Source organism: Rattus norvegicus, chromosome 3 (assembly GCF_036323735.1).
Source record: "Rattus norvegicus strain BN/NHsdMcwi chromosome 3, GRCr8, whole genome shotgun sequence".
Taxonomy (NCBI): Eukaryota; Metazoa; Chordata; class Mammalia; order Rodentia; family Muridae; genus Rattus; species Rattus norvegicus.
In genome coordinates, this window is record NC_086021.1 from 176,874,698 (window position 1) to 176,945,267 (window position 70,570).

General features: G+C 53.2%; 1 protein-coding gene and 1 long non-coding RNA gene across 5 annotated transcripts; one reads left to right on the forward strand and one right to left on the reverse strand.

Moving 5' to 3' along the window:
* Nucleotides 1-15,950: 15,950 nt before the first annotated feature.
* LOC120101791 (uncharacterized) lies at nucleotides 15,951-36,416 on the reverse strand. 4 transcript variants are annotated; one of them, XR_010065055.1, is made up of 3 exons: nucleotides 29,378-36,416; nucleotides 23,887-28,946; nucleotides 15,951-22,125 (listed from the first exon to the last, which is right to left on the reverse strand). XR_010065055.1 is itself a non-coding variant. In XM_063285130.1 (2 exons), the coding sequence occupies exon 2, from the start codon at nucleotides 25,257-25,259 to the stop codon at nucleotides 24,063-24,065; it is 1,197 nt and encodes a 398-aa protein (XP_063141200.1). In that variant the 5' UTR covers nucleotides 25,260-28,946; nucleotides 29,378-36,416; the 3' UTR covers nucleotides 15,951-24,062. The 4 variants fall into 4 exon arrangements, 2 of the variants coding, with proteins under 2 accessions (XP_063141200.1, XP_063141199.1); XR_010065056.1 differs by having other exon boundaries at nucleotides 15,951-24,058; nucleotides 28,344-28,946; nucleotides 29,378-36,391; XM_063285130.1 differs by having other exon boundaries at nucleotides 15,951-28,946.
* A 1,494-nt stretch (nucleotides 36,417-37,910) lies between these two features.
* LOC134486211 (uncharacterized) lies at nucleotides 37,911-48,058 on the forward strand. Its single transcript, XR_010065057.1, has 2 exons — nucleotides 37,911-47,706; nucleotides 47,820-48,058. It is a non-coding gene; the product is annotated as an uncharacterized LOC134486211 (long non-coding RNA).
* Nucleotides 48,059-70,570: the final 22,512 nt, after the last annotated feature.

Below are 70,570 nucleotides of genomic sequence, written 5' to 3' on the forward strand. Positions count from 1 at the left end.
AAAAAAAAGAAAAGGAAACTTGGCCCCACCCCTCCCTTCCCTAGGAGGGGGAGCAAATCTTCCACCTTCCCTCTGCCAAGGCCCAGAGACTCCCACGGCCTGCCCACTGTCACACAGCGTCACTTGGCACATGGAAGGGAGACCTGCCTCGGCTTCTGCTAGTCTCTACAATGGCTGCTCCTGGCTCGGCCTTCCGAGTCCAGGAAGGGCAGAGGACTTGGGCGGAACAGAGCTTGAGTCTTAGTTCCCACCCTGCTTGGCGCTCGGCCACCCAGCCAGCACGGAGAACCCTCTTTGCTTCCCTTCAGGTTCTGCCACCCTCCGTCGCCCGTGGGGAAACAGAGGCTTGGAGAGGGAAAACTGTGTTGGGCCCCAGTGGGGCTGCCTCGGCTAGCACCTCAATAGGCCCATGGGAGGCCTGGGTTAGGGTGCAGGGGGATCCCAGAGGGAAGTGGGAACCTGGGTGGGGCCAGACCCTGGAGCTGAGCCAGGCAGGAACAATAAGTCTCTGAGATGGCAGTGGTGGCCTGGGTGTGGCCCCTGTGAGCTGGGCCAGTCCTCAGCCTCCTCCAGCTCCAGTTGGGACTCCATGCCGCTTTACTCCCAACTAGCAAGCCATGGCCCAAGTAGGGGACCAAGCCAGCCTCGGCTAGGCCTGGGGTTTCTGTGTGCCACAAGTACTGAGCCCCAACACCGGGTCAATCTCAGTGTGCAGGCTTGACCTGCCCACAAGTAGTCAGGAAGTGGGACTGAGCGGTAGGAGTGAGGAGGCCTCAGCCTTGCCCCGTGGGAATGAGACATTTTGGAAAAAGGGGTCTTCAGGTGGCGAGCTGTCCACAGAGGCATGAACGCATAGAGGATGGGACTCAGGGGGTGGGGGTACGGAGGTCTTGGGGAGACTGTGCTCGCCTGGAGGAGCAAGTTGGACCTTAGGGGTCTCTTGGCCTGAAAACCCTATACTTCTTGAGTGTGAGCTGGGCGTGGGAACTGGGAAGCAGACAGGTCCTCCCTGAGTAGCTGAAGCTTGGGGGTTTGCCTGGCATTGCATAGGCACCCAGGGAACAAGCGCAGAAATAGCAGTGTTGTGGGCTTTAGAATTGGCTGCTGGCACAAGCCCTGAGCCAGGAGGCTCTGGTCCTCCGTTGACCATTCCTGTCCCTCTGTCTCCATTTTCCCTGTCTCAGGCTTCTCCCCCTTTATCTCCTTGTCCCACCTTCAAGGCTGGGGAGAGCAAAGACAGTTAAATCTTACAGCGAGACACCTGGCCCATCATGGCTCTTGGGTCCTCGGGTTGAAATCTGGTCACTTCTCCTTTTCGTCTAGGTCCCAGTGGCAGCTGTGGCCCACTCGAGTCTTCCACATCGCCACACCCTGACCAGGCAGGGAGGGGGTTCGTCTTTTATTGATCAAAACGGTATTTCATAGGCATCTCAGCCACACAGCCCCCACCCTGCTGTGTCCTGGTGGCCTGGGCTTACCCACCTCCCTGTTTTTTCCTCACTGGGTAAGGTTGCCAGACAACCCTCTCCAGAATGCTGGGGTCTCCTCTCTCTACCCCACTGCCCTCAAGCTTCTCAAGTAGGCCTTCTTCTGCCAAGACTGGCCCACTGTGCTCAGGCCTGTGTGGTCTTCTAGGCCCTTGTAGTGTAGGTCCGCTTGCCTATTGGGTCTGAGGCAGACCCTCAACCAAGCAGGGACACAGTTGTTTTGTTTTCCTTGGCTCAGAAGACAGTCCACAAATTCCACGTCCTCATCCTGGAGCCACCCAGACACCCTCTTCCCAACCCCACACCCGCAGTGCCCACAAATCCCTCTGGCTCTGCCTTCCTGGGGTTCTGGAAATCCCCATGGTTCCCCCACCGCTGCCTCACCTGGTCGGCCTTCAAGGTTCATCCCTTCGAGGCCAGCCCTCAGCCGGCCTCCCTGCCTCCTCCCTCACCAATTCCCACTCACCCTCTCAGCCCCAGGGGTCTTTGTAGAACCTGGTTGGTTCACTCTCTGCCCTGCCCTGATACTGCCACGGCCCCCACATTAACTTCAGGAAGCTGGCCCTGTGTCCTGCCTCCTACTTCACCCTCAGACTCATTTCCTTGACACCTCTCAGCCTCTGCCTCTGCTGTGTGCCTAGGAAAGGTTTTCTGGATCCTTCCATGACCCTTACAGGTGTGTGCTCTGCCGAGGTCTCCCTAAAACAAGCCTGTCATCCTCTGTTCTCACCTTGACATTTCCCGCTGTCCCTATCATCCTGAATGCGGCGGTGTCCCCCAGGTCCCTGTCTTCAGATTGAACCGGTTATTATGGAAACATGTGGGGGACAAAGTGGCCCCTGTGCTGACATCTGAGGACACTTTTCTTGCCACTGTCACCTGGACCACACAGTGTGGCTTCTCACAGCACTGATGCTGAGCCAGAAAACAGAAATCATCTGTCAGTGAGTCAAAGGGCTCGACAGAGCCAGGCACTGTGGTGCATGCATATAAACCTAGCCCTGGGGGCACGAGACAGGAAGATGGCCATGAATTTGAGGCTAGCCTGTGCTATGTTGTGAGACACTGTCTCAAAAATGAAAATGAAAACGAAAACACCAACAATAAAAAAAAAAACCCAAACGACAAATAGGCCTCCTTAGCAGGTGCTACCACCCCTTCACACAGGCCTGGAGTTTGGGGACTGGAATGCAGCTCTCACAGAACCCAACGGTCTAAGTGTTGGGTCCCATGTGGCTTGTGGGCCAGCCCACCCTGGGAGAGCTCCATCAGAGTCTTGGGTGTCACGTTGGTCTAGAACACAGTGTGTGAATCAGGGGACTAGGGCATTGTCTGAGGGTGGTGGAGTATCCCAGGTAGACGGAAGGGAGTTCTGAATTGAAAAGTCGACAGGCCCTGAAACCTTCCAGATGCCCCTGACAGGAGCCTGAGCCATCTCCATACAGGCAGGATGGGCTGGGAGGTGAGGAAGGAGGTATTTTGGGAACTGGGAATTAGTGACAGAGGTGGCCCTGTAGAAGCAGGGCGCCTACCAGGGTGTCAGGGCAGAGATATGGGCCGGAGTGGGCTGTGGGGGAGGGGTGGGGTGACATGGTCATCCTATTCCTCCCCATCTCTCCATCCATCCCTCCACCTATCCCTCCATCCATCCCTCCACTCAAGCCAGCGTCCATGAAACACATAGTCTGACCAGCTGATGATTCCTCCCACAGATGTGAGCTCCGGACAACAGTACACAGTGATGGGGAGGAGCAGGAGGCTGGGAACTGAGGGAGGCCAGGAAGGAGCTGAGCTGAGAGCAGAGAGATGAACAGAGGCTAGGCAGACCAGAAAGACGGAACAGGGGTCCTCGGCACGGCCAAGGTCCTGTGGTGGAGACACAGGAGTTCACTCAGGGTGGAGACAGGAAGACCAGTCATGTGGCTGTGGTCTCCTGAGACCCTTGCCTTTCACCCCAGGTACCCCAGCCTCCACCCTGGGGTACAGGACATGAGGACAGGCAGCTTTTGCTTCCCTTTTGGGACAGCCCCAGGGTTGTGGTTAGACGGAAGCAGGGCCTCTATCCATCCCCGCCCTGTCCCTTCCCAGACCAGACTCTTCCCAGCTGACCACTACCTCGTTCCTCTTTTCTCTGGGTGGAGGGAAATGGGCGGTGCCCTGGGAAGATCCCAGACTCAGTTTCTCCATCTGACAAGGTTGGTGCAGCCAGTATGTATGTATGTATGTATGTATGTATGTATGTATGTATGTATGATTGAATCTGAATTGGTCTGAATTCTCTCTGGAACTCAGACAGCCTGAGCTGAGATTCTGTCTCAAAATAAATAAAATAAAATAAAATAAATTATGCCTGGCTGGGTATAGTGGCCCAGGCCTATACTCCCAACACTGGAAAGACTGAGACAGGAGGATCATGAGTTTGAGGCCAGCCAAGGCTGAGATCTATTGTAAACAAGGAAAACAAAGTTCTGCAAGAAGTTTCAGTGGATGAAAGGTGCCTACTGCCAAGTCTCAGGACCCGAGTTCGATCCCTGGGACCCACATGGTGGAAGGAGAGAACCAGCTCTTGCAAGCTGTCCTCTGGGCTCATGCCTGCTGTGGCATACCCAACGCCTTCTGACAAATAAGTAACAAAACATAATTAAAAAAGACAAAAACAAAACAAACAAAAGCTTTGTTTCGTGTCTGTATCAACTTTCCCAGCTTCTTCCTTCCTACCCGAAGGCACCTGGCACCACCACTAAGTCACTGAGAGGAAGTAGCCTGTATCCAAGTGGCTTGGGAGATACAGAGTTACAATTCTAAGTAATGAGCGCCAAGTTATCTGCTCTCGGGGTGAGCTCACAACACATAATGATAACTGCAGACATGGACCCATCCAGAGGGAGAACCAGTGACTTACTGGTGGGTAGCAGGGCAGGCAAAAATAAAGGAAGCAGGGTGTTACAGGGGAGAGGGACCAGCAAGGGCACAGTGGAGAGAACTGGCAGACATCTAAGGGACCCTCAGGAGACTGGGGGAACATCAGGGAGAGGCAGTGACAGGAGGGTGTGCCCATGTCCTCCTGGTGGAGTAGAGGGGACAAGAGAAAGCAGAGAGACAGACTGAGATGATCCCAGTGTCCAGGCAGTGATGACAGTGGCTTGAACTCAGGAGAAAGCCAGGAACACAAGGCATGTGGCCAGGGCTGGCGTGAAGCCAGGCTCTATATTCCTTTCACACAACCAGTCACAGGCTGTGGGTCACGGGACTTGCCCTGCACTGCAAAGAAGCCAGCAAGCTCTCTAGAGTCAGCCCCGGACCCCCCTCCCTGGAGCAGGCCAAGCAGCCCTACCTCAGCCCTACTGTGGTCTGTACCCTACCCCATGGCCTGGCCCCCTGCCTGCCGCTGGGCTACTTCCAAGTGTCCTGGTCACAGGCAGGTGTGACAGCAGGAGGACCTCAGCCAGCTCATCAGTACCAGCCTCTCGAGGTCCAGGGTCCTCCTCCGTCCATTTTGTCAGCATCTGAGCAAGCAGATGCACAGTTACAGAGATGCTGTGCTCTGTGAGTCCTGTTGGTAGCGGCTGGAGTGTAACTCCTGGGAAGTCGAATCCTCATTGACTAGTAATGCCTGGTGTGGGCCCGGGAATGAGTGAGGATGGAGTCTCGACTGTCTCCCTTTCATGTCTATTTACCTCAGTCTACCCTCCCCTGAGGTACCTCAACATCTTCAAGCCTAACAAACAACAGGTATCTGGGACTTGGAAATGAAGACCACGGCCATAATGTCGCAGAGGAGAAGGGAAGCTTGGGTAGACTCCATCTCCACACAGCAACTGAACACAGGGGTCTGAGTTGCAGGATTCAGAATCATACAGCTTGTAAGTGGCAGAGCTAGGATTTGAACCTAGGACCCTGAGTCGGGACAGGCAGGCAGTGCAGTAGGCTAGGGAGGGGAAGGTGCTGCCGGGATTGCCCTGTGACTTCATGCCTCACTTCTGCTTTCTGTCCAATGTGCTCAGCACACAGGAAGCCTGGCGGGGGCCTCCCTTGACTGTCCTGTCTGCAGCCGGGTGGACACGGGGTCCAGGCCCCACTTCCTGTGTTGTGCAAGATGTGGCATTCCCTTCGTGGAACAGGCAGCGGCCCCAAGGGATGGGTGCAGTCAATGCCCGGAGTTACCAGTCACAGGCCTGGCCCAGGCCCCCACCCCTTCCTTTTACTCCTCTGTCAGCCTTGAGCAAGAGACTCCGGGGTCTTTCCTGTTACAGTCTGTCCCCAATGAAACAAGCTAAGGCTTGGTGGCCACCAGCAAGCCTTAACCACACAGCAGTTTTATCAACTTCACCACAAAACCTACCTTGCAAGGCGGCATTCAACACAACCCCTTTTCTCAGATGGGGAAGCTGAGACTCCGGACATGGAACAACCTGCCCAAGGTTATGACTGCGCTGTATGTCCTCAAGGCTACTGTGCTCCCCTGGTGAGCACCGTCTTAGACGTCAGGAATGACAGAGGGAAGACTTGATGCTCTCTGGGGACATCCTGGGGTTTACTCTCTCTCTCAGCCTCAGTTTCCCTATCCGTTCCACTTCCAGCTGTCTCTGCGTCAGTATGGAGGAGAGAGACAGGCAACTCTAGACGCCAAGGAACCAGGGATGGTGGGGGTGTCCAGTGGGCAGTGTTGGCCACTTCAGTCTGATGGCTGGGGCTGTGAGTGAGGGACCCCAACTGACCGACATGGGTGAAGACCCTGGTTCCTCAACTTAGACCTTCCCAGAGGTGCCTGGGGACAGAGTGACAGAGGGGCCTGTTCCGTATCACCACCTTACTGCTGACACTGTCATTGGCTAGCAGGCCCGGCTGGGGTCAGCTGAAGCTAGAGTGGAGGCCTCAATGCTTCAATGTCAGACTGACAGAGTCCAAAACCTGTGAGGCCACTGATCTCGCTTGTGACCTCCAGAGCTAACAGGTGACCAGAGAAGGAGGGGACATAGATAGTGCTGGCCTGAAAGGGGTGAGGAACAGTCAAAGCTTCTGGGGTGGTGTGGGGTGAGAACCAGACAGAGCCAGGTGACAAGTGAGACAGGGCAGGAGACGATGTGTCAGAGATCAAGAGGAAGCAGCATGAAGACACAGGACAGTGTTCATCCCATCCTGGCCCTGGGAGCCACGAGACCATGGCTGTGACCTGGGTTGGGGGAGGGGACAGGGAGGGCAGCATGTGCAAAGGTCCTGGGGCAGCACAATGGTGCATTCAGGAGTGAGATGAGTGTGGACAAAGTACTGGTTGGCTTCAGAGCATGAGCTGAGTGTCAGAGGGACAGTGTGTAACTCACCTCACAGACACATCTTGTCCTACTGGTCACAGCAGCCAGGAATCTTTATTGACTAGTGCTTGTGGCAGGGGTAGTGGGGACCGTGAGACTCTCTTTCCCCAGAGAGGCCTTGTACCCTGAGAGAGCTCTCCATGTGTCCCACACTGAGGGACTTCCCCCACCCTGCAGAGCCAGCGGGGGTGCCACCCGGGGCCTCACACCTGGGTTTCCTTTCCTTTCCCCGACAGGTGTCACAGCTCACACTGGTTCGGCACCGCTGTGGCCTGTGCCGCAGCCTGAGGCAGGTCTCCCGCCTCTCCTCTTGCTCTTCTAGGACACAGTGTTTTCACAGAGCCCTCCAGGGCTCCAACTCTCTCAGCAGACAGACTACAGAGGCTCTGTGCCCTAGCTCTGCCCTCAGGCTCTTGATATCATCCCCTCCTCACCCCTGAACACACCACCGTGCTGCCCCAGGACCTTTGCACATGCCGGTCCCCCAGCCCTCTCCAGGTCACAGTTCACAGAGGCTCTCCTTTGTGCAGCCCTTCCTGCCTCCTACTTAGAACCTTCTAGAAATTATCCTCTTGTTTATCCTCCATTCCCCCCTCTGAAATGTTACTGTGGCATAGGTGGGGAATCTGGCTGTTTTGCTCTCGGCTGCACACCCACCTCCCAGCACAGCCCCTGCTGCCCTGTAAACACTTGGGAATGAGGGACTGCATGCTTCTTTCTCCCTGAGCCAGTCCTGCATGTTGTCTGCCCACACCTCTGCTTCTCTTGTGCAATGTGTGTGTGTGTGTGTGTGTGTGTGTGTGTGTGTGTGTGTTGGTGGGGGCTCTGCAGTACCTGCAGACCCCAGAGGTGCTGGCAAATCACACCAAGTAGCTGCGAAGAGTGAAGAATATGTGGACCGGGATGGAGCACAGGAGGTGTCTGTGGCCTACCCACCTCTAACTCCAGGGTTGGAAACACCATTTACTCTGATCAATGGGCTGAGAGATTCCGTGTGTGGGCAGGGCGGTGGTCTGGTGCCTGTCCCCCTGAGTCGATCCGGGAGCTGTCCATCCAGGCCTGGAGGCTTACATTCCTTGTGGTTTCCTAACAGGGGCGGCAACTTTGCCAGCACAGCTTTTGTGGCTGCAGTGGGAGTGGGAGTCATAGGTTTCAGGCTGGACTGATAACCGGGCTCCAGGAAGCTGAGGGTGGGAGGGGCCTCTGCCACCCCTCCTGAGGTACCCTTGCCATGAGAGCCTCACTGTAGATCAGCTGTCCTCAACCTTTAAGCTGCAACTCTTTAACACAGCTCCTCATGTGGTGACCCCAAACCATGAAATTATTTTTGTTGCTACTCCATAACTGTAATTTTGTATTGTGATAAATTAAATGTAAATATCTGATTTGCAGGAGATCTGATATGGGACCCCCATGAGAAGGCCAGACTTGACTCCCAGATGGGCCAAGACCCACAGGTTGAGAACCACTGCTCTAGGCTCTTCTGTCTTCTGTTGCCATCCCTGCCCATCCCCTCCTCCCCTCCATGTGAGCATCCTTCAAAACTATAGGCTGCTGCCCATCCACTGCTCCAAAAACACATCAAGTGTCCCCACAGCTCCCAAGCCCTGCCCACACCTCAGCTCCATCTCCACGTCCCCCCACACCTCCTTCTCCCCCCATCTTCTGGACATACAGGTCCTGTCCTTGAAACCGTTCAAGCTCACACTGCTCTGGCTGTTGCAGCCGCTCAGAACACGCTTCCCTCGGATACACGCTACTGTCCTTGTCTTGATCTCTGTGGGTGAAAGTTTCCCTGGACCCCTTTGTAGCTGTCTCCTGCCTTGGCCCTCTGTGTTCTGTTCCCTGGTAGGCCCCCCGGCCCCAGGTACTCGGTACCCCTGGGTACCCTCCCTGTAGGTTCAATTTCTCTGCCAGAGGTTAGGGTCTGCTTTGTTCTCTAGTGAGTCCTGGCTAAGCACTCAGCAAAGCTCTGCCCAACGATCGGGTGACAGACTGGATGTGTCTGTGGCACTTAACAATTCGGGAGTCTCACAGAGGTTGGACCTGAGGCCACACAGCTGTCTGAGGAGCGGGTTTCATCAGGACTGGCATTGACATCCTGGGAACCATTTCAGGACAATGGCATGGGGGAGAGCCAGATCTGACCCAGGGTCCCCCAGAGCCCCCAGCCCCAGCTCCAGGCTGGCAGGACTTGGCTTGGCCCTCCCCTGAGCTCAGGCACCCCCCCCAGGGTTGGTGCGTTCTATTTTGAGCCTCTGGTCTGAGTACTTTGTGTTCCAGCAGGCGGCGTGGCCAGTGTGGAGCCTGGGTGTGGCTGTCACCCTATCTGGGGCCCAAGGGCCAGAACCTATGGCTGCTGAGGCTTTGGTCCCAACTGGCTCTCCTCCCAGCAATCTATCCAGCTGAGCCCATCCAAGCCCTGCCTGGTGCCTTCCGGAAGTGGCTCCAGGTCACCTACCTGGTGTTCCTTATGCCTCTCGTGACTGCTGTCTACTCACCTCACCTCTCTGGTCTCTCTGTCCTCGTCTGAGGACACAGTAGGGGCCCCATCCCCTGAGACTCTGTGTGATAAACTCGAGTGGCCTCAGACCCAGTGAGAAGTTTAGGAGGATCCCAGTGAAGAAAGCACCCCCATCATCAACAGGCTAAGATTTAAGAATTACCGTGGCCACCAAGGGTGATGATGATGTAAAGACGTTTCTCCCGTCTCCTCTGCTACCTGTCCTGACTGTGCTGGTGGCTGGTGACCATCCCTCCTGATCCTTTGTGGCTCCCCTGCTTGCTGGCTGCCTGGTCTCTCATTGGCTCTGTTTCCAGCAATGTTCCCCGAGCTTACTACAGTGCCTGGCACATAGTAGGCTCTCTGGCACACAGTAGGCTCTCTGGAAATGTCCAAAGAAGAAATGAATGACATCCGGGGGAGATGAGCCTTGTGATCAGCCCAGGGGAGGGTGGCCCATGCGCACTGCTTTTGGTTGGTGTCAAGCTTCCTGCAACTGCACAGGTTGACATCTCCCTGTGTCCAGAAAGGGATTATTACCTTTCTAATGTCACACAGCATCAGAGCGGGGGTCCAGCTAGCCAGGAATGGGGATGGAAATGGGAGAGACACACTGCGTTCATTTACAGAGAGGGGGCTTAGTGGTGACCATGGTCTGTTAGGGGCTGGGGGCTCGGGTATCCAGTTTCTCCAGAAGAGGGGGGCTGGAAGACAGTGGGGAGTTAGGCTCTGATCCCTCTGGGTCCCCTTGGTCTCCGCTTATCCCCAGCGCAGTCTCAGTTTCCCTTCCTGAGTGATTGTCCTGATGCACAAGGGACCAGGTACAGACCTGGCTGGGGTCTGTGCTGGGAGCTTGGGGTCGGTTCACACCTGGCTGGGGGTTAGGGGCTGGGGGTTGGTTAATGGGGTCCCCTCTGGGGTTCGACAAAGAGTCTCACAGACCCTGAAGCTCAGGACCCTGCCTCAGCCTCCACACCTCAGGCACAGTCTGAGCACAGCACTGCTTAGTGGTTAAGACCCAATTTCAAGACCCAGGTTCAAATTGTAGGTTTGCTACATTCCCACCCTAGGGACCGTGGGTATTTGGCCTCTAAGTGAAGGGGTGGCTTCGTGGGAGTGTGTATGTGCGCATGCTTGCATACGTGTGTGTTTGCATGCAAGCGAGCGGGGCGGGGGGGGGCTGGAGGGGAGGGGTGAGAGCAAGCCTGGGGCTTCTAATTAGCTGCTGGCCCTTTCTCAGTGGCCCCAGGACCCATCAGTGTTGGGAAATAGCACCTTTGATAACTGGGACCCTGTGCTGCAGGCACCATTGGACCTGTCCAAGACTCCCGCGCCTTCTCAACGTCTTCTGCTGCTGGGTGAGCCCCTGGGGGTCAGGGGGAGGTGGACAGCTGCCCCCAGGCTCTTGCAGAAGAGGGCTGCTATGCTGCTATGCTTTACAGATATCCAGCCCTTCCCTCCACCAGGGTAAGCAGCAGGAGCTATGAGCTTAGGGTGGTCTTGAGGTAGCCCCCAACCTCCAGGTCTCCCTCTATGTTAATGGCCCCCATTCTCACTTGTCATATATCTGATGGCTTGTCAGTTTGGACCTTTCAGACTCATCCACAACCTGTCTGTGTCCCACATACCCCGCCTCCCACCGCACAGTTTTCACCTGGCCTGGCCTTCAGTATTCCTGCTCCTTGGTGGTCACCAGTCACCACCAACCCTTCAATGGCCTCCTTGCTGCTCTGCATGAACCTCAGGGCCTTTGCACAGTCTCTGTCCTTGTCAGAGCCCATGTCTTCAGTGTGTTCACAGGGGGCTTTGCTCTTTCTAAGGTCTCTGCCAATGCCACTGCTTAACCCCTTCTATCCCGTGTTCCCTGCTACTGCGTCCCACTGTGAAGCCAAGATTTCCTCTGAGGGCACAGGAGTCCCAGAGAGCGGATGGGGATGCAAAGGTCTGGAGTGCCATGTGGATGTGGTGGGCACTGTGCAGCCAGACGGGGAGAGCGGGTCGGGGCCTCTGGGAGTGACCTCAGGAAGCTGTGTCTCTCTCTCTCTCTCTTGACCCAGGAATCTACAACAGCTGTTGGAGGCCGCCTAAGTGAATCGTCATTTGACAAATAAAAAGTGAAGGCCTAGAAGTTGCCTCTGTGCCAGGAGCATGGAGAAGAGGGTGTGTGTGTGTGTGTGTGTGTGTGTGTGTGTGTATGTTATATGTGTATGTGTGTATGTGTTCTATGTGTGTGTATGTGAATCTGTATGTATGTGTGTATGTGTGTGTATTTGTGTGTATGTGTGTGTGTGTTCTATGTGTATGTATGTGAATCTGTATGTATGTGTGTATGTGTGTGTATGTGTGTGTATTTGTGTGTGTATGTGTTGTATGTGTGTGTGTGTCCTATGTGTGTATGCATGTGTATGTGTTGTATGTGTGTATGCGTGTATGTGTTCTATGTGTGTGTATGTGAATCTGTATGTATGTGTGTATGTGTGTGTATTTGTGTGTATTTGTGTGTGTGTTATATGTGTGTGTGTCCTATGTGTGTATGTATGTGTATGTGTTGTATATGTGTGTATGTGTGTATGCATGTGTTATATATGTGTATGTGTGTTGTGTGTGTATGCGTGTATGTATGTGTTATATGTGTGCGTGTGTGTGTGTGTGGTGTGTGTGGTGTGTGTGAGCAGTCACTCACACCTCAGTCTGAATGAGCTTTCTAGATTCTCGGTCACCTGGTGACTTGGTGACTTCTAGATCTTGTAGGGCCTGGGAGACAGAGAGAAGGCAGGGCAGAGCTTAGGGTGGGGCCAGGCTCTTTTAGCCCAGCCTTTGCCCTGGCCTGGTTCCCTACAGGGCTCAGGATTGCACAATCATACCACCCACGGCTGTGACCTAGGCGGGTGACACAGTCTCTGGGAGCCACCCCTGGACCATGTGTCCTGGTTATATGCACAGGGCCCCAGTCAGCATGAGCACACCCCTGCATAGCCTGACATTTCCTGGCTGTGTGACTCTGGGCAAGTCACTTCCCCTCTCTGAGCCCAGAGTTCCTCTTCTGGCAGTGAAGATAGCCTCCCTGCTGAGTGCTGGGAGAGGTGCTTTTCTTCTGCCCCTCAGGCAGTGTGGCCATTCTTCAGAAATGTGGGTATAGTCCACCTCAGGACCTTTGCATGCACTATTTTGTCTGCCTGGAAGCCCTTTCCCCAAAAGAGTCCCTGCACCCTGGCCTGCACTCCCTTCTTGTTCTATGTATCTCTGTAACTCTAACCACCGCTGCAGGCTTGGTGACTTTGCTGGTATGTCCGTGCCCCCAGGGCCAGCTCCATTTTGGCCCTTCTTGCTCACTGTTGGGTCCCCTGCACTCTTGAAAGACAGAGCACAAGAAACTTGTCAATAAGAGCTGGAGAATGAATCAAGGAATGAATGGAAGGCACTTAGCTCCTCACGAGTCCCGGGAAGCTCGCCCAGCGCCCTGTGGTGGGAGAGATTTCCACAGCCCCTTCCCAGGATTCCCTGAGTCCAGCTCTTCCAAGCTAACCCTCCCCAGCCACTGCCTCTCCCAGTTCCTACTGCCCCTCCAGTCTGGTTCTGGGTCAGGACGACCTCTGGGGCATCCAGGCTGAGGGCAGCTCTAGGACCAAGGCTAAAGCTTCTGGGAGGAGAGAGCCAAACTTCAGGGCTTCCTGCTCAGGGCCACCAACTCCTGGTGCTTTCTAAGAAATCATAAGAGGGACCCCATTCCTGCCAAATGGGAACAAACCGATCCTCACTGGGCAGAGGGGCTGCGTCTCAGGCCTGACCTCTTGGGGTCCTTTGCTGCTTATGAGACATCCTAGTCTTGACGCTGGCTTTCTGGAGCCTGTGGCAGGCTGTGATGACAGGTGCCATCATGGCTGTCTGGTGGCTTGGGCTCATCACCCCATACTCCTTGTCTTAGTTTTCTTGCTGGAGATACTTGGAGGACAAGGTCAGTCCTGCGGGTTCTGAGGTCCCCAGCCGGATCTGAGGCCGGTTCCCTGGCTGTAGGGGTCGAGTCCCCCAAGTCTCCATGGCCCCACAGAGCCCCTCAGCGGTGGTTGCCCTGCAGCCCTCCCTCTGTCTCCTCTGTCTGCTGCCTGCCGGCCTCCCTCACTTCTCTAGAACCAGCTTGTTTTTGTTTTCTGTTTTTACGGCTCCATAAATGAGTCACGGGCCTGATTTGATTTAATTTCGTCGTAATTGTTATCTTTTCGACCTTGTTTTTTTCCACTCGTTACTCACGAGACCACAAAACCTAAACAGGACGGGGCCTTCCCTGACCCAGGGCCTGGCCCAGGGTCAGCAGCTCCTGGGGACAGGGTGGGCTCCTGGGGGAGGCTCTGGCTGTCACCTCGATTTGGGGGAAGTTATCTGGATCTCCGGGCTGCTGCCAGCGTCCTCCACAGTGAGGCTCACTAGGAGAGCCACCTTGCAAACACCTCTGGCCCAGGAGAGGAGACACCACGCTTGAGGCGGGGAGCTGGGGACAGACTCCTCTGGGGGCGGCACCCTGAGCCGGCACACCGCCCATATTTTTCCACGTATTAAGAGGAACCAGAAGTCTGAGGTCATGTGTGAAAACTCCTGATTTTTAAATGCTGGCCAGCAAATCAAATTAAAAACAAACAAACACAACGCCAGTGTGTGCCTCTACGTGGCTTCTTTGGCCATTTCTGGCTTAGAAGTTTCTGGAAGAGCTGGCCTTGCCCCCGGTCCAGCTGTTTGCTCTTTCTCCTCATAGCCACAGTCACCGCTCCAGAGCACCAGGGTGACTCCTGAGCCCATAGCCACGCATGTCCCTGGTCACCTCCCACAGCCTCTGATCTCTGGGGTGATGGCAGCCTTGACCAATGCCCCCAGCACCAGGCCAGTTACGGCTCCTCTTGTTCTCTCTCTGTGCGTGTGTTCCGACTAGGAGATTCTTCGTTATTTAAAAACCAGGATATTTTGACTTTGTGTGTATATCTGTGTGTGTGTGTGTGTGTGTTTATGTGTCTGCCTCTCTGCCCCCCTCATGTGTGTATGTGTGTGTATATCTGCTGTTCTCTCTCTCTCTCTCTCTCTCTCTCTCTCTCTCTCTCTCTCTCTCTCTCTCTCTGTGGGGTGTGTGTGTGTGTGTGTGTGTGTGTGTGTGTGTCTGCTGTGCTCTTTGTGTATGTCTGTGTGTGTGCGTGTGTGTGTGTGTGTCTGCCTCTCTCTGCATGTGTGTATGTGTGTTTGTGTTTGTTGTGCTCTGTGTGTATGTGTGTATGTATGACTGCTGTGTGCTCTCTCTCTGTGGTGTGTGTGTGTGTGTGTGTGTGTGTGTGTGTGTGTGTGTGTCTCAAAAATGGGGCAGAAAATCCTTCGGTCATTTTCCAAACTGAAGATTTGAGGCTAGCCCTCCTCCTGGGGTGGAAACAGATGAAGGAATCCTGTGAGCTGCAAAAAAGGAGACTCTCAGGGTTGAAGGAACCCCAAGGGCCATTTCTGGGGGCCTGATGCAGGCCCCTTGACTCCATCTAAATATCTCCACAGCAGGGTTATGACATGGACACCCAGGCCTCATATCCTGCCCCTTGGCCTCCTCTTCTCTGCGGCTCCTCAGGTCCTGGGGACTGCAGATGGCTCCCTGTGGGTGGAGGGAAGCGCAGGCTCCTAGTGCACAGAACCCGGCCTGGATTCCAGATGTTCAGGAAGCCCAAGAGGTTGTCACAGCTCCCCTCTCCCCATTTTCCTCTCTCCAGGATCTCATGTAGCTCAGGCTAGCCGCAAACAAAGTGGCTGAGGATGACTTTGAACTTCTGATCCTACTGCCTCTGTATCTCAAGTGCTGGGATGATAGGCATGTGCTGCCACAACTGGTGTGTGTGTGTGTGTGTGTGTGTGTGTGTGTGTGTGTGTGTGTGTGTGTGACTCAATTATTTCCTGCCACCATGTCATGTTCAGGGATTCAATTCAATTGTCAGACTTGTAGACAAGCACATCTACCCACTGAGCCATTTTGCTAGCCTTACACGGATTCTTAAGTGTTGAGCCAATAGCTGGTGCTTGAGGGCTGAGAGTCTGAGACCCTTCTCTGGCAGCCCACTCCTCTCCTGAGAAGGACCTTTGCAGAAGGTGGGAAGCCTGGGGTCCAGGCTGGGTTGAGGGTCAAGCGTGTGGTGAGAGTGGGGTTTGAACTCAGCTCTGAGAGTCCCACAAAAAGGAGGGGAGCCTTCTAGGGGCTGGAGGAGCAGGGCGGGCACTGCCTAGCCTGGTGTCCAGGAGGGTGTGGAAGGAAGGCTGGGAGAGGGCAGTGGGGGCTGATGAGGACAAGCAGAGAGACCAGGTTAGACCCATAGTGGATCTGGAAGCACATCTCCACAGCCCTGTCACGTTAGTGAGCCGAAGTGGTTAGCTGCCCTCGCTGGTGTATTTACCACAGACTTGGGGTTCTTGGTGAGCCTGAGGGTACCAGGGAAATGTCTGCCCAGCAGCAAATGCTCTCCAAGGCAGATTGCTCACGAGTGACACCAACCTTTCCATAAATCCCGGGTGGGACATCGTGAGTGTCAAAGTGCGAAGTTAAGGGGTTGGGGATTTAGCTCAGTGGTAGAGCCCTGGGTTCAGTCCCCAGCTCCGAAAAAAAAGAAAAAAGAAGGAAAAAAAAAGTGCAAAGTTAGAACAGATGAAATAACAATTTAGTGATTTCAACTTTACAGGCTTCATTAAGGATTTTAGAGGTAATAATTTCTTCTTTCACCCTAAAGCTCGCAGAGGCATCTGCTTCACAGCCACAGAAATTCAAGGTGACGTGTAAAGTAGCTGATGTGTAAAGGCAGTGACAGGAAAAGAGGGCAAGTTCTGCTGGCTGGCTGGGGCACTCGCTCTCTGTGGGAGCATCTGGGTGGGCTCCCTGGAGGAGGGAGCTCAGGATGTGTGGAATGCAGAGCAGGCAGAGGCGCTGGTTCCGGGAGGAGCTGTTGCACATGGTGGGCGGTTTCCCAAGGATGAAGACAAGGCCTGTGTGAGTCTGGCCAGGTACAGTGTGTGGATGGCAGTTGGTGACCAGAAATGTCTGAGCAGGGAAGGGGACACGGCCCCCACCGTGCAGTGAGGGGACTGGGTTGGGAAGAAGATCCTGTGGCAGTGGCTGCTGCTGGCTGCACACCGGAACCTGCAGGAGCAAGCGTGGGAGACCACACTTCTCATTGTGGTCCATCGCGGGCTCTTTAACCCCATCCCAGCAGGCCTATCTTAGGTCAAATATGAGTACAGGGGGCTTCAGAAGACCTGGCCCCACAGGGTAGGCTCGGGAAGGGGGCCAGCTCATTCCCTCTCCTTGTCTGTTGCACAACAGGATACAGAGAACAGAGACGTCAAGCAACCATACCCAGGGTTCGACAGCCAGGAACCATACAGCAGGATTGGAACTCTAATCAAGGCTGGGGTCTCCATGATATGAGCAGGGTACCCATTCCGTTTACCGGGTGGTAAACTGAGGCTGCGGGAAGCGGAGTCACTGGTGCGGGGTCACGGACAGGCACAGGGAAGTGAAGGTTTATCTGAACCCGTTAGCTCTGGAACCTGCTCTGTCCCCAAATAGAGCAACTGTTTCTCTTTCTCAGATTGTCACCTCATAATGGGGTCAAAAGGGGTGCCTATCTGGTGGGTCACTGGCCTCTACTGGACTTTTAACCACAGTGCTGGGCACTTAGTAGGTCTCTTAAAAAGATAGGGGCCACGAAGATGGCTGCACATTGAAGACACATGTTCCCAGTAACTGGGGCCCAGGCTACCATTTCCATGGTAAGACACCCCTGCACCCAGCCCAGCTGTGTTCAGCTCTGTTTCCTTCAACTGCCTCCCCGCCTCCCCCAGTTTTCCTGAGTCCAACAAACTGCTCTGAGACGGTTAGGATTGGGGATGAGTCTGGGAGAGGGCAGTGTGTGGCCTGGACTCCAGAGAGTGAGACCAGAATTCCAGGTCTGAATCCTGGCCGTGCTGTGCGACCCCTGGCTAGTGCCTTGCCTTCTCTGAGCCTTGGTTTCCCTTCTCGTCTGTCAACCTGCACCAGGCTGCCCTGGGAGGTGCCAGCTTCAAGCCGGGCCAGGGGCTGCTGCTCTGTCCCCTTGGCCACCAGCCCCCACCTCCAGCCTCCAGAGCTTCAGGCTGTGCCGAGGAGACAGCCAATCTGTTTACTGAACCGGCTGACCCCTTCCGGGAACACGGCCCAAGCTTCCCAGAACTCGGGTATTAATGACCCGGAGCCACATGACGGAGCATGACACAGCATTTTTGGGTGCAAGGCAGAGCCCAGAGGGGCGCGTGGGGGCTGTGGCCCAGCCTCCAGCCTGGCCAGAGGGTGAGTCACCCTGGCCTGCTGCAGCTCCCATCCTGGCCACTTGTGTCCTCCCCCAGCCCGCGCATCCCACCTGGCCAGGGCCACCCGGGACCCTTCGGCCTTTGCCTTACAGACACAGCGGAGGCTGTGGGTGCCCAGAGCTGCCCTCTGCGACCACAGAAGGGGCTACTCACGAGGCCCCAGCCTCCCTCCAGAGCTGGGTATGGCCGAGTAGCTTTTCAAAAAAGTGGCAAATGTATCCCCATTTGACAAGTGAAGAAACTGAGGCTCATGGAGAAGGCATAAGTGCTGGATGTGGGGCAGGTCTGGATTCACTTCAGAAAAGATCCTTTCACAGCGGGGTACGGATAGGGGATGGGGAGGGGACTGAGACATGGAGCACCCCATGAGCCTGAGCCCAGAAAGCCCCCCAACTCAGGCCTGTTCCTGTAGGCTGCACAGCTGGGCACATAGACACATGTACTGTGCCTCGGTTTCCCCTATGGAGGTGTTTGGGCTTCCTGATCTCAGGAATCCCTGAGGGCAGGTGTCAGTCCAGCCAAAAGCACCCCCTCCCCCAATCAATTACCAGTTTCCTGAGGCCCAGGTCTTGGAAGACAGGCTGGGGTCAGCATAGGCCTCACCCCCTGGGCATCCCGTGTCCCTCCAGGGGACGTGGAGGCGGTGGTTTTTATAAGGCTGGGAATCAGAGCAGTGTGGGGTGCAGAGGGGTGCCTGCTGGCAGGGAGGGGGCCTCCTGGTTCCCAGCTGCATAGCTGAGGTGTTCTTTGATTCTCTTTGCTTTATCAAGCAGTCATTGCTTGAGCACCTTTTGTATACAGGTCGCTCTGTTGGCCAGAAGGTTAGACAGCTATGGTGGGGGAGGGGAACGCATGGATGGCAGAATATTTTGGTCCTGGGCTAGAACCATGGTGGACACACCAGAGGATGACAAACTGTGGGGGAAAGGCCTCCTGAGGTGACCTGCAGGACAGTGAGTGGGGCAGGAGGCTGTGTGCATAACCATTGTGAAGGCTGGAGGGGGGAGGCAGGGGACTGGAATAATTGGGAAAGGCAAGTGAGGACTGAGGATGCTGGTGGCAGGAGGGAGGGATGGTGACAGTGTCCAGGACCCAGCGCACAGTAAGTGGCCACCGAAGACAGCAGGACTCACATTCTGTCTTCCAGGACTGGGACATGCCACCTTCAAGGCCAGAGACAGGTAGGGAAGAGAAGGCCAGCAGGGATACCTGTTCTGGAGTCCACTGAGAATTAGGAGGTTGGGGATGAGGCAGGGGGTGGGGGCAATGGCCCAGCAGGGTGAGCAGGCCTTCTGTAGCCAGAAGCTGTGGCTGTGGGCAGCATGGATGACTGCTACCAAGGAACCCTGCTAGAGACAGCAAGACTAGAGGTGTCCCCGGAAGAGGAGAGGCCCTAAGGGGAAGGCAAGTGTTCTCTGTGGCTCCCACGCCAGGAGAACACAGAGAGGTGGGGGCGGGGCGGGGTCTCAGTTCTTAGGCTGGAGTCTGGGGCCAACCTACACTGCAGGCCCAGGTTAGAGCTCGGGTGGACTGGAGCAGGCACCCGTCCACCCTTGGGCATAGCTCAAGTCACAGCATGTTTGGAGAGGGGTCAGAGACGTAGGGACAGGAGGGTGGAGAGGCAGGAGTCATCATACCCCACAGGTGCTTCTTGGTTCTGTGACAGCTGTGCTGTGTGACTCCTGTGAGTCACCTCACCTCTCTGAGCCTTAGATCTTCATTAGTAAATGCCCTCATTTCGTCCTTTGTTCATCCCCCCTTCACTTTTTTATATTTACTTGTGTGTACGGGCGCATGTGTACATGCACACACGTGCACAGGAATCTGTATCCCACCGTCCATGTGTCGAGGTCAGAGGGCGACTTGCAAGGGTTGGGTCCTTCGCTTCCCAGGTCCCAGGAGTTGAAGTCAGGTGTCAGCAGGTGCCTTTGCACACCGAGCCATCCCGCCAGCCCTTACTCAATTCTTTTAAAAGCACCTATTGTGTGCCAGGCATTGGGCTGGGGCTGGCATGCAGTAGGGACACACTCCCTGCCTGAGCGGGCTGACTGGGGGAGTGGTGTGCAGTGGTTAGGGATGTGGACTCTGGGGCCGGAGAGCCTGGACCTCTCCTTGCTTCGGCAGTCGTCAGCTGTGTGACTTTGAACCAGTCGCTTCCCCTTTCTGAGCCTTCTCTGTAATACGGGTTCATTAACGTTATTCACTCAAGACAGATGAGTTCAAGTAGGGAGAAAGGGCCTGATGCATAGTAGGTACTCATCCATGTCCGAATGGAGAGAGAGGGAAGATAAACAAACAGAACACTGGTGAATGTCCCACAGAGGGAGGGGACAGGAGCCAGCTCATAAGACCAAGTGGGCACACAGTAAATGCTCAATAAATGTCTATCTTTCTCGGCCTGCTTTTTATCCAGCTTGGACGGTGAGGCCTGAGCTTTGGGATCTTCCTACTTCTGTAGGAAGTCAAGCCTGGCTTATCTGGAAACATAGGGTGGAACATCGGGTGCCCTCCCCCCACTGCACCCACAACACTCCCTGAACCCCAACTGCATCACCCTCACAGCCTGGGTGGCTAGGGCGAGCTGGGGCCTGTCTGGCAGGTCCCCATAATGGCACTCATTACACAGGTGTCTGGCCCTGCAGTGAGGAGACTTGGGCCCGAGGGGCTGCGTTCTCATGGCACTCGGCCAGCCACCGCGGGCCCTTCCTCATCCTTCATGGGCCTGTGTCCAGGAAGGGCAGCAGGCGGGGGAAAGGGGCTGGCAGGGGGCCAGCTGGCATCCCACAGAAGGAGGGAAAATTGAGAAGTTTGGGTGCCAAAGGCTGGCGAGGAGGGGTGGGAGGGGGGGTGCAGGTGCGCAGGGATGGTGATCCAGACACGAGGAGGTGAGAGGTCACCAGGATGACAACACTCCAGGTCCAGTGCAGCTTAGTCCAGTCAGTCCATCCGTGGGGTGCTCTGCTGTACTGGCTGAGTCTGAAGCTCTGGTTTCTGCATTTAAGCTGTGGTGATGGTTACTGGCCTTGCATTGAGGTGTCACACGGTATTAAAAATAGGTACATGTTCGGTGCAAACTAAAAAAATGTATTAAAGGGGCTGGAGAGATGGCTCTGTGGTTAAGAGCACTGGTTGCCCTTTCAGAGGACCTGGGTTCAATTCCCAGCACCCACATGGTAACTCCAGTCCTAGAGCACCTGACACTCTTTTCTGGCCTCCTGGCACACCAGGCACCAGGGTGTACAGACACGCTGGCAGGCAAAACACTGACGCACAATAAATAAAAATAAATACATCTCAAAAAATTAAAATACATATATTTAAAAAGATCCCCAGAGCCACGTGGTGTTGGCTCACACCTTTAAGTCCAGCACTCAGGAGGCAGAGGCAGGCAGATCTCTATTACTTCGAGACTCCCTTGGTCTACAGAGTGAGTTCCAGAACAGCCAGGGCTACACGGAGAAACCCTGACTCAAAAAACAAAAACAAACAAACAAAAATATCTCTAGATGTAAACCCTAACAGGACCATGACAGTGAGGGAGAAGATGAAGCAGGATTGTAGGAGCTACAGGGTGGGGCCAAGACCTCTCGCTGAGGCGGTTCAAAGGCTGAGCAGCTATGGCCTGAATGGGGAAAGAGAGTTCCGGGCAGGAGGCGCAGGCTGTGCAAAGGCCCTGGGGCAGGCCACCACCTGGCTGATGGAGAAGTACCAAGGCAGAGGAGCAAGAGGAGAGATTGAGGCGCGCAGGGCCAGGGCAGAAGGGGGAGCTTGTTCCTGGTACCATATGGGAGCTCTGCATGCTGGGCACACAGAGGGGGCTCCAGCAGTGAGGGCGGGTGGGAGGTGCAAGAGAGGAACACTAGTGTGGGAAGAGTTGGCTGTCAGAGGCGCTGATGGAACCGTGGGCTGTTCAATTTGTGTTTGAGCCTATTAGCCTGAGTTCAAACCCCTGGATCCTGGAGCCTGTTATTAAGCTGACTGCACCCTGGGGCGCCTGCCTTTATCCCCAGACAGGGCCCAGCCCGCCTGCCCTCAGGTCGACCTTGGCCCCCCAGATGGGAATCGATGGGCGGGACAGGGGCACCCCAGGCCTGCTGCGGCTCTGCCAAGCACTTCACAGGCCTGAGACGAACCCCAGAGGGCCACGAACAGTCTGTCTTCAGGAGGTGGGGAGACACAGCTCACAGAAGGGACGTCAGCCCCACAGCTTGGAAGCAGGGAGCCTCAGTTGGACCCTCTCCTGGCTGTGGCGTTGTCCAGTCGGTGAGGTTCCTGTTCACGGGCCCAGGGACCGCCCAGCAGGGAGGCTGATGAGTTCCCCAACACTAGGGTGCAGGAGGCTCAGCTCATACGGCCCTCAGTTAGTTGAACGCAGAAAGTCGTGGTCGGCGACCGTTCTTTTCTGGTTCCCCGATTCCACAGGTTTTGGGTCCCTCTCTGTCTCAGTTTCTCCAGCTGTAACTGGTTAAAGCTGGAGTGGAAAGATGAGAGCGGTCTGTTCAAGGGATGGCTTCAAGTTGAAATGCTGGTTTTGCCCTTGCCCTCGGTCTCCAGTACTCCGGAGCTCAGTCCCCAGGCCCACAAAGCTCAATTCTGACCCCTAAGACTCCAGGGCACCGACACTGCCCGATACTCTGCTGGGACCATGGCCTTCTGTGCTGTCCTCCTGCCTCAGGGCCTGTGTGGACAGTGTGACTACTGCATGTCAGGCCACCAACATCCTGCAGTGTGAAAATTGCCCTATGAGGCGCATCCTACTTTGTGATCTGTGTCACGGACAAGGTCAAGCCTTTCGCCCAAAGCCACACAGTGAGGATTTGAACTCAGGCCACGTGGACCCGAACAGGTTCATTTCTCCTTTCTTCGAGTCACTCGTTTTCAACTTAACAGCTGCCTCCTCCGGGAAGGCCTCCCTGACTGCCCACCCCAGGGTCTCGCCCCGAGTCACAGTTACCCCCTTTCTCCCTAACAACTTTATGGAGATTTAGCAGACACATTTCTAGAACATGATCCAGGGCGCGAAGTGGTGAGTGGCACCCCTTACGGGCACTCCTGAGCCCACCAGTGCCATTAGGCTTCAGGGATATCCTCTACCCCAAAGCCATGCTGTGTCCTGTGTCATTCTTCTCGGGCATGGCGACTGTACCTCATCTGCATGTTGTGACCTTAGCCTTTTACACTTCCTACTCCTCGTCCCCAGGCTGTGAGCTGGGCCCAGAATTGGCTCTTGTGTGTCCGTGTCCTCATACCTGGTACAGGGCTGGGCACACAGGAAGTACCTAATAAATACTGAGCCGAGGAAGAAGGGCTGTGCCCCGTGGGAGGTTCAGCCGTAGTCTCAGGGCAGGAGAGATCCAGGCTATCTGAGGACCACTGTCCTCAAGCCTTGGAGGACAGGTGGCACGGCTGAGTGCCTCCAGTGGCGTCCCTGGGACCACGTGTCTAGGCAGCGTGGACAGGCGTGGGCTGAGGAGTCCAGTTGCCCTGACTTCGCCCTGTGGGCAACTAGCCACAGGTCCTAGAAGCGACACCGGCACAGCCGAGAAGGATCAGGTGGGCGGGAGGCGGCGGCTCGGCCTCCCGAACCAGTTGGACTCCTTGCAAATCCCTGAGGCGCTGGGAGCAGAGTAAAGAGCCAGGAGTACAGGGGGAGGGGTGGCAGCATCAGTTAATTACTGCGAATTATCGGGAAATTCCAGTTCATGCTGCTTCAAGCTGGGCAGGGACGGGAGGGAGGCATTAATCGGGCTTCCAGGTCCCCTGGCTTCCTTCCAGCCAGGGGTCAGCCAGAGCTTCTGCATGTGGCCACACTTCCCTTATAGGTCTGTACCATAAGATCCCAAGGTGCATTTCTCAGATACGAAAGCAGAGTCCGGGGCTTGGGGAATTGGCCGAGGTCACACGGGAGTCCCCAGGCACAGAATCGAAAAGTTAGGGTCACTAGGGAGCATGACTTTCTCAGTGAGAGCTGCATTCCTTGACACTGATTAACTGAGCACCTACTGCAGCCATGCACAGCTCGGCTCTGCAGACAGGGGTGGCCTGTACAGTTTGTGTTGTTGGGGAACTGGGGCATCAGGGAAAGGGTTCCACAGCCATGAGTTTGGAGACTGTGCAGTCTCAGGGTGCAGAACTCATTCCTCAAAGTTACTCCATAGAGGGTCCCCCGAGGGATCACTCTCACCACCTTCCAGCACCAACCTGTGATACCCTTTGACCTCACCATACCCACCTTAGTACGAACTCCTTGTTCTGGTCCCAACCCTGGCACTTGGTAGGGGCAGGGTGCGGTGACTCATGTCTTGGTTCGGGTACAGGGAGAACTCAGATGAGGAAGGAGGAAAGATGATGGACAGGCACAGGGTCCTATGGGTGATTACGGCTGGGTCCTCAGGTGGGTGGAGCTGTTTATGAATGGATGAATAGAGGAAGAGATGAACTGAGGGAAGGAGTGGGCAGGTAACATAGCAGGGGAGAGGATAACATCAGGGGGACATTGGATGGATGGATGAATGGATGAACAGATAGATAAATGGATGGATGGGTGGATGGATGGACTGATGGATGGACAGATGAGTGGATGTGTGGACAGACAGACAGATGGATAGATGAATGGATGGATGAACAGGTGGGTGGATGGATGGATGGATGGATGGATGGATGGATGGATGGATGGACAGATGGGTGGATGGATGAATGCATGGTTAGATGAACAGATGGATAAATGGATGGATGGGTGGATGGATGGATGGATGGACAGTTGGGTGGATGAATGGTGGATGGACAGATGGGTGGATGGGGATGGATGGACAGATGGGTAGATGGGGATGGATGGACAGATGGGTGGATGGATGAATGCATGGTTAGATGAACAGATGGATAAATGGATGGATGGGTGGATGGATGGATGGACAGTTGGGTAGATGAATGGTGGATGGACAGATGGGTGGATGGGGATGGATGGACAGATGGGTGGATGGATGAATGCATGGTTAGATGAACAGATGGATAAATGGATGGATGGGTGGATGGATGGATGGACAGTTGGGTAGATGAATGGTGGATGGACAGATGGGTGGATGGGGATGGATGGACAGATGGGTGGATGGATGCATGGTTGGATGGGTGGTCAATGCATGATGGTGAGGAGGTTTGAGACCTGTGATCAATGGATGGACAGATGAGTGTGCGATTGGGAAAACCAGTGAATAAAGTCGCAAGGAAGCAACAAACATGAAGAAATGAGTGAGCGGGCAGGCGAGTGCTGGATGGCTGGATGGGTGAGTGGAGGGGTGAATGGATGGGTGGGTGGGTGAAGCGGCAGAGAGATGAATTCATGGGAGATGGATGGGTACGTGGGTAAGAGAATGGAGAAAAGGGTGGACCAGGACATGAACAGATGCCTGCAGCGTCAGAGGGTTGTGGTGAGGTCAGTGTGACAAGAAGGGCTCTGAGTTCCTCTTTGACATGGCAGTATGTTGACATTTGGTGTTTTGAAGTTAGGAAAAGTTGAGTTGTCACTGCAGAAAATTGCATGCAAGCACACACGCACGCGCGCGCGCACACACACACACACACACACACACACACACACAGCAGACTCATGGGGTGGAGATCATGAACCAGGAGACCTGCAGAGGCTTGGGGAGCCTCTGCTCTGGGCAGTGACTTATTTTAACTTCTTGAGCCTCTTCCAAGAGTCACAGGCTTGGGATTGCAGAAGGCTGAGTGGGGCTGATCTCCCCGAGGGTCCACAACTTAGCTGTTGTTTGTTTAGCCTTTTGTCCCTTGCTTGCAGGCTTGGGAGACCCTGTGCAGGTCTGTGGACAACTGGGAGTAGACAGACTTTGTTTTCCCAGTCCCGTTTGTAGCCATTGCTGCTGGGAGGCGCTGAGGGCCAGGGCAGGTGTGGGGGTCCCCAGAGCAAACCCTAAGTGCTTATGAAGGTCACCGGACTTCTCACGAAGGATAGAACTGGTGGGAAAGAGCCCCGGATTAGGTTGCCTACACATGAACCTCACTCCAGACTTCGGGTTCAGGAGATTGCTTGTCCTTTCCTCGGAAGCTGAAAGAAACTCAGCTTGTCACCCTGCCATCCAGACTGCTGTGCAGTGTTGGCTTTGAGGGCAGGGTTCCGAGGCAGGGGAAGCAACACGATCTCCATATGAGAGTTAATGAGAGCGAACACTGGGCTCTGAGGGTGGATGGAGTCCAGGGACACAGAGAACAAAACACCCACGGGGATTAGAGGTATGGAGGTTGGGACAGGAAGGGATGAGGTCGGGCAGGCTTGTGACCCAGTGTGAGGTCTGGTATAAGGTCCACTCCAACAGCCCTGAAGGTCTTGCCTGGGTCCTTAATTTCCCTCAAATACAGTGCTCTCTTCTGAAACGTAGTCACAAGGCAGGACTGATTCAAAGTGACACCAGGAGAGCCTGGGTTTGGAGCCTGGGATAGGGTCAGGGACACTTGAACCAGTGGTGGCCACCTTACTCCTGCAGTGCAGAGACACAGGGGACTGGTTACTCACACACACACACACACACACACATCTGCATCCCATGCGAGGAAGAGTAATTCAGTCCCTGCCCAAGGCCCTTCTCACCCACCCAGTTGGAGTCTCCCCCAGGGAGGTGCCCTGTGAGTTGTAGAAGGGACCAGGTACAGCACCCATCCAGCATCTCTCAACCCTGCAGGCCCTGAGACATGCCTTGGGCCTGGTTGAGGCCTAAGCCTGCCCTTGGGTGGGCTTGCCGCACCCACTCCTGCAGAAAGCCTTTCAGGAATGGAGTTAACATTAAAAAACCTGCAGATGTTTTGAAAACTCACAGTTCCTCTTAGAAAGTCAGAACACCCAATTCTGGCCCTTGTTCCCAGGGGGCCATACTTTGTGGTAGCTAAATGTGCTTAAGACAGGGCCTGGACCCTACTCTCCGTCAGTCCGTCTCATCTCCCCAATGTAGATGTCAAGGAGAGATGACCGTACTGGTTGAACCCTGGCCTGGTCTTGGCTGGGGTTTTGAGCCTGTCTCTTGTCTCTGTCGCCCGCAGGACCTGAATGTGCTTCTTCGCCCAGACTTCCTCATAGCTCTGCCACACAGGGCTGGGGTGGGGGGTGGGGGCTGAGCCTGAGGTAGTGTGGATGGTGGGAGACTGTGATGGGCAGAGATTTAGTAGGGAGTCTTGGGGCTCAGTGGGAGACAGATCCACATCTGCTAGGGACTAGCATCAGCCAGGCCTGTCACACTACCGAGGCTCATCCCTGAGGCATGTGGGAGCTGGGAGGAGCTGCTGGGGTGGAGCCAGCTGAGCTGCTATGCTCCAAAGCTGCAAGCCGGGGGCCCCAGGGACCCCAGCGATGAAGCCTAACCCGTGAGTGGTGGTGGGGTCAGGGGAGGCAGAGGCAGGGAGGGGATGCTCAGTGAGGACTCGAACTCATACCTTAAGAGGGTGTAGCTGAATGAAGGAAGGCCTGGGCGTGCAGAACTCTTGGATGCCTCCCACAGTCACATGGGGCCTAGATCCCAGAGGCAACACCTGTCCCTCATGTGCTGGGTCACTCTGGGCATGTTGCTACTCTATCTGAGACTGGAAGGAGGGCCACAAAGAGCTCGAGACTGGCCAAGTCCCGGCCACGCTACTCTGAGCGGGGAAAGTCCACTCATGAGGAAACACTTACTGATCACTTCCTGAGCGTCAGAAGCCGGACACAGCTCCGAGGCCCCTGTGTCCACAGAGCTCGCACTTCTGAGGAGGAGGCGGGAGAACAGGAAGTACCTCAAGAACACCACATGCCACATTCTACTTATGTGAATGTGCACGAGTGTGCGAATGCACACTTACGAATGCCCACATGAGCACACGTGCAGACGGAGGCCTGAAGTCAATCTCCGGTGTTCCTCAGGCCACGCTGCCAACTTTCTGGTTTTGAGACAGTGTCTCTTTCTGACCTGGAACTCACCAAGTTGGCCAGCAATACCCAGAGATCTTCCTCAGCACGGGGTGGTTATGCAATCACACCACCACACGCACCGCCACACGCATCACCATGCTCCACTTTTTACGTCGGTTCTGAGTACAAAACTTAGGTCCTCATGTTTGTGTGGCAAGCACTTCACCGACTAAACCATCACAAACGCGCGTGCGCGCGCGCGCGCACACACACACACACACACACACACACACAGCGCACAAACGTACATGCAGGCAAAATATCCATAGACATAAAGTAAAAATAAATCTGAAAAAAAAAACACTTTAAAGGACTAAAGGGGAAAATATTAAAGGGAAAAAGTTCTAAAGGAAAATAGAGGGTCTCGCCAGCCCTCAGCGGAAGAGTGGGGTACAGGCAAAGGGCTCTCTACAGTCTTCATGGTTCCCAGCACCTTGAGACTGCATCCAACCTCAGGTTCTCATTGCATTTCCAGCCTCTCACCCTCAACCCAGCTAACTGATATTCTTCTCCCATGATTCCCTCTGCTGCCCCTGCCCAGCTTGCCCACCTGTCCCCACTGCTAGGAGCATCCTTCTATGCCCTCACCCACCTCACCCTTTCTGCTCTTGCTCAACTCAGCTGTGCTTGAACTAGGCCTTAGAGAAATAGGTGGACCTGGGGAGGACTCAGCTCAGCTCTCTCCTCTTGGTCCCCCGGCCAGGGGAGGGCTGAGGTGGAGGCTGGAGGCCACTCACAGCGGCTGTGTAACTTCAGGCATCACCTGAGCCTTTTCTGGTCCCTGACTTCTCTGCTCTTTTGCTTCTGTTGATCTGCGATGACGTCTTGGGAGAGATGTGTCTGTGGCTCTTCACCCAGTTGTGCCAGGCCAGCTTGAGGCGGCTTTGAGCCCACGCCAGTGAAAGCTGCCCTGGGTCTTGAAGCTTTCTTATCCAAGCACCTGCTGGACTTTTCAGCTCTGAGCACTCTTACAGCACAGTCAAGGCAACTTACTCAACCACTCTGGGCGCATCTCCTCCTATGTGAAAGTGCATACCCCTTGGGGCACTGTGGAAACCACAATGGTGTGCCTAGCGAGTGGCAGAACAGCACCTGGAAACAGCGTGGAAGGGGCTGGGGATTTAGCTCAGTGGTAGAGCCCTTGCCTAGGAAGCGCAAGGCCCTGGGTTCGGTCCCCAGCTCCGGAAAAAAAAAGAACCAAAAAAAAAAAAACAGCGTGGAAAACCTGCTGCGTGGCCCACTGTCCTGGGCTGGCCTGGTCCTCGCTCTCTTCCTCTGCGAGGTCTGGTAGTGACAATGTGCAGAAAACATAACGCTGCTGGATTTGTGTTTTCCTGAAGCTGTTAAGGACAGAATTTACTTAAGTCAAAGTGACCAAGCCACCTCTGATCCACCCGCGCGCGGCCAGACAGGGATTCTGCCCATCCTCTCCGCAGACAAATGCCACTGGTTTTAATCCTATTTAACAAATTGATGCTAATGCGATGTGAAAGAAAATGATGGCCCTGGGGACATGGACTTCAACCCCAGGGCGATGGAGACTTAGGTCCTGACCAGATGCAATGAAAGACGTCCTCTGGGACCCTCGGCCTCTTCTAAAGTGAGTGGGGTGGTTCTTATCTGTCCGTGCAACTCTAGCATTAACTTTGGCTAGAGCCCATCCCTGCTGTTATTTATTAAGTGCCTCCTGTATGCAAAGTCATGCTCACTTTCCTCCCCACCCCACCCCCTCCCTTCCTCCTTTCCTCCCTCCATCCCAGCAGGGACTCACCACACTTCCCAAGGGAGGGCAGTGCTGAGGATCTGCCCACAGAGGAGGAAGTGGGGGCTGGGCCGGCTGCTGACGCAGCTGTGACGTCAGAGCCGGCCACAGGCGGCGGCCAGCCCGAGCTGCTGGTACCCCGTGTGCCTGCTGGCCATGGGGCCCCCCGGCTCCCACCCCTTAACCCCTTCCCCGCTTCCCTTTCCCAGACGGCCATCCCCCAGCTGGCCTGGCCCACAAGATTCCCAGATTTCACAACCCGGGCTGGCGCTGACTCACGTACAGTAAGTTCGGGGAGAGAAACTCCCGGCTGCCTGGCGTCCCGTCTTGGGACAAGCCGGCCGCCAAGCCTGCCCTCCTCATAGACACAGCGTGGCTGGGATCTTCCCGCAGGGCTGCTGACCCACAGGGGAACGTGAACTGTGCCAGAATTCAAGGAGCCGTCCATGAGATTCTGGTGGCCACGTGCTCAGTCATGGCCTGCCGCCAAATCGCTGGTGGCCTGGAGTCATCCCCAACTCTAAGGCTAAGCTGTAGTGCTCTTAACTGGGAAAGGGGGTTGGTTGGTCACAAGACCAGCATCCTGGGTCACGGCACGGACGGGGCGTGATGATCGTGAGCGAAGCAGAGCACAGGAAGTGGGGGTAAATATTATTGTTGTGACGTCACCTAATGACTCCAGAACCCTGGAGAGGCCGTCCCACCAGGGGTACCATCTTTCAGGACAACAGGCCCCAGGAAATGAGCCACCTTTAACTTAGTTCACCCTGTCTCCATTTGATCCCCGTGCACTAATCACGGTGTTCCAAAAGCTCGCGTCTGGTTCCAGAGTCGGCAGTGCATGAGGAAGGAAGCATTAAAACAATTGATTTTTGAGAAAGGGTTTGTGTGTGTGTGTGTGTGTGTGTGTGTGTGTGTGTGTGTGTAAGGCAGCTCACTCTGAAGCCTAGGTTGGCCTCACACTCAGGACCCTAAGCCTCAGTCTCTCCAGGGCAGAGGTTCCAGGCCTGCACCCTGACAAGTGGGCAGCAGGAGTAGGCAGCTTGAGATCACACTTGTGATTGGTTGGCTCTGTTTGACAGACAGCACAGGTGGATGATGGGAGCTGAGAGGTCCTGGGAGATTTAGATTAAGAAAGGAAGCCAGTGTATGCCTTGAGGACAGGATCCAGGCAGTGAGACCATGGCCTGCTGGAGGCACCTCTGAGACATCCAGTAGGGACGATGGTGGCAGGGACCCAAGCCATAGCCCACTTTGCTGGAAGTGGATGACACCTGACAAGGTCTCTGCTTCTTCCCACTGACCGGGGCCCACAGAGACTTCTGGCCAGCACCCAGCTCATCTCCACAGACTGGGTGCTGCTCAGGGGCTTTGAGTCAAGGAGTGTGCAGAGTCCCGGGTTTCGTGACAACCTTCCCAGCTTTCTGGGAGTCAGAGCATCTAGAGTTTGATTCACCACTGAGCTTAGAGGTGCCCCACCTTTCTGGAGGAACAGGAGAGGCTGACCTCTGGCTCTGCTGTCTTTCTCCAACTCAGGGAGAGATGAAACATTGGAGCAAAGGGGACCAGGCGTGCTGCCCACACGTTTGAGTGCAGTGAGGAGGGTCTGGGAGCAAGGACACGCAGAGCCACAGCGTAGGGTACACTCAGCTTAGCTGGGGCCCCAGGAGGGGACAGACAGCATGAGGCTTACTCAGTGTCCTTGAAAATGTTTTGTGCTTTTTTTTTTTAACATGGAAGTGTATGTTTTTATGTAATTAGGATATGTGGATTCGTGTGGGAGGATGTGCCTGCCATGGCACATGTGTGGAGGTTAAAGGTCAACTTATTCAGGTCGTTTCTCTCCTACCATGTGGGTCTCAGGGATCAGACTGGGGTCAGATACACTTGGTGGCAGGATACTTAACCCTTGCACCCTCTTACTCTGTGTGTGTGTGTGTGTGTGTATGTGTGTGTCTTTGTGTGTGTGTATGTATGTGTGTGTATGTGTGTGTGTATGTGTGTGTCTGTGTGTGTCTATGTGTGCCTGTGTATGTGTGAGTGTATATGAGTGTGTATGTGTCCATGTGTATGTATGTCTGTGTATGAGTGTGTATGTGTCCATGTGTATGTTTGTGTATCCGTGTGTGTCTGTGAGTGTGTGTCTTTGTGTCTGTGTGTATGTTTGTATCTGTATATGTGTCTGTGTCTCTGTGTGTGTGTCTGTGTGTCTATGTATGGTATGTAATGCTCACGGGTGGGCTATGCAGGTATGTGTGGGTACATATACATTTGAGTATTCCTGTGGAGATCAGAGGTCACCCTCTGGTATCTTCCTAGATTCCCCCTACACCTCATTTTTTGGGGTGCCTTTGGGATGCTGTCTCTCACTGGCCTGGAGCTCACCGTCTAGGCAAGGCTGCCTTGTGGGCTAGCCCCCAGCATCCACTGTCTGCATTTCTCTAACAGTGGGGTTAGACTACCATGCCTCGATTTAATGTGGGTGCTGGGGACTCAACTCAGGTCCTCAAGAGTGCATGGACAGCACTTACTGACAGGGCTATCGCCTCAGCCTCCTGAGGACATTTGAAAAGCATGCTTATTCCCACAAGAAGCCCTTTGTGCTCTCTTTTTAGCTGTGAGTCCAAGGCTATGGACCTGCTCACTACAGCTTAATGCAGGCCAGCCTGGAGAAGCATTGGGGTCACATGGTATCTACCGGTCCAAAGGGGACAGCTGGCAAGGGGGGGGGTGCCCAGCTGAGGAAGACACACCTTGGGCGTCTTGACTGAGCTGGGACTCAAACCTGGCCTTTTCTTGTTCTGGGGTCTCAGGGCTGCTGGGAGGCCCAGGCTGGAACGTTCTAGTGGGTAAGGCCCCTCCTTTCTAGGAGAGAGCTGGCCTGGGATTGAACCAGATCCTGACACCCCCTCCAGCCTGGGTAATTATCTGAAGTGTGGGCAGCTCCCACTTCCTGCCCCTTTCATCCCTGCTCCGGGGCTGCAGGCAACAATTAACCTCCCCAGCGGCCCTCTGAAGTAGGTTCTAGAGGCAGACATGTTATTAAACCCATTTTTTACAGCTAGGTAAACTGAGGCAGAGACCACTGCAGCTGGAGCCTGTGGTTCCCCATGACTCAGCAGCTGAGTTCACTCCTGCTTTGCTCTCACTCGCTCTCGGAGCTGTAGCCAGGTACCCCCCACCCCAGGCCAGGCCTGTGACAGGAGCTCTCACATAGACGGGCTCCAAGCTGATGGCGCTAGAATTTGACTCTGCTGTGTAACCCTGGGCAAGTCCGTTCTCCAGGTAGCAGGAAGATGTTTGCAGCCACCTGGTAGCTTTACCCTGGGCACCAAGCACTCATCTCTCTGTGATACAATCATTCTCCCCTCAGCACTGGCAAAACACTGTCCTCAGAGGTCAACCAACATCGGAGCTGCCTGCTTCAGGTCCTTTGCACACATAGAGCCACCTGCTCGGACGTCCCCCTGGTAGTGGCTCATCATTCTTGATACCAGGGCCGCCTCTACTCAGCTTAGAGAGAGTCCTGACCACACCCCTCACCCACTTTGGGTGTCTCGAGGCTTAACTTCCTTCCCCTCTTTTCCAATCACATATACAAGTGGTTTGAATCTGTTTGATTCACAGGGAGTCCTTGAGCTCGGCCAGCGCACAGTAGGTGCTCATGAAATTGTGGCTTTCTTCTTTCTTGGCTGGCTCTGAGTTCAGCTGGGAGCCACTTTGAATGTCTCTGGTCCCCTGCTCTCTCTTGGGGATGAAGCATGGACTAGGTCCTGTGAGTCGCAGCCAGCCGCTCTGAGATCCCAGCCCAGGTTCTCAGTGTCCCCAGCCTGGAGGTGTACAGTGGGAGGGAGAGGCCACAGGCCACCCTGGGTACAGGCGCTCGGTGCCATACATCCCACCTTTGGGCAGAGCCTTACAACCAGCCACTGGCTCCCTTGACACATCTGTCAGCACCCTTGGGGGAAAGAATTTGGAGAGGGGAGAAATAAGGAGAAAAGCAAGCAAGGTGTGAGGGGACTCGTCCCACACCTGTGTAAACAATGTCACCTTACACCCCGTCAAGCACCCTCGCCTTCCGTGCCCAGTCCTGGCCTTGTTTTCCTTGGCACAGGTACCCACAGAGTGGAATTCGGCCGAAGGGACCCAATTGTCATCTTCTAAGCATGTTCCCAGGCCGGGAACCGCCAGGGTTCTGACTGACACCCTACTCCTGTCCTCGGAAGTTCCAGAACGTTCCTGGGACTTGGGAGCCTTCGGCTCTGGCAGCTGTCCCGGAACACTGGAATGTTGGGACTCAAAGCTCCTTCCTGCCTGCCTTCCGGGAGGCACTTGAGGTTGGGACAGGGAAGTGAGGCCTGAGGTCAGAGTAGCCAGAGCGAGAGAGTCCCCAGCAGTGTCAGTCATCCCTGGCAGTTGTACATCCCTTTCTCCCGGCACCTCCTGTGCCCATTCAGCTGCAAAGGACCAGGGCCCACTCAGCTCTTGGTTCAAGGATGATCGTGTGACTAAGGCTATCCGAGGTCTCATGCTGGCAGTCTTTGGAGGATATGCAGTTTCCCCCTCAGCTCTATAGAGAGCAAGCACAAGGCCGACACAAAGACAACCTCCCCCTCCCCCCCAGAAATGAACTAGGCTCCATGGTGTCCAAGCTTCCCACCTGAAGTCTTGCCCTAGGAAGCTCTGGCTCTGGCTTGCCTCTTAGGTCTGGCTTTGTATCATTTACACACAGAAGGCTCTGACTGACTGGGAGGAGGGAAGGGAAGAGATCCGGGATAGAGGGAGCCATAGAAGCAGAGACAGGAAGGGATTCATGCTATAAGGCTCCTCAGGGCAGGGTGTGTGCATTGGCCACAGGTTTGTGGTGGGAGGAAAGTATTCTGAAGAGAGGACACCCGCCGGACAGCTTGGAGTGGTGAGAAGCAGACTGAACACCAGATTGAGCCCCACCAACACTCTCTCGTGTGCCAGGCTGCTGGTGTGTGCCTGGAGGCCCACACAGAACCATTTCTATAGCGCCCAGCGAGAGCACGAGCCAGTGGAGCGGCCCAGCTGCTCTGCTTCCTTGGACCTGGAGAAGCTTGATCCGGTGTCTGAAATCATCAGTGCTACTAGGTACCTTGCAAGTCCCTTCTGTGAACAAGGGAGAATCGGCCAGCTACGGCCGGTGGTGCATACCCCATACAGCGTGGTCTCTGGCTGCAGCACACGCGGAAGACATTTCTGGATTTAGATGTGCACAGCGTGGCCCCGGGAATGCAGCCGACAGAGGATGCCCTGTCTGTGCCAGTGTCCCAGCCTCTAGCACCACATCACTTCAGAGCCTGTGTCCCCCGCCCCCTCCACTTCCAGGCCCTTCCTTCCCCAGTAGCATGCTCCTGAGATGCAGAGTCCTGTGTATATCGGTGTAATTTTCTTTTTTATTGCTGCATAGCATTCCACGAGGGGGAGGGACAGCAGCTTGGGGGAATACTCAGGCCGTTTCCAGTTGTTAGCAGTCAGGAAACACGGAAACATGTGTGAATGAGGGTCTGCGTGAGCACACTTTTCTTTGTCTTCATGTCAGGGACCAGTTTTCCATAGTGACTTGCACTCTGCGTTCACACCTGCGCCAGGGGCAAGTGCCTGTCGATTTGCCTCTTTATCAAGACTGTGTAGCATCAGGCTTCTGCTTTTGTTAAATTTAATTTTAGCCATCCGAATGGAGTATAATGTATATAATGAGACACCGCTACAATGTTAATTGGATTGGCTGATGAGTATCTTTTAAAGCATTAACGTTTCTAGCTACAAGGATTATTGGGCTAGTGAGAGGGCTCAGCACATAAAGAGATTGCTGCCAAGCCTGGCGACCTGAATTCGATCCCCCCCGGACCCATGTGGTGGAAGGAGGTAACCCACTCCACTAAGTTGTCCTCTGACTTCCAGACTCCAGGGCCCATGGCACACACACGCCCCACCTCCACCCATAATAAAATGTCCAATGAGAAGAAACCAACTGTCTGTTAGCAAATTAATGTGTGATGGTGGACCTGGAGAGACGGCTCAACTGTTAAGAGCACTGGCTGCTCTTGCAGAGGACCCAGGCTCACTTCCCAGCGTCACGTGCTGGCTAACAACCCTCTGAACTCCAGAGGATCTGACACCCTCTTTTGGCCTCCGCAGGCACTGGGTATGTACGTGGTGCACAGACATAACATGCAGGCAAAACACTCAAACATGCAACGTTTAGGAAATAGTCTTTTAAAGCATGGTTTCCAAGATTCTCCCAGCCCTTGGCTCCCCGTTTTCCTCTCACCAGCACCTTTGATGATTCTCTTGTTTTCTTTCATCTGATGAGCTTTGATGGGCAGCGCATACCCCTGTGCTTCGCCTTGTTTTCAATTCTCGTGGCGATGCCAAATGTTTCCTTTGAAAATGAATATATTTGAGTAAGGAAAGCAAGACAACATGAAAGAAACCATTAAGTGGTAAACAGTTGGGGAAGGAGCTGGAACAAAAGTCACTGTGGCCACCCGGAGGTGCTCTGTCGGGAGTCAAGATGCAGGACGCACCTCGGACCAGGTTGAGTGGTGGCTGGGCGCTGGGATGAACTCAACACACAAGATGCCTGCTGCCACTTTTGCGCTCCTCCTCGTCCTTCACCAGTCCTGGTGACTCTTCCTCTGTCCAGACCTTCCCTGGAACACTTGTCACACCCCGTTTTAACTTTCTAGCTCCCTCAACGTCTTCCTGGCTGGACGTGTGTGGACACAGCTGCAGAGAGTCTGTCACACAGGTGCCAAAGAAAGAGCCTTTCACATGGCAGGTGATTGGCAGGATGGCAGGATGGTGGAGACCCTTGGGTTGGTAGCATTATCTGGGTCACGGCCAGGGCAGACTCACCAGACCATGGTTTCTTCTTGGCTTCTGGCCTCAGTGTGAAAGACCTCCAGGTCCCACGCCTCCAGCTCCTGATTTCCCCCAACCCAGCATCTAACATTCTTATGAATTATTGAGAGACAGGATTTCATTGTGCAGACCAGGCTGGCCTTGAACTCCAGGCATTCCTCCTGCCTCGGCAATTCCAGTGCTGAGATGGTAACTGTCGTCCTGACTTCGTTATCTATCTGCCTGTTTATTTAGAGGCAGGGTCTCACACCACCCAGGCTGGTCTTGAACTCAACAGACAAGGATGACCTCGAACATCTGATCCCCCAGCCTCAGTCTCCTGACTCCTTAGTGGGTAGATTTGTGCCACGATGATGCCCAGTTTGTTAGGCACTGTGGACGGTAGCCAGGGCTTGGTGCATTTGAAGCAAAACCTCCAATTAGCCCTATTTATTTTTAAAAGCATTTTTGCTTTGTTCTTTGAGACAGGGTCCCCACTCTGTATCCTGGCTGACCGGGAACTCAACCTTCCTGGTTCGGTTCCCACTCTATCTGTGCAGCACTGAGCACGCTCATTTTGGACTTCACTTGTGGGATCATCTGTTCCTTGCTGTGCTGTCGGCTCACAGGGCCTTTGGTCTCCCTCTCTCTCAGCTCCCTAGAGACCTTACTCACACTGGGCAGTAGAAAGCACTGAATAAATAATTGAGTGGACGAATGAATGAATGAATGAGTGAATGAATGAATGAGTGAGTGAATGAATGAGTGAATGAATGAATGAGTGAATGAATGAATGAATGGCTAAGCAAGATGTAAGCTGTCCCGTCTCATCTGAACTCATGGTGAGTTGAATCCACAGCCCATGTGTTGGGGCGTTGTGTAGAGACCCTCCAACCCGGGGCCATGTGTCCCCTACCCTGACTTCCCACTGGCTCTGTGCTGCAGGCTGGTCGTGGCTCTAGCTGTTGGCCAAGGGACTTCCTGTGGGCTAGAAAGAAAGCCACTGGAGCTGGCACTAAAGGGCCGGAAACATCAAGGGACAGAAGGAAGTCTAGAAATTAACCATTAGCACAGGATGAGGACACTTTCCTGACTGTCCTCACCTCATGTCCACCCTAGAAGTGTTAGGAGGCTGCCTCCCGTGGGTATGTCCGCTCCGTCTCTCCACCTAGCCCTAGAGGGAACCTCGCAAGGATCTGTGGTTCTGTCCACTCCCCTGCCTCCTCTGTGAGGTCCCAGGCAAACAGGTCTCAGTAGCTGCCCACGGCCAGTTTGAACACAGCCACGCTCCTCCCCATTTATCCTGCTCTTCATTAGCGTTTTCTGGATCTAAATTCATCCCTGTGTTATAGTTTTTTTCTGCCCCTTGTGTTTATGGGAGGTAGCATTCGAGACAAAATTAGCTTCTGACTAATACGCTGATATTGTCTGCTTGAAGCAGGTGAAGATGAAGAGCCTGTGGTCTCCTCAGTCCTGTCCCGTCAGCCAAACTAAGCTGTGTGGGAACAAGCACCCGTACGCCTCCATTTAACCAGCGGTGGTTAAGTCTAAAGCACAGGAGAAATTAACCAGCCCATTCATTCTGAGAAAGGACGTTTAGAGAAAGTATATACCCGTCGGGGGCAGTGGTGGCGCACGTCTCTAATCCCAGCACTTGGAGAGGCAGAGGCAGGTAGATCCTCTGAGTTCAAGACCAGCCTGCTGTATGTAGTGAGTTCCAGAACTCACTCTCTCTCTCTCTCTCTCTCTCTCTCTCTCTCTCTCTCTCTCTCTCTCTCACACACACACACACACACACACACACACACACACACACACACGAAAGTATATATCACTAAGAACAGAGAAATGCAGGCGAAATGTGGGTGGGGTGGAGGCCATATGTGCAAACTCAAGAAGTGACAAGACATGCTGACCTCTGGGCCACTGACCACTCTGCACAGGGGCTTTCTACCTGCCAGTCTGCAACCCACCATTCAGTTTTTCATAGTTGTACATCAATAGTAACACAATTTCTGTCTGTCACTTCAGAAATGTAAATGACCCTAAGGCCATGAGGAATGTTTGCTTTGCACTCTGGAGAACTCAAAATCCACACCCAGCCGTGACTACCGTGCAGACACTCAATGATGAATACACTGGAGTTAAAATGCTACTTCATGTTTCCTCTACGTGGTTCCACACACTCCATTTCTCGATTCCAGGGAAGTCTCTCTAGCGAGTCACATCTGGAGATTTATTCCCCACTCTAACTAGCACTTCTAAATAGCACGTGTTTGATTTTGTTTGCCTTTCTCGAGACAGTGTTTCCCTGTGCAGCCCTGGTTGTCCTAGAACTCCCTCTGTAGACCAGGCTGTCCTCGAACTCACAGATCCGCCTGCCTCTGCCTCCTGAGTGCTGGGGTTAAAGGCGTGTGCCACCAGGCTCACCTGGACTGATAATTTCTAACTTTCCTTTGTGCTGAAACAGTCGGGTTCCATTTCTCTTCACTGCCTTCTCTGTCTTCTTAGACGCTTGGGCAGGATTTTCCTTTTTCATTCCAGACACATCACTTAAGAACCGATACCTGAAGCTTCCAAAACGTTGTGTCGCAAAGACGCCCTTGTCTGTGACGTTACCACAGGATATTGCATCCCTTCCTGATCGGCTTTTGATTTTCATTTGTTTTTTATTTTGTTGTAATTTTCCCAGTTGACTGAGCCTCTGCAAACAGCCACCTTCCATACAATGACAACACTGCAAGGTTTGCTTTCTCTCTGAGGTTCTAGGCCCTCCACATGACCCAGGCCAGCGCCCACAGAACAGTTCCTCAGCCACTTCTGGCCTTGCGGTGACATGTGGTCCTACAGTGCAGCAACTCTTCAGTTGCTCTCCCACAGGGACAATATCCCAAATACACTCAGAACCTGCTTTATTAAATACTGTGTTCAACCATTCCCGAAGTATCTGGAGTCACACAAGCACTAGGGGTTCTTGAAGACACAGTGCTGCCCCCAGGTTTTTGCCAAACACCGTCATTTGATGGTGTTCGAGTGTCCCTAGGTCTGCACCGCCCTGGCTGGCCCTCACTCTGCTGCTCAGGTTTCACGATTGTTCCCCCTTCTCTCTTTTTAATCGTGTGTGTGTGTGTGTGTGTGTGTGTGTGTGTGTGTGTGTGTGTAAGAGAGAAAGAGAGCACACAGGAACATGGGTACCACCATGTGTTGTGTGTGTGTGTGTGTGTGTGTGTGTGTGTGTGTGTGTGTGTAAGAGAGAAAGAGAGCACACAGGAACATGGGTACCATGGTGTGTGTGTAGGTCAGAAGATAACTTTGGGAATCTGTCTTCATCTCCATCTTGCTCGAGGCAGGGTCTTTTAGTGTTCATCACTGAGTACCCCAGGCTAGCCTCTGGGCTTTCTCCTGATAACCTCCCATTTTACATACATGAGCTTCTATATGGGTGCTGAGGGATATGAACTCAAGTCTCCTTGCTTGCACAGCAAGCACTTACTCAGTAGCCATCTATCTGCCTCCCCTCTGCCCCGCTCCTCGCCAATGGCCTCATTTGTGTATCCCCCTGAGTCTACCTCACAAGTACTATAACTACAGTGGTGTACATTATGCTTCATGGCCCTTGCGGGTTGTTGTTGTTGTTATTTAAATATTTTCTTTGTTGTTTGTTTGTTTTTAAGACAGAGTTTCTCTGCAAAGCTGTCCTGGAACTTGCACTGTAGACCAGGCTGAACTTGAACTCACAGATCCACCTGCCTCTGCCTCCGAAGTGCTGGGACTCAAGGCGTGAGCCACCACTGCCTGGCTTAAAGGATGTTTTCTAAATATAGCGGTAAGTGCGTTTCCCTTTTCTAGGAATAATGACACATATTCCTAATAACGAGTTTCCTTTCAGACTGTTTATTGGTGAGTATTACCGCAGGATTCAGCCAGCAAAACATAAGGCAAAATCAAAGCCAGACACAGAGAACTTTGCATTCTCTCTCTGCCCTCCCACCCTCCGTCTCTCCCTCCTTCCTTTCTCCCTTTTCTTCCTCCCTTCCCTCTCCTCCTGAATCCCCAGCATGTGACTAGAGAGGGACTGGAACTCCCAATCCCTCTGCCTCTCCTCCCAAGTGCTGGCACGGTGGTCATAGCCCACATCAGCTTCAGTGGCTCTGGTCCCCTGAGAGCCACAGAGAGAATGGACATAGCTGGTGGCCTGAGGCTGAGGGATGGGGCGGCTGCTTAGTGGGAGTCTTTTTGCAGGGGTGAGGTGGGGGTGGCTAAACATGTTTTGTAACTAGTTGGGCATGATGCTTCCACCAAGACAACCCCTACCCCATGCCAGCGCCTGGCTCACAGAAGCGTGAGTGCTGTGTGAGGTTCACCTCAGTAAACTGTGCCTTAAAAACAACCAAACAAAACAATTCCTTTAAAAAAAAAAGTATGGACTGGAGAGATGGCTCAGTGGTTAAGAGCACTGACTGTTCTTCCAGAGGTCCTGAGTTCAAATCCCAGCAACCATGTGGTAGCTCACAGCCATCTGTAATGAGATCTGATGCCCTCTTCTGGTGTGTCTGAAGACAGCGACAGTGTACTCATATAGAATAAATAAACCTTTAAAAAAATATGATTGGCTTTCAAGGAGACTTTGATGTGAGGTCTGAAATGCTGGTGGGGTTGGGGTGCTAGGTGCTTGACAGTTTCCTGCCCTGGGGCGCCCTCCCTCTTGACCTGGCGTGAATCCAGCCTTAGTGAGGTCTAGAGGAGAGGACCCTCTTTGGAATGTAACCTCCCTAAGTGGGCCTTACTTTCTTCATCTGGAAAATGTGGGCTGCACCCCGTGCTGGACCCCACAAACCTGACTGGTTTTCATTTAGTCAGACTTGGCCTCCAGATGTACTGGGATTCCAGACATGCGGCCCCACACCTGTCTTCCCTGAGGCTCCTGTCTCACAGATTGAACCCTCACACAGGAAGCCACCCTCAGCCCTGATGGGACCACAAGTGATGGCTTGGCGGGGACTCTGCCCTGTGGCCCAGGGATCATACACAAAGGCCTGGGAGGGTACACTGACTGACTCTCAGAGTGACTCTCGGAATACACCTCTTCTATCTATCCCTGGCTCCGCCCTGCCTGACTTACCTCCTTTCTGATCTTCTGGCTTCAGCCCATCTCCCTCGTCCACAACTCTGCCCCCTGAGAGATGGAATAAGGGATCTTATACAATCTCAGTCAGTCCCACATCTCCTCTGCCCAGAACCTTCCCCGTTCCCATCTCTTCCACAGTAAAAGCTAAAGTTCCCCCTCCTCGGTGGAAGGCCTAAGTGTCCCTCCGCCAGGGACAGTGTCTTGCCGTGGCTCACGCACACCAGGCTTCTACCCCAGGGCCCTTGCACCTGCTGTTCTCAGGCCCTGTACCACCCACCCTCTGTCACCTCCTCTCTGCAGGCCTCCATTCAAATGCTACTTGCTCCAGAAGCCTGATCTCTCAGAGGCTGCCAGTCTCCGGAAGTCTCTTCTTCCTTAGCAAACTTCTTGGCTGGGGTCCTGGGCCCAGCCCCATGACTCAGAATCTAGACATGCTTCCAGGCCTCCGCTGGATTTGGGCCGTCAGCCGTGGGGGCAGGTGGTGCCTGGCAGTACCTGGCACGGAGACCTCAGCCAGAGTCCAGCTGTGGGAGGCAACCATGTCCATTCACCCAGGCTTCCGGGGTACAGGTGGGAAGGCATTGCGTCCCCCCACCCAGGCTCACCTGACTTCACTAACAGCCTCTCACCCTGGCTGCCCTGCCCTGAGGGAGAAGCTGAGGCTCATCTGGGCCCCAGGTTGACTCATGTCGCTGGCCCATCCTCTGCCGCTGGCCGACCAGCCTCCCCCAACCTGAGAAGCCCAGCAGTCCTGTGCTACTAGGAAGCTTCACCCTGGCGAAGGTGCTTTCCCAAGCCTCCAGAGGCCTCTCTGTTCCTGTCAAGCCCAGCTGAGAGCCATCTCTAGCCAGAAGGGGGACAAGGGAGCAACACACCAGGCCATTGCAGGCTCTATGCTGGGCTCAACCTGCCCGGCAGCCAGCAGGAGGATCTGCACACAGAGGAACACAGTGGAGCCTCTAAGACTGAAAGAGCTGAGCTGTGAGCAGGTTGTGTGCTCTGTCCCAGCCCTCCCCACACCTCTGTGGGACTTAGCTTCCTGGGCAGGCATCTGCCCCCTGCCCCCACTGTCTCTAGGAAAAAGCCTCCCCAAGGGAGGCCCTGCCAAGTGGAGGAGCTACTATGGAGCAAGTGCCCCAGGTAGAGCCTTACCCAGGGGGCCCCCAGTTCCTAGTTCAGCGGGAGAGTGGCTGGCATCTTTTGTACCATGGAGAATGAAGGCTTGGGGTACCACAGGCCTTGTTCCAGGCCACGAACTGAAGTCACATGCCACACTGCTGGTCCTGTGGACCAGAAGCCTCCCTGCTGTCTGGCCAGCCAGCACCACAGGGAAGGGAGTTGACACTAGAGCTGACACAGTAGACAGGACCCCTGCTCCTGTCTCCTCCGCAGCCCCAGTCATGCACTAACCTCTATCCATCCCTTCTTCTATCCTTCTACTGCCCCATCACCTTCTACCTCCTCTGCCACTCCCTGTCTATCCGTCTTTCCTTTTACCCAATCAAACTCAGACCTCACCATCATCACTGTCCCTCTGTCCGTCCACCCGTTGATCCTTTCTTCTGCAGCTTTTGCTGTCACCCTAGTTAGCTTTAACTGCTCACTTGGCACAATCCAGAGTCACTGGGAAGGAAGCCTCACTTGGGGGATTGCCCAGGTCAGCGTGGCCTTTGGGTGTGTCTGCGAGGGGTTGTCCTGATATCATTAATCAGTACAGGAGGGCCCGGCCCACTGCGGGCGTAACCATTGCTAGGCAGGGGCGTCTGTGGAAGAAGAGAGCTAGCTGAGCATGACTCTCTGAGCGAGCCGGCGAGCAGCATTCCTCTGCGGCTTCTGCTTCAAGTCCCTCCCTGACTCTCCTCATTGATGAACCGTGATCTGGAAGTGTAAGCCGAATAAGTAACCCCTGTAAGTTGCTTTTGGTTACGCTATTTACCACAGTGTTGGGAAGGTAATTAGAGCACACACCATCCGGGTTACCCTTCCTGCCAGAAATCCACCTGCCTATCGGTTCAAATGCCATACTTCTGCCCACCCACCATGTTTTCATTTCAACCTCCTTCCACCCACCCGCTATCCATCCATCTATCCATCCACCCTCTACTCCTTTTTCTGTCCACCATGCACTCTTCTCTTTAGCCAACCATCCTTCTACCATCCATCCATCCATTCATCCACACCCCGTCCTTCTATACATCACCCACCCATTCATCCATCCACCCATCCATCCACCTACTTGCCATCCATCCATCCACCCACACCTATAGGTCTATCCATTTATCCATTCATCATCCATCCATCCACTCATCCACTTATCCATCCATCCACCCACCCGTCCATCCATCCATTCATCATTCATCCACCCACCCACATATAGGTCTATCCATTTATCCATTCATCATTCATCCACCCATCCATCCATCCATCCATCCATCCATCAACTCACCCATTCATCCATAAGACCATCTATCCACCCACATATACTTTTATCCACTTATCCATCCATCCATCCATCCATCCATCCATCCATCCATCCATCTATCCATCAACTCACCCATCCATCCATAAGTCCATCTATCCACCCACATATACTTCTATCCACTTATCCATCCATTCATCCATCCATCCATCCATCCATCCATCCATCCATCCACACATCTACCCACTCATGGATCCACACATCCATCCGACCATTGGCCCTTCCTTCTTTCAACTTTTCATCCATCCCTACTCCTCCCCTCATCAGCAGCCCATCCCTCCCAGCTCTCACCCTCCCACCCACAGCGTCTGGGGATCTTTCTCTGGGAGCGCTGTGGTGGGAGTCAGGAGAAGTGCACGTAATTAGGCTCCTATTTATTTGTTGTTCCAAGAAGGCTAATTGTGAGGTTTGTAAACAGCCCTTTGATGGCGGGGAACTACTTAAGAGGACAGTTAAATAAACCGCCCCAGTGCACACAGTCTGGCTACTCAGATGGGAGATGCGGGCCTGACGAGGGTAACGGGGCATAGTCAGCAGGAAAGTCAGCATAAAGGATGGTCACCATAACCTCACGTGTGGGTGCACGCATGTGTGTACACCACACACGCACACACACACACACAGTGTAGTACCTGTACCTGAGCACCACAGGCCTGGGAAATGTCACCCTGTGTGTGCACTGTGCATGGAACTGGAACCCCTAAAGAAGAAGCAGGGACTCAGGGGCCACACTGAACTAACCCTGTCTGTGCAAGAGTAGCCATGACAGAAAGAAACACACATGCTCTCAGTGTGCCAGCCCCTGCACCCAGTGCCTCTGTGTACTGTGGGGTTAGCCCTGCCGCTGCCCCTACTCTAGAAGGAAGTTAGGAAGCCCAGAATGTAACATCCACTCCTGAGACTCCTGTGAGGGAGAGCAGATTGTTACAAAGTTAAATGTTTGGACACAAAGTCTTGCTCTCAACAGCTGCTCAGGTTCTGTGAGTTTAGTCTACAAAGGCTCACACATAGTTGGCCAAACATTTGAAAAAAAAAACCCAATTTCTCCTCCTTTGAATATTTAAAAATCTTTTACAGTTTTAAGCTATTAGTTTTCTTCTGACTTGTCCAGATGTCGCAAAGCTTTCTCCCTGAGGAAGGGACTCAGAGTGGCAGTGACTCGGAGAACACCAACTGTCTCTAGATGGTGCTGTGCCAATAAAACTTTATTTATAATAGGTGGCAGCTGCTGGGGCTCAGGGCTGGAGTCTGCTGATTGCTGACATGGGCAGCACATACCAACTGTGACAGAAGAATGGGGACTGACTGGAAAGAGCATCACAACTGATGGGAACTTTAGTGGGATCCTGGAATTCAGACCTGCATTTCTAAGACTATTTACTGAGCCACATCCCTGGCCCCACTGGAAGATCATGAATTTTTCTTTTGAAATAGCCCTGACTGTCCTGGACCTTGATCTGGCCTTGAACTCACAGAGATCTACCTGCCTCTGCCTCCCCAATGCTGGGATCAAGGGCATGTGCCACCAGCACCTGACAACATTTTCCTTCATAATTAAAAGTTGCATCTGGGGGTTGGGGATTTGGCTCAGTGGTAGAGCGCTTGCCTAGGAAGCGCAAGGTCCTGGGTTCGGTCCCCAGCCCCGAAAAAAAGGAAAAAAAAGTTGCATCTGATTATTTATGCGCGAGGGTATGTGCACGCATGCATCTACTCAGAGCACAAATTTCAGGAGTTGTGTCTCTCCTTCCAGCAGATCCTGGGGATTGAACTCGGATCTTCAGATTAGGCAGGAAGCTCCTTTACCTGCTGAACCAAGTCGCCAGCCCACATGAAGCATTTTCAAAAGAAGTTTCACTTGGGCCATTTGCTTTTCGAACTTTCCAGACACCACGGACCATTTACCCAGGCAGGTTCTGAAGGAATTTGCAAGCTCCTTAAATTAAGTTATGGTCAATCTTGATTGTCGTCTTGACTGAATTAAGACATGTCTAGTGTGTTGAGAGTGTGAGTGTGCCTCTCAGGATGTCTGAGGAGGTTTCCAAGAGAATTGAGGGCAAGTCCCATCCTGAGTATAGTCAGCGTCTTCTATCCCAAGGACGTGGGCTGAGTAGAAAGGAGGAAAGGATGCCCTGACCCGAGCTGAGCATGGATGTCCACCCCCTCCCCACGACGCGCTCCTGGTCCTCTCAGATGGGAGCAAGCAGTTGTGCCTGCCCCTACAGCCCCAGCACTGCTGCTCACCATAACTTTTCTGATATAATAGACTGCGTTCCTGAAAACAGTGAGCCAGCATAAACTCTCCCTCCATGAAGCTGTCATAGTGTGTGTGTGTGTGTGTGTGTGTGTGTGTGTGTGTGTGTGTGTCCTCTGCTTGGTTGGCCCCTATCAGGGACAGCAAGTATGTTAAAGGTCTTGGATTAATTTTGACACCAAAATGTGTAAACTTTGGACTTAAAAAAAATGACTGCAGCCAGAAGATGATGAAGCACACCTTTTATTCCGGTACTTGGAGGCAGAGTCAAGCAGATCTCTGTGAGTTCGAGGCCAGCCTGGTCTACATAGTGAGCTCCAGCCTCTTGTGGTGCAGTTCTGTGCCCACCCCCAGCGGCTGTTGAGTGACTTCGAGATGGTATGTGGCTTGGGCTGCCCTGGAGTTAAGAACAAGGAAGTGAGAGGAGGCAGGGCAGGGTGTGACCGAATGTTCTTGGGGCTGGTGGGAACAGAGCTGGGTCAGACAGATCCCCTTTCTGCTATCCTCCTCATGCCTTCATTTCCAAGTCTAGAAAAGCTGTGGGCCTAGAGAGGCACCAGGGGCACCAGGCAGCACTGGCTGAAGTTAAAAGACAAGTGAGAGGCAAGCACTCAGTTGCCACAAAGTCCAACAGCCTGAGTTCAGTTCCCGAGACCCACACGGTGGAAGGAGAGAACCAACTCCTCCGAGTTGTCCTCTTAACCTCCACATGGCGATGTGGCATATACCCAGCCCAAGTGAGATCCTGGGAGAAAATATTCAGAATATAAATATAGTTAAATGACTTGTTTCTACAATATGTAGAGAGTACTTGCAGAACAATAGCAAGCAATAGCATATCCTCTATAGAATCACAGATAGTGTGGGTCAATTCGTGGGAAATGGCAGAGAGATAAAGAAGTGTGGAAGACCTTTGCCCTTGTTGATCAGGAGAACACAAATTCAGATAGCAATGAACAGACATTCCTCATTCCTTAGGTCCACTTAAGTAGAAGATAGAGGATACAAAGTATACTTTCCAGGAAACTGCTTTCCAGGAGAACCAAAATGTGTGTTTTCTACAGCTTGGCTCTCTCTTCCGTTTTCTCCCTTAGAGAGGCATCCACACATAGGCACAAGCAATGCAGCCCAGGTGGTGCTCTGGGATCTCCATCTTGGGTGCCTGCCCACCTTCGTCACTGGCAATGAGCCTGCAGGAGTCCTGTGCTTGCAAGCATCCCTTGCAGCTAGGTCTCCAGGAGCAGATGTGCCCGCCCAGTCTCAGAAGCAGGGGTGGAGCCAAGCAGGCTCACCAACCGGGCAATAGGAAGAGACTTCAAACACTAAACCGACCGACCTTGAGCCTGACCTTCGGCCACTCTTCTCAAAAATGGCCTGACTTAGCTGAAATTTGTCACTGAAACTTAGCACTTGTTCCAACATGCCCAGGTCACACACAGTAACTTGAGGAATCCTCACAAGCATCCTGTGTGACCAGCACCAGGTCAAGGAACACACTCCAGGTCCCCAGAGTCCCCCTGGTGTCTCTTCTTATGATGACAAGCCACTCTCCATGAGGGAGCCATGCCTATCTCCAATACCACCCTGGTAGTGTGAGATTGCAGGAACAGGTAGGTCTGTGTCCCCATCTGTGCCTGTAGTCATTAGAGTGCATGCATGTGCATGTGTGCATGTGTGGTCATTCCTCCTCATCTCTGACCTCAGCCCACCCTTCGTCCTACAGGTGTACCTGGTATGTTCTTGTCAGGAGCTGGTTATAAAAAGGCTGCTGTGAATGTCTTTACCCTGTCTCCCATGGCCGTCTAGCGGATCACTTTGGCCATCCATCCAGGTGTAGAGAGGGCCTCTAAACTCGTCCTAAACTGTGTTACCCTGTGATCAAGGATGTGAAACACTTTGCACAGTGGCTGGTCCTTTGCACAAGTTCTGTGATAAAGCACCACCCCCTAAGAGCTTACTGAATTCTCTGTCTGTCAGCCTCTTCCTCCGGTATTTGCAATGTTCTTCTGTTTGGTTACCCCACCTGCCAGGGCTGCCCCGAGAAGCAAAGCCAACAGGAGATGCTCATCGCAGGGGCTCTCTCCATGGGTCTGCTGCAGTTTTCCAGATTGGTGTCCGTGCTCTGACGTGGAAACGACTGATGATGTTGGTGTGTGCGTATGTGTGCACGTGTGTGTGTGAATACTGGCTTGAATCCACTTACAAGTGGCATAAATAACCCAGGGTGGGGTGTTGGCTGGTTTCACATATCATCTTGGCTGGGTAGTGGTGACCAGTTCCTACTTGTGAAGGATGGCTGTGGTTGTGGTAAAAAACGTCTACACAAATTACCAGCCCAGTGCTGCGGCATACATCTGGGAGGCTGAGGCAGGAGAGCTGCAAGTTCTGCTTTGGGGCATGTAGTGGGGCCTTGTCCCGAAAACAAGAGAGAAGGAAAGGTCAATAGGACAGATGGGTCTTGTCCGATCAGGTGGGGGGCTGGAGCACAAAGCTTCAGTGTCTCACGAAGAGTCAGCCTTGAGGCGTCATGCAGAGAACTCCCAGAGTGTCTGACCGACTGGCTCAACCCGGGAGCTATGAAAGTATAGGCGCTCAAGCAGTCAACAGATGCAATGAAAATGCACACAGGGCTCCATGAGATGGCTCAGCTGGTAAAGATGACCCCCAGACAAGCGAGGTGACTGGTTTGGATCTCAGGGTCCACATAAAGGCGGACACGGAGAATGGATTCCTAAACCTGCTCAGATTTAACTTATCCTGAGTAACGAGGGAAGGTCTCAGCCCATGTCTGAGGATCTTCAGAGTGAAATTAAGAGTTTCTGAGGAAGAACATTTTCTATTTGTGTAGAAACTGTCAGAAGAAGGAAGCCAAGGGGAATTTTAAATGAGAGCTTTAGCATTAAAAGTGATTTTTTGGGGTTGGGGATTTAGCTCAGTGGTAGAGCGCTTGCCTAGCAAGTGCAAGGCCCTGGGTTCAGTCCCCAGCTCCGAAAAATAGAAAAGTAAAAAGAAAAAAGTGATTTTTTTGAAAAAAAAAAAGTGATTTTTTTTTGAAAAAAAATTGTTTTAGGTACACTTCTTTAATCTCAGCATCAGGGAGGCTCAGGCAAGCTTAAAGCCAGGCAGGTGTTCATAGTGAGTTCTAGGCTAGCCAGGGTTACATAGTAAAGCCTTTCCCAAGCCATCCCCTACCCACATACACCAAAGATTTATCATTAAGAGTGTGTGTGTGTGTGTGTGTGTGTGTGTATCTGTGTGTGTCTCTGTATGTGTGTGAACCTGTGCATACAAGTGCAGGTTCACTCAGAGGCCAGAAGAGGCCCCTGGGACCCCTCGGACTAGAATTACAGTCAGTCTTGGGAACTGAACTCAAGTCCTCTTAAAAGGCAGTGTGCTCTCCTAACTGCTGAGCCATGCCTCTAGACTCAGGAAAAAAACAAAGATTTTTAAAATTATAAAAAAAATGTTCTGTATAAATAAAGAGAAGAAGAAAGCTTCAGAGAAAAGTAAAGAAATCCTGAAGTCTCCATTAGTCACCCACTGAAAATCTGCTGAGCCACTGTTGTGTGCCCACATGGATTAGGGGAGGGAGCGAGGAGGCAGGCTCCAGCCTCCTGGGGCCAAGGTCGTGGTGCAGACAGGCAATGGAGACTGGCTGACCTTCACAGGAGACCAAGAGGAATGTGTAGACTCAGGGATGAACTGGGATATAGGCTTTGCTTCACTAGGTGGCCAGAAAAAGCTCTCTAAGGTGACGTTTGAGCTGAGGCCCAAAGGAGAGGAACGCTTAGGAAAGAGCCACCCCGGGGACCAGTTCAGCAAGTGCAGAGGCCCGAAGCCCCATGCCACATACTCCATGGAGGACACCGCGATGCTCTGAGTTCTCTGGGAATTCAGGTGACCCTGGAAGGCCCCAGGAGCAGGGTGGGACCAACTTCAGAAGGGTAGCAAATTAAAAATGTTACCATTGGGGAACTGAGGATTGGTCAGCAGTGAAGGGCTGCTTTAACATTCTGGAAATCAGGGGAAGTCGGCGGGCGGCTCCAGCTGGCCAAGTGCTCAAGCACAGATATTCCCCATCTGTAGGGAACAGGAGTGGAGAACAGGGGAACTGGGTGGGGTGTCTGGCAGCAGCCACTATGTGCTGCAAACTTCTACTCAGTCTTCAGAACCCAGCATACGTTCACCCTCCCAGGAAGGCCTTCCAGACGGTTCTGAGCTAGCCAGTCAGCTCCTACCACCTGCTTCTCACAGGAACCTGCAATGTTTGCTTCCGTCTCCACGGACAGCGATTCTGTTTATGCCCCCGGAGTGGACACGTAAGCACAGGGGTAACATTCCAGGTCAAGAACAGAAGACAGGAGAGTCCGTGCTCTCCCTGAACTAATGCTTATGGATTCTGTGTCTCCAAGGCCTGGCCTCCAGGATATGTCCAGGCAGAGGGACCTCATGACATTTCTGCCCACTACCATCTCCCCTTCCTGCTGAGTTTCCTTGAGGGACACTTGGGTCAAGCTCGTCTTTAAGAGGCCTGGAGAGTGGTTAAAAGGCTCTGAGGCTGTGAAGTCCTGCCCCAGGGCTTCAGAACGAAGGGCTTTGGCTAAGCTCTCCTGATATTGGGAGGTTATTGAAAGTCGGGCCAGCCGCAAGGCATGCTGGGAAGACTTGGTCACTATGTCCACCAAGGAGGAGCAACAGGAGCCCTATAGTCCTCAGGATGGGAGGGCCATAAACGTGACAATGCACAGGTTAGAATGACAGAAAGGGACATGCAGACCTAGGAGGGTTGGAGCTTCAAACACAGGAGGGAGAGAAAGACAGGGGGCTGGGTAAGTGTCAAAGTGCGGCTTAAGGGCCTAACATCCTCGTGAGGCCTTACACATACTCACTGCCTGCCATAGGCATTGGGAACCTATGAGAGGCCAAGGCCCCGCCCACCCCATGGCTACCCTATGGCCCAGGCTGGGTGCCTTGGTCTCCACGGCCCTTCTACTCTGAAGCCATGTTCTCAGATTAAACATGAGGACCTGGGGAACCTGAGGCATGGTGGCGAAGACCATGCACAAGGCTTGCCAACGCTCCAGGGGTAGAGTAGGCTTGTGCCTCGGTACACAGATCTGGCCCAGAATCTTTGGCTGCCTCCCCTCCCCCTCCTCCCCAGTGCTGCCCTCTGAAGCCCTTTGACCCACTCAGCCTGTCACCCTGAGATGTTGTTTCCCATAAATCCCTCCTGGTCTTTTTTTTTTTTTTGAAACCTCAGCTCACAAATAGATTCCACATCATAAGATCATAAGTCAGAGTGGCTTTTGGAGGCAGAGGAGTGCTTTGTAGCAAAGGTCACGGCTGTCTCAGGTGTGTTTATTGACAGTTTAAATTGCCCCTCACTTCCCAGGAAGGTGGAAGTCTTAAAATTACTTCTCCCTCAACCCAGCGCCGCCCAGGCCCGGAAGTTCTGAGTCGCCTCACACTGAATTATTAATTATGATTTTCGTCTGTAATTGTCCACCTGGAGTATGGACCAGCAGGCTCTGGCTTGCCTGACCTTAAAGATGAAAACTCAAAAGGCTCCTGAAGATCAGTTACCTCAGCCAGTAGAACTGCTGTGTGACCCTGGGCAAACACATTTCCTCTCTGGGCTGCTCTTCCTGGTTGCAGAAAAATAGGTGAATCCCCACACCCCCAAATCCTGGACCACACGTGTGGTGTGGAAGTGAAGGGTTTTGCTAGCAGGGATATTTTAACCTTTCTGTTTGGAGATAGTGTCTCGCCATGCAGCTCTGGCTGTCCTGGAACTGTGTAAACCAGGCTGGCCTAGAACTCACAGAGATCTGCCTGCCTCTGCCTCCTGAGTGCTGGGATTAAAGGCACGCACCACCGCCACCCAGCTAGGAGGGACACTTTCTAAACTGTATTCTTAATTTCAAACTTGAAAGTGGGATCCTGGTGCACTGCAATTTTAGGTTTAGTTGGTCCTGGGGGAGGAAGAGAAATGGACACTCAGCCATTTTCCACAGGGCATCCCAAAGTCACCTGGAGTCAACATCTATCCCTTAGAGGACCGGAACAATTAAGGGGCGAGGCACCAAGAAAGGCCAGGAAGAGAGCCAAGAAAGTCACTTCTCTTATAGTCCATAGGCCAGAGATGGTCACAGGGTTCTCAGGTGCAAAAGCAGTTGGGAAATGTAGTCCCCGACTAGGCAGCTACTAACTTACAGTGACCACTGTCCTTTGGTGCAGCTCTCTCTCTCTCTCTCTCTCTCTCTCTCTCTCTCTCTCTCTCTCTCTCTCCCCCCTGTCTCTCGTCTCTCTCTCTCTCCCCCCTGTCTCTCTTTCTGTCTCTGTCTTTCTCTGAAATATGGCTGGCCTGGAACAAGCAGAGATGTGACACTCACTCCTTTTCTTTAGTTGCATTTTTATTTATTTGCGTGTGTGTGTGTGTGTGTGTGTGTGTGTGTGTGTGTGTGTGTGTGTGTGTGTGAGAGAGAGAGAGAGAGAGAGAGAGAGAGAGAGAGAGAGAGAGAGGAGGGGAAGGGGGGACAGCGAGGCAGAGGGAAGGGGAGAGGGAGGGAGATGAGTTCCTTTGCTTGCTGCAGTTCATGTGTGGGAGTCAGAGGACAGTGTCAGCAGTCAGCTCTCCCTCACACCCTGTGGGTCATCAGGCTAGATGGTTAGTGCCTTTACCTGCTGGGTCTCAGTGTTCTCTTTTCAAAGGAATTATGCATAGGAAAGGAATTTCATCCCCTTAATTGTTAATGAGTCAGAACACAATGTGTGACTTCCTACCAGGGAGAAGGCTCCTGTAAGGTCTGACACGTTCCTGTGAGGGGGTCCAGTGTGGGCAGAGGACGGACAAACAGATAGAAGGATAGACATTCAGATGAGCAGAGCACAGAGAGCCTGGAGCCAGAAAGACTGTGCAATGAGTCCCAGTGACTAAGCTGAGGAGGCCTGCCAGCAGAAGGGAGACCTTCTGAAAACAGTGCAGGGCTGTCAAGCGTCCCGAGAAAGAACAGCATGCCGACCCCAACCTCGCTGCACGTGAAGCACTGAGGGACTGGTAAGATGGCTCAGTGGGTAGTGTTCGCTGTGTGAGTGCACGCATCCAGATTGGGATCTAGAGCACCCTATAAATAGCCAAGTGTCATGGGGTTCACCAGGAGCTGAGTTCCTGGGGGGAGGGATGGAGATGGGAGAATCCAAGGACTCCCATCTTGTCTAACCAAATCGGATCGCTTCAGGCCATTGAGAAACCCCGCCCCCAAAAGATAAGATGGCTGGAGCCCGGGGAAGATCGGCCAGTTTGGCCTCTCAAACACACATCATAGGAAGAACTATTGAGGTGGAAAGGCCTAGTTAGGGAAAAAGAGGAGTGGGCTAGCCTCAGAAGGCTGAGCAGGAAGCTCCGAGATGTGGGCATCTGAAGAACAGCAGAGAACGGGGGAAATGGAGAGCTGGGGAGATGGCTCAGTGAGCAAGCTTGAAGACCTGAGTTCGGATCCCAGCACCCAGGTCAAAGCTGACCATGGCTAAGGCATTGTGGGCTTAGATCACAGGAGCTTGCTGGTCAGCTGATCTGACTGAAACCACTTCTGTGCATTGAGAGACCCTGCCTGAAAACAGGGTGACAGAGACAGGCAAGTGACATCATCCACTGTGTGTGCATGTGGCACTGTCAGTGCACATGCAACAGAACACACAGTGTACACACATGTACACACACACACATACATTCTCAGTGCACATGCAACAACAATGTACACACATACACAAACACCACACAATATATACATGCTCACACACACCACACATACACACCATCATATATAAACACATCACACATCACACATACACACACCACCACACATATACATACCACCACACAGTACCCATACATACCACACACACACCATCATATATACATGCACACTACCACACAGTACACACACCACACATACACCACACACCACACACACCACACATACACCACACACCACACACACTTATCACCTTATATACACACACCACACACCACACACCACACACATACATGCACCACCACACATATACATACCACTACACAGTACCCACACATACCACACACACACCATCATGTATACATGCACACCACCACACAGTACACACACACCACACATACACCACATATACCACACACACACACACACATCACAACCCATATATATATACCACTATACAGTACACATACCACAGACACACCTTACACACATACAACCATCATATATACACGCACACCCCACACACACCACACACCACACACACACACAATCTTATATACACCACACACACACATACACACACACACACACACACACACACACACACACAGGCAAACTTGGTCAGTGGATTCATGGAGAGTCGAAGATTATGTCCTTTAAAGGCCCCATTACAAAGACGGCAAAGCAGAGCCAAGGGTGTGGGCTCCACGGTAGAGTGCTAGCCTCACACGCAAACCCATCTGTTAAAAAGGTAAAGTCAGCTGTGTGTGGCACCGCGTGCATGTAATCCCAACACTCTGAGGTGCAGGCAGAAGGAAGAGTTCAGTGAGTTTGAGGCCAGCCTGGTCTACGTGGGACCAAAGAAACAGAATGCTGGACATGGTGGCATGGACCTTAGCTCTCGGGAGATTGGAGCAGGAAGATCGTGTGTTCAAAGCCAGTCTGGGCTTTATAGAAAGTTCTAGGCCAACTTGGGTACCCAGCTAGATTCTGTTGCAAACAACCACCCTAACAGGAAGTGAACAGGAGACAGCAGAAGGGAGGGAGTAGCGGGGAGGGCATACTATCATCTGTGCTGGAAATTCTGTGATTTCAGTCAGTTATCAGTAGCTTCATATTCACCTAAGTGCTTACAAAAGACAAGGACCCCAAACTCACGGAAGGACTAGAGTGACAGGAACACTGTTAGGTATTCAAAGTGGTGGTTTGAAAGTGACCTAGAGGCATGGCACGGGCACTCTGGACATAGCTGGAATTTATGTTAACTCAACCTGTGGCACACTGATCAAATCCCTGCCTTGAGATCAGTAAAGACAGCTCCTTGTCTTGTGGCCGCGGGTGACATGACCATGGGCCCGCTGACAGAGCACCACTGTGTGTGAGGCAAGCGCCCTCGTAGCTCACAGCAAACACCAGCCCTCAGAATTATGCTGAGCCAAACAAGCCAAAACCAGAGGTTATACACTGTGCGATGCCATTTATAGAACATTCTAGAAACCGCACAATTATGGAAATGGAGAACAGATTAGCGGTTGCCAGGGTCAGGGTCAGGGTTGGGGTGGGAAGTGGGTTTGGTAGGGAAGAGCAGAGGAGGGGAGACTCTGTGTGGAATGGAATGTTTTAGATATCCATGGTGTTACTATAGGAGTCCTGGTAGGGGTAATGTGCTGTGGGTTTGTTGAATGTCATGGCCTAACGAGACCCCGGGGAAGGGCACTTAAGTCTGTGATAATCCTGGAAGGAGATATACTTCATAATAACACTGTGTGACCCTCTCTGCCTACGACCTGTTGAGAATGGCTGTAACCTTGGGACACAGAGGCATCTCAGAAACCTGAGGGGTTACATTGTATCCTGCCTGTCTTCTGCTCAGGCCTCAGTTTCCCCACTTGTGCTGGGGCTGCCATTGAACCACACAGCGCAAGTGCTCACCTCTAGCCGCTGGTCAGGGAATGTGGTTGTAGGTCAGCCAGTGACTATGGAGGCCTGACCTCAGGATGTCCTTGAAGACTCTCCAATGAATCAAGCTCTGGGGCTCCCTGAGTTCTTCCTCCGGGACAAGGCTACTGAGTGGGTCCACTTCTCGGCCTACACTCTGGACTCTGGTGTGCGTCCTGTGGAGACTTCTCAGGGGCGTGTGTTCTCAGGAAGCCTCACCCAAGGTCTGTTCTCTGTGGGGCCATTGAGGCAACAAAGAGGATGAGCCCCTGAAGTTCTTATTCTTACAATTGTCATGAACAATGGGTCCACTGTCCCCACTTGACAGAGGCTTGACGGGCAGGTGGCCTTGTCTTAGTGTTAGTGACATGCTCAGTCTGCCCCTCCAAGCCAAGCCTGAGTTCTTTGATTAAAACTGGTCTCTCTGGGTGTGGTGGCAAATGCCTTTAATCCCAGCACTTGGGAGGCAGAGACAGGTCGGACTCTGTGAGTTCAAGGCCAGCCTGGTCTACAAGCAAGTCTAGGATAGCCAGGGCTATATAGAGAAACTCTATCTTAAAAAAAAGAAAGAAAGAAAGAAAGAAAGAAAGAAAGAAAGAAAGAAAGAAGGAAGGAAAGAAGGAAAAGAAAAAGAAAAAGAAAAAAGCTGGCCTTGAATGGTTAAGGAGATAGTTTAGTGGACAGGAGTTCAGATCCCCCAGAACCCACACTTAGTAAGAATGGTGGGTACCTTTAATCTGAGGACTTGGGAGGTAGAGACCAGAATACTGCCATCCCCTTGCCCCCCTAACCCCAGGCTGACTAGACTACCTGAGTCTGTGAGCTCTGGGTCCAGTGGGAAACCTTGACTCAACAGATAAAGTAGAGAAGGGCCAAGGAAGGTACCTGACGTCAACTTTGGACATGCACACACATGCACACACATGTACACACATTCCCTCCATCACATGACATGCACCTTACACACACACACACACACACACACACACACACACACACACACACACACACACACTAACAGATGTATATGATACATGGATGTACAAATATAAATAAAGAAGTAAACTTGCCCAGGGGTGGCCCATGCCTTTAATCCTAACTCTTGGGAGGCAGATGGATCTCTGTGAGTTCTAGAACAAACCTGGTTCTAGCATGTTCCAGGACAGCCAGGGCTACACAAGGAAAAACAAAGAAACAAACCCAGCTTCCCGGTTGCCCATCCCTTCTCTGTCCTCCAAGCTCCACCTGGAGCTGTCACCTCTCTCCATTTTGGAGCCAATGATACAGAGTGACCAGGTGGAGCTGGTGGGGAAGGGGCACCCAGATCTTCACGAAGCTGTTGGAGGATGGCTGTCTCCTCTCTAGCTGTAGCTCCACTCACTAAGACCCCAATATATCAGGACTTGAGTGCGGAAAGAAACTTTTAAATGCTGAGTCAGCAACCCTTGGGGTTCTGGGTTCCCAGTTCAGGTGCCTCAGGGTGCTCTGGGCCTCAGTGTCTCACGTCTGGATCCATTAGCCAGCCAGAGCCAACACAGGTGGCCGGGGAAGTGGGGCGCCATTGGGAGAGATGGGGCTGGTGTCCCACCCCCTTCCCTGCGAGCGGCTGGAGGTGGTGTGGTAACAGCGGCGGCAGAGGCTTCCTTTTCCGGTGATGGTATTTACTGAAAAGCAACTCTGCTTTTAGCGGCAGAAGTTCACGGCCCCGGCCAGGCGCCTAAGCCAGCTCCTTCCCCAACCGCAGCAAGGAGAGCCTCACGGCCGGTTTCTATTTGGTGTTGAAGGAAAACCAAATACCACAGGCCCTGCAGAGGGCAGGGGAAGAAGCTGAGTCCCAGGTGTCGCCAACCGCAGTCCCAGCCCGGCGGAGGAGGGGTCCTCGCTCTCAGTTACTGGAAAGACAGCCGCTGGCTCAGAGCGAAACCTGCCTGACGATTCCTCTTTCTTTTACAAGAAATAGAAAGCGACAGCCTCGAGAGCTAGGGAGACGGAGCCACCGCCCAGGGCCCCTTGTCCCTGCCTGCTTCCCTCTGTTAGCCCCAGGGACCCCCTAAGCGGCTGCTCCTATTCCACTACTGAAAATCCACACCACGCAGGAGGGAGGGTGTGGCTCACTCAGGGGAGGGGTCTGGTGAGAGGGGTCACCTCTCTCCAAGTGACTTGGCGCAGATGGTATAGGGTGAGGGTAGCCTGCAGGGCCAGGAGACTCCAGAGAACGGGCTCCAAAGCCTCCTCACTGCCCAGTCTGGCCTCCTGACCTATGCCCACCCCGTAGGCATTTATTGGACTTGGCTTCGAGGAGTCTCAGAGTTCAGCCATGTTGTCTGTGTGACTGAGTGAGTGGCTTTACCTCCCTACCTCCCGAAGTCTCTTCAGTTCTGGAGGCAGTAGTGGGAGAAGGCAGGTTAAGCCTTCCTCTACTCGAGATACTTCCAAGGCTCCCACCTTCTTGACCGGAAAGCCAGCGTTCTCTCTGACAGCCTGGTGCTCCCGAGCCCGCTCTGGGTTCCCTCTCTCCTCTTTCAGTTCTCAATATGCTATTGGGTGTTAGTTCCTCTCCTTGAACCCACACTGCCTTAACTCTGTTCCGCCTGTGGCACCCCTGCCTCGGGGCCTTTTCGTCAGCTGTCCTTCCTGGACATACCCACCAGGCTTCCTCTGGAACTGAGCAGACCTCCGCCACCCTGTCCTAACGTGCTCCCTGAAGCCTGGGCCTGTGTTCGCCACAGCTGTTGCCCCTCTTTGTCGATACGGTGGGAAGGAGACTATTTCCCGCCATCCATGGTGGGCTCTGAAGGGCAGAGTCCAGAGTTCAAGTCAGGCTTGCCAGGGCTTGCTGAATGAATGGCTGTGGATTGCATGATAAGGAAGGAGGGAGATGAGCGTCACTCAGCACAGGCAGGAGTGGGCCTGGGCATTCCCCTGCCTCCTCGTCTTGTCTAAGATGGTATGTTAAGTCAAGTCGATAGCAGGCAAAGGGTCAAGGCTGGCAGCTCATAGTGGCTGAGGTTCTAGTGTGCACCTATGGGAGTACTAGCTCTCATGACATGAGGGTGATGTCATGCAGGGACCCTGGACAGATTGCTCTGGGATCTGGCTGAGAGACACAGTCAAGGGACCTTCAGACCCTTGAGGGGTCCAGGCTCCTGCCCTGCACCCCTGTTCCACTTCCCACAGCCCTGCTTGTCACTGTCCTGCAGGAAAGGAGGACATTCTAAAGAGATACTTGTCCTTAGAACATCAGACTTTTGACACAGTAAGCCCCAAGAAACTAGAATCCCTCCCCCTTCACCCCCAGAATCTTCTGCTGAGAGAGGGGCAAGGCTTGTCCCTCAGGAAGAGGTTTCCTGCCAGATCACCTTGTGGGAGAGGCTGGGTCAGGAAGGGACAGGGCCACACCATGACCAGAACAGCTTAGCTGTGCTGGCTTCTTGTCCTTCTCTGCTTAAACTTAAGGGATGACAGGACCCCAAAAAACAGACTTGGGGCTGAGAGTCCACTCTTTCTCTCCATTCATCCACTTCCTCGTGGCCACGACAAACAAGCCTCCTCTATGCCTTCTGCTATGACCGTACAACTGTGTCTTTACTTTAACTGGCATACAAGGCACAGGCCGCTGAGCCCACCTGGGCAGGGCCAGCAGGGCCCAGCACCTTCACAACACGAAGGCCAAGTCACAGCCCCCAGCATAGAGCTCCTGGCTCCCGGAGAAGGGCCTTCTCCGTGTTGCCTCTGGAAATTTCTCTCAGGAAGCATGGGAGCTGCTGGAGCCTCAGAGACCAGGAGCCCTTATGGCCTTGCTCCACAGCACCCAGCCAGGGCCTAGAGGACAGGGACTTCCAGCATGGGTCTCTTGGCCTCAGCAGGCCTGGCTCTGCCTCAGTTTCCTTGTGTGTTCTTCTTAGAGAAGCGAAGACATCGGGCTGTGCAGACTCATGGTGAGCCCTGGCTTCTCCCTGGGGCCTCCCCGGACCCTGGCTGAGGTTCAGGCTCTGGGCAGAGATGTCTGGAGTGGGCTAGCAGGCTGGGGCAGCACCTCGGACTGCTGTCCCCTGGTGGGGTTGTGAGTGGGCTGCTCCCAAGGCAACAAGAAAAGAGGGAGATGGCAGGAGAAACTGCTTCTCAACACATTCTCATGCCAACTTGGTAACAAGGCCTCTGAGGGCTGACCCCTGACACAACCTTAAAAATGTGAATGAAGCTAGACATGGCACCTTTAACTCCAGCGTTCGACAGACAGAGGCAGGCGGATCTCTGTGAGTTCCAGGAGACCACCGGCTACATTGTGAAACCTAGTCTCAAAAAAGCAAGGGGGTAAGGGGATCAGGGGCCAGCAGTATTTGAAATACCAGGTAAAATGGCCACAGAAGGGTCACAATAGGGAAATGGGGTTATGGATGTCACAGTGCCCTTGAGGAACAGCACCAATGGCCACTCTACTGGTTATTCAGTTCTGCTCCACCCACTTTCCTCACTCAAACACCCCGAAGGGTCTTAGAGTTTGAATAGGAGTTCGGTAGACAGAGATTAAAAGGGATTCCAGAAAAGGGGACAGGACTCATCGGTGAGACTAATCTGTTTGAAGGGTAACAAGCCATGTATTGATGCTTACTGTATACACTGGAGATTCGTTTTTCCAGCTAGAGGTTCCAGGAGGGCACACAGGACACATGGCCATGCATGGCTGTCAGCCTAAGGGGAGGATGCTACTGGTATCTGACAGGGCACAGGATGGCCACCCTTGGGGTAGGCAGAGGGCCTGTGCCCAGGTAGGTCCATCAGGACTAGCTGAGAAGGGAGCCAGGTCTCCAAGAGTCTGATTGAAGGAGTCTGTATGAGGATGGGCTAGCCGCAGGGAGGAGCTATCTGAGCCCCTTGAGGGGTACTCCTACAAAGGCCCCCTCTGTCTGCTCTGTCCCTGTATTCTGCTCGGAATCCCAGAAATCCCTGTTTGCACTCTGCAGTCCTGGCAAGGTGTCACACACAGTCCCCTCACACAGCGGGCTCATCCTACCCGCTGGCCACTTTTATCTGGTATCCCTGGGTTGCAGAGATGCTCTCTGAATCACTATCTGCCATTCAATCAACAAACATCTTATCAGCATGCCACCGTGGCCCGGCTGGATAGAGCAGCCTAGGGTGTGCCACTTGGCACCTGCTGTGTGGCATACAGTAGGCCTTCAGCCTCGAACAGTCAAAGGGACCAAAAGGACCGAGGAAGTCTCTGTCCTTCAAAATCACAACCGTGGGGGTTGGGGATTTAGCTCAGTGGTAGAGCGCTTGCCTAGGAAGCGCAAGGCCCTGGGTTCCGTCCCCAGCTCCGAAAAAAAGAACCAAAAAAAAAAAAAAAAAAAATCACAACCGTGGTCAGGATGGATTGAGTGCCTGCTGTCTGCTAGCCATTGAGCGAGTGACCGTCTCTGAGAAGAAAATGGCTACTACACTCAACTCCTGATTCTTCTGTGCTCTGACTGTCCTGTGAGCTAGCTGCTAGATCAGAGTGGGAAAGCAACTTGCCAATTCACACAGCCCAAAGTCTTGTCATCAGCCCCACAGACCCTTGAGAAGGGTTAGTCAGTGACAAGGACAGCGACAAGAAGTGGGAGGGTGGGGGGGTGGGTAGGGATACAGGATGAGACAGGGTACTCCAAAAGAGGGGTGCCCTGGGCAGGCAGGAGGTGCCGCCAACTTCCACCCCCGCTGGGGACCAACCTGCCAGGAGCCTGTGAGGAGGTGCCTTCCCGCCCTCGCCAGGCTGACAATGGCTCCTGTGTGCACCTTGGTGAGAGAGAGGCGTTGTCCTCTGGGAGGGCTGGCTGTGGTGGCCCTTGTCCCAAGTCACTTGGCAAGGAGGGGTTCCGGTGCCTGAGGGTGATGTGTGTGTGGGTCTGGCCTTGTGGCTCCTGTGTGTCTGTCTCAGTGTGCCCACGCAGGTCTCGCACACCTGTGGAAGGTGTGTCTGAGCAGGCCTGTGGCTTGGGCCTCTTTTGTGTCTAGGAGCTGGCATGTGTGTTTGGCTGGATGCACGTACGTCTCAGTGCTTTGGTTGTGTGCGGTCCTTCTGTCTTGTGCTCACCTGTCTGCAGAGCATCTCAGAGACCAAGCACTGTGCAAAGAGAAGATATCAGGCCTACCTGTAGGCCACAGTCCTAAGTGAGACGCAGTTACAGGAGACTGGCCCAATGACATCTGACAGTGTCTACGGCTTCTAGCTGTGGGTCAGCGAGAGGAGCTAAGCTCACAGGATAGCCAAGCTGCCCACAGCAAGCCAGGGTACCTGCAGTCACATGGCAAACCTGCTGGGAAGACACATCACATCATCAACTCCCCCCACATAGGAACCCAAGATATTCCAAAGTACAGATACCGCCAGAGTCCAACTTGGTGAACCCATGAGCTTTATTGGGGTCCCTTATGGCGGAGGGGAGCAGAAATGACTCAATGACGGCTACATCACCAAAGCCCACCCAGCATGGGTGACTCTCAAAACTTGGACATGTGGAGCTCACTGAACAGCCTGTAGGCAGCTCAACAGGTTGGAGTGTCCTTTCCTGGTGTCTCAATTGTCTAAACCTCTTCCAGGCAACTCAGCTGATTTCTGCTTCTTCCAGGCAGTTGGTCTGGTCTTAGTCTTCTTTGCAGCTCAGCTTCCTAAGGCCAACTCTTTGCTTTTATTACTTACTCTAGCAGAGCAGGGTCTAGTGGATCTGCTCAGTTTCAGGGTCTTCCTGAAGCTATCTTATTTACCTTCTTGATTAAGGAGCTTCAGGGCAGGTTAGAATGTTTCAATCTCAGATGACACTGTTACACCTTACCTGTGCCTGGAACAGCATTGACAGCTGCCCACTTTGTAGAGACTGTAATTGAGGCCAGGAAGGGATCATACTTTCTGAAGCTGGAGGAGGAGCTGACCAAACACTTCCACCTCAGCTGCCTGCCCCTCCCCAGGTCCCAAAGTCTTGGTGAGGCTGAACACTTTGGAGTTATAGGGCCTGGATCAATTTTTGTCTCTGCTATTGAATGTCTGTGCGACCTAGGGCAAGCCACTTGGCCTTTCTGTGCTGTTTCTTCACCTGCTGAATGGGAATGATGGTTTCAGTCTCGTTAAAGTGCCTGGTCGCTGCCGACCCTGACAGCAGCCCATTAGCTCTGGTGTTCCTCAGATTGTCCTGACTTTTGCTCTCATTCCTCACTGTGGCCCTGAGGCTGGTTGAGAGACAATTGGCTGAGAGCTGAGTCCATGACCGACATGGTGAGTAGTTCTTGCTTGCCTGAGGTATGCAAGGCCAGGGCTGCTGCGTCTATCAGGTGATGCAGTGGACAGGGCCTGGAGTGGGGCCATCCACCTGACTGTGGTAGCTATGTGTCTGACAGTAGAAGGGCTTTGCCTCACCTCCTCTCTCCTGGATCTGTCTGGGCTTCCAGACATCTGTCAAGCAGATGATCTGTGATCAAGCAGATCTCTCTGTCCCTGTGAGGGATTCATGACTCACTTTACCCATATGTCCATACTGACCAGAGGCTTCCATTGTCTCTACTTTAATGATATCCTGAGTCACTGGGACCTTGGTCCAACTACCTATGACAGCAGACAGAGCCCCATGGGTGGGAACATGTATCCTCAGAAGCCCTAACTAAGGATCCCTTAGTGGCCTCCAAGAGCCACCATGTGCCCCTGCCCTCTGGACCCTGTTTTGGGGTTTCCTCCTCACCTGGTATTCCTATTCCCAAGAGTACTCTGTCCCCTTGCCTCTTTTCTTCTGGCTTACCTCATGCCTGGGTGTTGTGGGTGGCTCAGGGAAGGTGACAGGGGCTGGGAGGTGGCCAGAGTCACTTCTTGATAATTGCCAAGGCACGGGGCTAGTTCAGCGCACCTAATCTGTAGATGGTATGGGGTTCGTGGAGAGGAGAGAGTAGTCAAGCCAGGAGGTGGGGATCATGGCACCAGGAGTAAGGACTCAGATCACTCTAGGTGTGCTTGAACAGGCCTAAGGGCAGAGATGTCACCCAACAACGGACTAGACTTTCAGCTTGGGGTACAAGGGGTGGCCATTACTTGTGCAAAGTTCCTGGGATGGCCTGGGAGGGTGGGGCCGTGGGGACTGAGGGGTGGGAGGAGGGAGGTCCAGGTGTGTTTGACAGTGCAGGCAGCAGGCTTCCCTGATGGGGTTGGGGAATGCAGGGAGTCCAGCTCAGGGCAGGTAGCTGGACTCTAGGATGAAGGGACACAGCAGATATCCAGGTGTTTATTGTCTTTAGCTCTGAGGCTGGATCGAGATGCTGGAGGCAAGAAAATGAGAGCTGTCACCTGCTACCTGCCATGGCCACCGCCCTAGTTCTGACAGCCAACCTGTGCTTCAGGACATTCCACTGCCTGTCCTCCCCAGTGTCCTCCCAGTCCTCCCCAGTGTCCTCCCAGTCCTCCCCAGTATCCTCCCAATCCTCCCCAGTGTCCTCCCAGTCTTCTCAGTGTCCTTCCAATCCTCTCCAATGTCTTCCTACTCCTCCTAGTGCCCTCCCAGTCCACCCCAGTATCCTCCCAATCCTCCCAGTGTCCCTCCAGTCCTCCTCAGTGTCTTCCCAGCCCACCCCTGTGATGGCCCTTCCTTTTCCCTCTCTCATCAGTGAGCTCCATTCTAAACGCCACCTCCGCTGTGTATAAAATGTTAGTGGCTCCCGGCCTCTAGGGGCAATTGCCTTGGCTGGGCCAGGTAGCCACCTGTTCCACCTCTCGTGCCTCCTGTGACCTCAGCCCCACGTGGCCAGCCAAGGGGATGGACTTTATTTCCAGAAATGCATTGACCCCCTCCCCTTTAGCCTGCAGGGATGTTGAGATCCCACCTCTCTATCTTTGCTTCTGCCTGATTGTTCTCTCAGACTCTCTGAGCCCCTACGCTCCCCCCAGAGGTCATGCTGGACCCAGAGAGATCTTTGTTAGTGAAGGTACTGATTTATTCCCTGAAGTGCCACCTTCCCTCAGCACATTTTTGAACTGCAGAAGGAGACTCAGAAGAGACCTGGCATTTGAAAATGCTCCAGGCCGCGGTCTGGAATGGCTGCTATAGAGCTCTAAAGTTTGTTTCTGAGCTTCTGGAAAGAAGACAAGAGACTGCCTCCAAGCAGTGATGTGCCAATGCCAGGAGGGCCACTGTGCCACTGAGGGTAGCAGGTGCCTGAGATCACCACCCACACAGAAAAGCCAGCCCGGCCCCAAAGCACCATTGGAAGCTCCTGGATCCAGCCATACCTGAAGTTGTCTGGTCTGAACACCTGAGAAATAAACCAGTATGTTTTTTTCTCACTCTCTTTTCTTTTCCTTTTATTCGTGTGTGTGTGTGTGTGTGTGTGTGTGTGTGTGTGTGTGTGTGTGTGTGTGTGTAAAGGCTCAGGTGTCTTTGTGTGTGTGGACACGTATGTGCAGTTAGACGTGCATGTATATTCATGGTCAATGACAGGTGTCTTCCTCAGGTTCTTCCACCTCAGTTTTTGAGATGGGATCTCTCACTGAACCCAGAGCTCTCTGACTGACTAGCCTGGTTGGCCTGCAAGCCCCTGGGGCCCCTCTGTTTCTAGCTCCCAAATGCTGGGATTGTAAGCTGTGTCAACATGCTCTGTTTCTCTTGCGTTTCTTCTGGAACTTGAACTCAGGTCCTCAGACTTACTGTCCAAGACCTCCACCTATGGAGCTGTCTTCCAGCCCCTTAACTTTACGTATTTAAAACTCGCCCTGGGTTGGGTTTCTGGGTTGTGAGTTCCCGGAGTTCTGACAGGTACAGGATTAACACAGCATTTATTATCTCCCTGCCCACCCTGTCTCAGCAGCTCCACGAATTCTTCTATGGGAATACACTGAGAGCCTAGTGCTGGGGAGGCCTGTCCTCCAGTGTTGTCACTCACTGTGGACAGTAAGAATTGTCCCCTCCTTCAGGGACGAGAGAGAGAGAGAGAGAGAGAGAGAGAGAGAGAGAGAGAGAGAAGTGACAGAGACAGACAGAGACAGAGACAGACAGAGAGGAGAGAGAGGAAAGAGAAGGGAGGGGGGAGAGGGGAGAGAGAGGAAAGAGAAGGGAGGGGGAGAGGGGAGAGAGATGGGAGAGAGAGAGAGAGAGAGAGAGAGAGAGAGAGAGAGAGAGAGAGGATAGATTCACCTTTGGTCTGATCCTGCTGCTCAGTGAGGCCCAGCTCCCCAGACTGCTCTGCGAGTCTCTGCAGGATCCCATAAAGCAAGCTTTACACGCGTAGTCTCCCAGGAATGCCGGAACCACTAGGACAGGAGGCCGCCTACCACAATGCACCTGGGGATTCTTAGCCTCTACATCCGGATATCTAGAGCTGACATTTCTGGCCTTCTCTTTGTCAGCATCCCTTGGCCTCTACTGGCCAGATGTGAATGATGCCCTTTGCCCTGCACTGTAATCGCCCGAGATGTCTCTATGTCCCAAGACAGAGGCAGCCCTACTTGTGAACCCTGGCAGAGACCTCTCCCGTGCTCAGTAGATACCTACAGCGATCAATTTGAGACGGTACTGAGGAACATTCAGGAACTTGATGTCTTTAGGAGAGCTGACTCACTTGTGTAAGGAGGAAGGAAGCCACTGTGGGAACACAGGGTGGGGTTGGGAGGGGGCGATCTTCAGAGAGAGAGAGAGAGAGAGAGAGAGAGAGAGAGAGAGAGAAGGGAGGAGGGAGAAGCAGACAGGAGAGTCTTGGTGAGGCTTCACTGTGAAGTTCAGAGTGTCAGCAGCCATTCTGAGTCAAGGAGCAGAGCCAGTTCAAGGACAGAGCCCAAGTCCTGGGGTCTGTGTTCTTTCTGATCACCCAAGCTTATGACTTTAGCAGTCCTTAACTCCCTGTAGCAATCTAAATACTTTGTCTATGAGATGGGGTGTTTCCTAACTTCTAACGCCCTGTCCCTGTCGGGTGGAGCGTCTATTATTCAGTTAAGAGCCCCAAAGCCCTGTGGACAATGGATTGCTTCCAAATCACCTTTGACCACACACCTGATTTCCCATCAATGCAAAGGGGTGTACTCTCCCTACCAGGCCGGGGTACTGGGGCCTTCGCATGGCCCCAGACACATCTTGAGGCTGAGAATGTGCTGAGAGGTTCCAGTTTCCCCAGAAGTCCACCTGTCAGTTCCTTAGAGTTCAGACTGCTGCTCTGGGCCTCAGTTTCCCTGTCTGTGAGCTGGGTGGCAGTGGGGTTGCTGATTCCGCAGTCTGTTTTGAAGATTGTGCTGTACCTAGAGAAAGCAACGGGACTGATACTGGATCCCTGCAGTAAGTGTGAGCTGCAGCTTCTGTGGCTTGCTATAGCTCAGGAGAGAGCTGCCACAGGCCCTGTGAGGGGGTGGCTTGGGGCAGAATGAGGTCGGCAGAATCAAGAAGGTAGATCAGCTGGAAATAAAGACAATCAAAACACTGCCAAGAGCACCCCTGGGAGTCCCTGGGCCTGGGTGGCCCTGGGCAGCCCTGGGTGAGCTTTCCACAGCTATCCATCAGTCCTGCCTCCTTCCCAATGACCTGCTGTCTCCAGAGGCCATGGGGCACTCAGCCCTTAGAAAGCAACCTGCATCAGATGTGTTTCCAGCTTGCCCTAACAACAGTTCTTGACAGACTTCATGCTCCATGTCTCTTCCCCAGGATACCATGACCCTTCCTACTCTGTGATTCACATGAGATGGTACCTTTGTTCTCAAGCCCCTGTCCCAGTCCTCAGATGGAAAGACATGAAAGAATGGCCCTTGTCCTTTCAAGTCCTCAGTTGGCCCTATCTCCCAGGTGACCCCCAGGGAGCTTGCTGGGGACGGTGGGAGCTGTGGCAATACAGATATGTCCAGTCTGAGCCTCTGGAGGAAAAGGCTGGAGAGATAAACCACAAATTCATTTTGTGAACCGGGTTTTTCAAAATACCTGAGGCTGGTCTTGAACTCACAATCTTCCTTCAGCCTCCTGAGTGCTGGGATTACTGGCATGTACTGGCATGTTCCTGTTTGTGATGCTGTGGTTCGAACCCCGACCTCATGCATACTAGATCAGCATATAAGGACAGCCACATCCGAAGCCCAGAGCTCTGGTTCTGTTGTTTGTTTATTTTAAGACAGGAGCTCAGTGTGAAGCCCTGGCTGGCTTGGAGCTGAATCTGTAAACCAGGCTGGCCTTGAACTCGGAGATTTGCTTGTCTCCTGAGTTCTGGGATTAAGGGTGTGTGCCATCAAGCCTGACTCAGATTCTGTTCTGTTTTTTTGATTTTATTTTATGTGTATGGACTTTTTTTTTTTTCTTTTCTTTTTTTCCGGAGCTGGGAACCGAACCCAGGGCCTTGCACTTGCTAGGCAAGCGCTCTACCACTGAGCTAAATCCCCAACCCTGGACGTTTTTTTGTCTGCAAGTATGTCTGAGCACAGTTTGCATGCCTGGTACCTGCAGGGGTCAGAAGAAGGAGGCCATCAGATCCCTTGGAACTAGAGGCATCTGACAGTTGTGAGATACTATGTTAATTCTGGAAACAAACCTGTGTCCTCCACAAGGGCAGCAAACAATTTTAAACTCTGACCCAGTATCCATAGAATACTGGGTTGTTTTCTTTTTTAAGCTTATGAGCTCATTCATTAAATACTTCTGTATTGGATGCTTATGTCTAAGCCAGAAGGTTCTGCCTTTCTGGAATTCATCAACTGATGATCAATAACCAGTCAACCAATCAACAGTGATCAGGTCCTGCCTCAGGTGGGCAGGCTGCAGCCCTCTGGTCTTTTGGGATTAAATGAAATGCATTTAAGAAAAAGCCCAGGGGTTGGGGATTTGGCTCAGTGGCAGAGCGCTTGCCTAGGAAGCGCAAGGCCCTGGGTTCGGTCCCCAGCTCCGAAAAAAAGAACAAAAAAAAAAAAAAAGAAAGAAAGAAAAAAGAAAAGAAAAAAGAAAAAAGAAAGAAAAAGTCCAATCTGCTGGGCACGATGGCACCTAAAGGCTGAGGCAGGAGGATGGTGAGTTCCTGGGCAGCCAATCTGAGTGAGGTGGGAGCAATGAGAGGTTCTGGACAGAGGAGGCCCCGCCCCCAGTCATGTTCTAGAAGAGAGGACTGTGGTGCTGGAGGTCAAGCAGAGAAATCACTGTGGGGACAGAGACTGTAGTCACTGCACATCAACTTTCACTCACAGCAGGGGACCTAAGGAGATGCACTGGCATCAGGAGCACCCACCCATGAGCTGTAGCCATTTGTCCCCACCCACATACGCCCACAACACACCCATGCAGAAGACACACACTTTTCATCCTTACTGATCCCACGTGTGTATTCTAGATGTATGTTCCTCACCCCAACTCTGCACACGTGGGTGATGCAATGCAGTGAACCCCCCCACCTACGTGGGTGTATTTTGTGAATGTATGTAGAGACTTGACCCATGCAGCAACCCCACATATACCACACATGACACATACTACACACACACACACACACACACCTCACTCTACCCCTGACACCTAGTACAACACAATACACCACACATGGTACATTCTACACACACACACACACACACACACACACACACACACACACACACACACACACACACCATGTACCTAATGATCCATCGTCTCCATCAGAAACCACGTGGATATGCTTCTGACTTCAGAGCAGAGATCCAGCCACTGTATTTGGGGTACAGTTTCTGCTTCTCGCTGCTCGGCTTGGTCAGTTTCCCAGGACTCGGGGGCCACAAACCTGCCTGGCGGGGCCACTCGTGCAGAGCGGCCACCTGCTTTGGGGGCAGACACAGGCTATGTTAGCTGTCATCACGTCAATAACGAGGTCTGATCTGGGGCCAAGCAAAGCCCATGGGGCACCTTCCCGGAACAAGGGCGTGCTCACACACTGGCACGCACACCCACACGCCCTCTGTCCTGAGCAGGGTGTGTGGGAAAGGGGCAGACCCATGTGGGAAGGAAGGACTGAAACTCTAGGGGACCCGTTGAGTCAGCACAGGAGGGATGGGACAGTTAATGGGTGTGTCTCTCGACTCAGAAGGATGAGGAGATGGAAGTCTAGATTAAGTTCACAAAGCAGGTGGGTTAGTCAGGGTTCCCCAACTGGAATTGAGAGGGATCAAACCCCAATTCAGATCAAGTCGAACTAAGAGGGATTCAGCGGGTGACATTATAGACATTCTAAAGACGGTTTGCTTAGGCACAGCTGGATCCAGACGTTTGGATGACCTGTGCTTCCCAGATCTCTGGAAGGCTGAGTTGACATGAGACACGGAAGCCTCAGTGGATATTAGCTGGTAACTTCTGATGACAGCAGCTGCCAATGCTGCTACCACCAGGATGACCCTCCCAGCCCGGGAGCCACAGGGCAGCCACACTCTTTTCTCTGCTACGCAGGCTCCCACGGCTGCTGGGGTCACAGGCTGTGAGCAGACTGATGTCACTGGTAGAGACCTACGTTGGGATTCAGGCTCAGTTGTGTTTGTTCTTAAGGAGCATCTATTTTCCATGCCTCAGTTTCCCCACCTGTAAGAGAAGGACAAAGATGCTCACTCTTGTGTTGTTGTTGATACCTTTGTGTGTGCCCGGGCACGTGTGAGCATGTTCTTCTGTATGTGCTTCATGGGTGTAGAGGTTGACGTCAGTGTCTTCATGCTAGGTCTCCACATTATTTATTTATTTGTTTGTTTGTTTATTTACTTATTTATTTGTGTTGGTGGGAGGTGTGTGGTGTGTGTGTGTGTCTGTATGTGTGTGTATGCATGTGTGTACGTGTGTGTGTGTAGGGATATGGA

Coding starts and splice junctions, on each gene's coding strand:
- LOC120101791 (XM_063285130.1), bottom strand. CDS start 25,259: ATGAGTCTGCTGTGTGTGTGTGTGTGTGTGTGTGTGTGTGTGTGCGCG.